At 49.6% G+C, this 69,449-nt stretch overlaps 1 protein-coding gene across 5 annotated transcripts; it reads right to left on the bottom strand.

The window, feature by feature from the left end:
- Positions 1 to 18,731: 18,731 nt before the first annotated feature.
- Positions 18,732 to 65,806, bottom strand: ANXA6 (annexin A6). Of its 5 annotated transcripts, XM_027545918.1 has the most exons (27): positions 65,654 to 65,756; positions 57,062 to 57,146; positions 55,767 to 55,810; positions 50,793 to 50,883; positions 49,695 to 49,789; positions 49,086 to 49,199; positions 48,025 to 48,115; positions 47,022 to 47,101; positions 45,897 to 45,953; positions 44,840 to 44,933; positions 44,321 to 44,416; positions 43,003 to 43,061; positions 41,928 to 42,050; positions 40,579 to 40,637; positions 39,189 to 39,267; positions 37,420 to 37,501; positions 36,738 to 36,832; positions 36,149 to 36,262; positions 34,612 to 34,702; positions 33,752 to 33,831; positions 32,909 to 32,962; positions 28,361 to 28,378; positions 27,385 to 27,478; positions 26,140 to 26,235; positions 23,423 to 23,481; positions 21,969 to 22,091; positions 18,732 to 19,154 (listed from the first exon to the last, which is right to left on the bottom strand). In XM_027545918.1, exons 3-27 carry the CDS (start codon positions 55,782 to 55,784, stop codon positions 19,095 to 19,097), a joined length of 2,022 nt encoding a protein of 673 aa, XP_027401719.1. In that variant the 5' UTR covers positions 55,785 to 55,810; positions 57,062 to 57,146; positions 65,654 to 65,756; the 3' UTR covers positions 18,732 to 19,094. The 5 variants fall into 5 exon arrangements, with proteins under 5 accessions (XP_027401719.1, XP_027401718.1, XP_027401720.1 ...); XM_027545917.1 differs by lacking the exon at positions 57,062 to 57,146 and having other exon boundaries at positions 65,654 to 65,806; XM_027545919.1 differs by lacking the exon at positions 57,062 to 57,146 and having other exon boundaries at positions 50,793 to 50,888; positions 55,772 to 55,810; positions 65,654 to 65,778.
- Between the last annotated feature and the right edge of the window lie 3,643 nt (positions 65,807 to 69,449).

Genomic DNA, 69,449 nt, shown 5'->3' with positions numbered 1-69,449 from the left:
GAAAACTCTGTAAATTAACTGTGACTGTACATGAACACACACACACACACACCCCTACCCAAGTACTCTCAGGCTTTGTGACATCCTGTGATGCTTTTAGTTACTTCAAAGGGGTTATCAAATTCTCAAAACAATATTAATTCTAGTTCATCTTAATTGTAAAAATAAATTGAAGACAGGGAGGGAGAGAGGGATGTGAACACCAAACAAAGCACCATTGAGTGAGACCAATTCGGAAGGGTACTGGGAGATTACGGTCTTGGGCTGATTCATACTGCAGCTCTCAGGCATCCCCTCGCCCATTAGGATCCCCCAGTCTAGTTTTTGTTCTGCTCTTGTCTGTAATTCCCAATTTGCCTTTTCCTAAAAGGCAACTTGGGTTGGGCAACCCAAGTCTTCTCATGAACACTGAAATTTACTTTAAAAAATGAAGAGTCTCCAATTATTTGCGTCTTGTTTCCAAACTACTTCAGCTGTTTTTCTAAATGTCTGACCTTAGAGAATTAGGTGAATTGTTTCATTCCACAAAGTGCAGGATGACTCCTAGAGGTGGGCTTGTTAGACAGTGCTCTAGAATGGCATAAAAAGGTCACACAGTCATCTTTTTGCCTGATTCCCTACTTTTGGATAATTTTTCTTAACATTTACAATGTGTGAGAAGAGTCATCTCTTCAAAGTGATGACTACATGCCGGGAGCCAGCATGGGAGTCCTCACCCCATGACAAGGCTTGTGGGAGAGATCTGGTGGGCACAGCAAGCCAGAACTCAAGGGGTGCCCCTCTGAGCCTGCCTGAGCGTCTACCCCAAAAACCTGAGCCTGTCTGTTTTACTGCTTCATGACTTCCACCAACTCCTCTGACAGTCATGAGGGGCTATCCCCAACCACTCTTATCTATAAGAAAGCAATTTAGAGCTCTAGTTTATAAGTCTCCAGGGTATAATAAGGTGTGTTCCAATTGTGATCCCCTCAGAAAGCCTTCTAACCAACCTAACAGGTTTCCGGACTCCTACAGCTATGGATGTGATTGTTTACGGCCTCCCAGCCATATGAGGCACAAGGAGACTTAGTTATTCTAACAATGCAGAGCCTCTCGGGGAGTTAGAAATTGTTAAAATAGAACTAATAGAAGAAATCTTTATCGAGTAAATGCCTGCTGCCAAGTTTCCATATTTCTCACCCACTGTGTTCCTGGGAGTGTATTGATTAATATAGTTGATATATAAGAAATATAAGTAGAAGCTCTAATGTTAATAATAACCTTAGACCCCTAAGCTAATAAATTCTTCCCTTAATTACCCCCACAGCACCCTTGCCCTATAGGAATGCAACTCTGTTTAGTGCTTTCGGGGAGTAGTACTAAACTCTAAGAAAAGTCACCTTTGGAGAAAATAAGTTTTTCTGGTTGACTAATTCTTATCAGAAGAAAAATGTTAGCAGGTCTCCTGACCAGAAGATGATGTAAATCACCCAAAGCCTTTGTATTTGCGATAATGATTAAGGTCTGCTGACCTTACATGACTTTGCATCCCCCATTATCTTCTATGTACAACTTGAGGTATAAAAGTCCCTGCTAAAAATAAAGCTACAGGCTTTGCTCACCGAAGCTTGGTCTCCCCATGTCGTTCTTTCTCTTTCCTTTTCCTTTTCAGGCTGATTTCCCTGGAGCGCAGAGGCCCTCTGTGTTCACTTTCCTGCCTGGGCTTCTAAGACCCACTCGAGAAGGTGCCTAAGGTGGGGCACCTTTCGCGATTCGAGAGGGTGCCTGCGGCCTACGTGAACAGAGCAAGTCCCGTGCTGGGGCTTTATTGGCTTTCTGCGTAAAGCAAGGAATATCAGCCTCTTTTCTCTCCTCTGTTTCCTTAACTGAGAAATTCTTTCCTTATCTCTTTCTCTATTTCTTTAAATCGCCAATGCCGTCCTCCTGAGGGAATCCCTGAATCCAACCGGGGCTGGACCCCGGTAACTACACTCACCCCTTTCGTCCTTTCCAGTCTGACTTTCAAACATTCCACCATGTTAAAGGCCATAGGAATATTGATCATAATCCCCTCTTTGGCAGATCAGTAAACTGAGTCTTCCATGTAATAAAAGCAGGGGTCCCACATCTTCAGAATCTAATGCCTAATGATCTGAAGTGGAGCTGATGTAATAATAATAGAAATAAATGTAACACTCTTGAATCATCCCAAAACCATGCCTTCTACCCCAGTCCATGGAAAAACTGTTTTCCACGAATCCCGTTCTTGGTGCCAAAGAGGTTGGGGACTGATGTAGTAAGGATTGACTTAAGGCCACACACATTGAGTGATATAACCAGGGTTGAAACCCAGGACCTTGGCTCCAAGTCATATATACTCTTTCCACTGCATTATGTGCCCTAATTTTTCTTACTTTCTTACAGAAACTCAACACTCATGATGATCACAGACTATGGACCTAACTAATGGGCTTGTAACCACTCAAACACTGATTTCCTGGGTGGCCTCTCTAAGCCTCTGTTCCTCTCTAAAAAGTGGAGATGTGATTACCTACCCCTTAGGTGATCATGATAAATGAGATCATATAAGTCAAGCCCAGAGCTTGGCACACAGTAGGCATTCAAGAAAAGATAGTGGTTTATAGATGTGAATCACATGCATTGAGTAGAACTTCAGTGTTAAACCCAGGAATGCAGCCTCCCTAGGTTCCATCCCACTATCCACAAACTCTATGGGAGCCTCAACTCTGAGGGCTCGGTGGGATGAGAGACAGGCCCCCTAGATTGGCACCCTCTGCTCCCTCCAGACCTGAAAGGAACTTGCCAAACTGGGAAGCTGAGTCTGACACTGAGAACCGAGTGACTCAGGCCACTGGGAACCTCTTGCTCTTCCAGAGTGAGGACAGGCACCTACGCAAAACCCCACCTGGGAGGAGAATCAAAAGACCTGTGTGTGGTTTCATTTTGTTTTGTTTCAAGGCATGCAGTGACCCAGTCTCCTTTCTACCACCAGCCCCTTTCTATCACCTCCACCAAGGCTGCTCCAAAGTCACACCTAAATCCACGTTTGAGAGAAATAAAATACATGCCCAAAACTATCAACCTGTGAGTGGTTAAGCTCTAAATCAAGTGCCTAAAGAGGAGTGAAGGCTGAGTACTAAAGACACGAGGAGGTTAACATCAATGAAATATTTGCTGAGTGCTAGGTCTGCACTTTCACATAATGTATCTCCCAACCAGACTCTGAGGTCAGAACCATTATAACCCCCACTTCACAGATGAAACCGGGGCTCTGAGGTGTTAGGTGGCTTCTACTGCCACAAGTCACTGGAACATGAAGATTCTGGCTCTTAAAGTCTTAACACTCTTGAGCATTAGGCTGTAGAGTCTTGCCAGCTTGCAGGGCACAGCACTCAACATGCCAGTCCTTAAAGGGTCCTGAGAAAGGGCCCTTTTCTATAGGGATGAAACCAGTGCCTGAGGGCCAGCATGGGCCAGGGACTTGTCAGAAGTCTTACAGCAAGTTTGGAATAGTACTTAAGTCTCCTGCTGCCAGAGCGATGCTATTTCCACACCTCAGTGATGGGAACAGAGCTGCTAAAGCAAGCAGCACCTGCCTCACTCCTGGAGGCTAATTAATGAGTCAGAGCCTTGGATAGGAGTGATGAGCAACCAATGAACTAAAAAAACATCAGTCCTGGGTCCGGGTACCTCTTTAGATCCAGTCCCACGTCTCCATAGCTTGGGGACAATCTCAGGAATGGAAAACCCTGTGATAGATTCTAGGTGCTTTTTGGTGTTGGGTGTGTGCGTATGAGAGGGAGATTTCAGTGATAAGTGAGAAATGCATGTCAAGCGCATGGTGTCAGCTGTAGTCATACGAGGTGATCATATTTGGGAGTAAAGACTAAATCAGTGAGCAGAATCTATGGCCCCTGCTTCCCACCCTCAGCCTGAAAAGGTGTTTTTAATTCTGTTTATTTCCCAAATAACCACATGAGAGGATGGATACGATGGTGCTAAGAAAGCCATAACTTTGCACATATACTCAGCACTTTAAGATGAGTTAAACCATTTCATAGTCACAGTTTGCTGCACTTTCAAGAGGCATGTCACGCAAGGGTGAGAAGGTGGGTGCTGGGGTTACACAGACCTGGCACTTCCACCTCGTGAGGACTCTCCCCCAGGGTCCTCATCAATAACAGGAAGGTTAGAACAGTGCACGGAGTAGAAAGACTGGAACACCACAGAGCGTGACATCAGAGAGAGGCGACAATGATAATCATGACCCAGTCCACAGGGCGGGCAGGGATCGTTCCTCTCCTTCCAGTGAGGACCTCAGAGCCCAGAGCTGTGGAGGAACTTGCCGTAGACCGCACAAAATTTCTCGGAAACAAGGCATTTCTCCAGACTGTTCCTCCAGTGTCTTTCCTATTTTTCTTTTTTGTTCCAACTGTTTCCACTGCATCCCTGGGCCTGCCTTTTACTCTGTGTTTTCTGGGCACTGCTGGAGGAGAAGCAAGGGCAAAGTGACACTGCGGGGAATTCCCAGCCGTGGCCTGTAGCAGATGTGGCCAAGCCAGGCCCCTCCCACAGTTCCTAGGAGCCCCAGGCCTCCCTTCCTCCAGGCTCTCTCGCTCTGGCCTCCCGTATCTGCAGCTCAGAATGTCAAGTGGATCTGGGTTTGGAGCCAATCTTGCCCCTTGTCAGTCTCCTGGAAGTTGGCAAAGGTCAGCCAGGCTCCTCCCAGCCCCTGAAGGAAGCAGACCCGAGGGAACCAGAGCATTTCCTAATCCTGGGAAGCCCTGACAGGGCCCTGAGAACAATCCTCCTTCAGCCTCACCCCAAGGCCTCTGCTATGCACCCTCTTCTGGGCCACTCCCACTTCTCCCTTCATTCTTCTCCAGCCCAGAAGCCACTGTGACAGTGACTTGGCCTCCACTCCTTGCCCCTCCTAGCCAGGGACTTCCCTGGGCTGGGCCTCTGACCGGCTCTGGAAAATCTGGACTGTTTGTGATCAAAGAGGAGGCTGCATCACCACTGTCTGCCAGCCGTCACCCACACCTACTGCCTTGGGGTCTCTCTGTTACGAGCTCAGCCATAGAAAGGGCCAGCTGGCCCCAGAGGAGAGCAGGTGGGGGAGCCCCCTGCAGGCCCTTTTGCCCCCTGTTAAGGAGGGCACCAGCCTTCCACCGTGTTCCCAAGGGAGGCAGGGCAGACTCCCACCAGACTCTCTTCCTGTCTAGCTTTAGATCACTGAAGTGCCTCACACACGCCCACATACCCTCAAAAACTCACCGACACACAATCATATAATGACCCAGACATTCAGAGACACATTCACACAAATACATAAACATGCTCACACGCACTGCCTCACACGGTCATCCACATAAGCATCTTGGGAGATCTGACACACGCTCCCGAACATAGACACACATTCTTACCCCTGCTCGTGCACACACACACACACACACACAGACACCTGCCTTCATACTTATGAACCTGCTCCCTTCTCTTGGGAAAAGGATAAGACAAAAGCAGATCTTTCTTTTCCTTCCCTTTGGAAAAACTGCTGGCGACTAGAGAGAAAATGACTGGCTGAGAAGGCAAGGAGAGGAAGGCAGGAAGAGGAAATAAGAAATGGAGGGAGAGAGGCAAGAAGAGAATGAGGGCAGGCCAGGAGGTAGAGGTGCAGAGCCCAGAGCCCGGGGTCAGGGCAGCCACAGACACTAGCTGGCAGAAAAACCGGGCGCCAGGTGGCTTGTGGCCCAGAGCCAGAGGGTCTGGTGGCCCCACAGCCTTGTGTGGTGAACCTTGGCCCGTCCTGGCTTACCACCCTGGGCAGGTCACTCACCTGGGGAAGGGCAGGAGAAGATGATGGGGTCTATGCAGCGGGGGCTGCCACCTGAGAAGGCGCCTCGGCTCACTGTGCTTCTGCAGGAAGGAGAGCTGGGCCGGGCTGACTTTTAGGCAGGAGGGGAATTCCCCGAGATGGAGGCGAAGGCAGCCCCACGAACTCAGCTGAGGCCCCATCCCGCCCCCTGGCAGAGCACAGGGCCCTCCTTTGTCAGTTCCCCACCTGTCACTTCCCAGACTGGCTGTCACTTGCTGTGAATTCCAGGGTGGGGAGGGGGCTCCGGGGGAGTGCCGGAAGCCTGATGATTCTGTGGCTGGGCCAGGAACAAGCATGGGGGCAGAGGCCACCGGGCTGGCCCACCCCGCCCCACCCCTGGGTTCTCCCAAGGATCTCAGTCTCTTCCTTTGCCTAAAATGGGGGATTCCAGTGCCCAGGGTCCTGAGGAAATCACCAGACACTCGACCCACATCCTCCTACCCACCCCCTAGCTCCCATCATCCCATCTGTTTCCACTCAGTTTCTGTGGCTTCTCCACAGGGAAGGGAAAAGCCCACTCCTTCCCTCTGGGCTGGATCTCACTGGGATGCTAAGTGGGGCCTTAGAGATCTACCCACTGATGAGCAGCCCAGCTCTGCACTCAGTCATGAGACTCACTTCCCCATCTTGAGCCTCAGTGATCCTCTGCTATAAAACAGGATAATGAGTTTTGCTTTGCCAGCCTCCTGCAATGGTAATTAAAATGAGAGTTTACAGACATTCTTTGTAAACTGTTGACTACTTTACAAACACCACCCTTATGACAGAAAGTGAAGAAGAACTAAAGAGTCTCTTGATGAAAGTGAAAGAGAAGAGTGAAAAAGTTGGCTTAAAACTCAACATGCAGAAAACTAAGATCATGGCATCCGGTCCCATCACTTCATGGCAAATAGATGGGGAAACAATGGAAACAGTGACAGAGTTTATTTTGGGGGGCTCCAAAATCCCTGCAGATGGTGACTGCAGCCATGAAATTAAAAGATGCTTGCTCCTTGGAAGAAAAGATATGACCGACCTAGATAGCATATTAAAAAGCAGAGACATTACTTTGCCAACAAAGGTCTGTCTAGTCAAAGCTCTGGTTTTTCCAGTAGTCATGTATGGATATGAGAGTTGAACTATAAAGAAAACTGAGCACTGAAGAATTGATGCTTTTGAACTGTGGTTTTGGAGAAGACTCTTGAGAGTCTCTTGGATTACAAGGAGATCCAACCAGTCAATCCTAAAGGAAATCAGTCCTGAATATTCATTGGAAGGACCGATGCTGAAGCTGAAACTCCAATACTTTGGCCACCTGATGCAAAGAACCGACTCATTGGAAAAGACCCTGATGCTGGGAAAGATTGAAGGCGGGAGGAGAAGGGGATGACAGAGGATGAGATGGCTGGATGGCATCACTGACTCTATGGACATGATTTTGAGTAAGTTCCAGGAGTTGGTGATGGACAGGGAAGCCTGGTGTGCTGAAGTCCATGGGGTCTCAAGGAACTGGACATGACTGAGTGACTGAACTGAACTGAACTTTACAAACAGAACGTCTCAGCTAATTATCTACTGAAAAGATGCCTGATTGGGGGTATATTTGGGGACTGTCTGGATGAACTGACTTTTCTCCAAGTTCTGGAGTTTCTTCATTCTTACACAATATTCTAGACCACTGAAGACATAGGAATGGACAAGTCAGACCCACTTCCTGCCCACTCAGAGCTCACAGACTCTGGGCTGGCTGCCCTGTCCAGTACAATTGCCATTAACCATGCATGGCTGTTTAAATATAAATTAGTTGAAATTAATAAAATTAATAATTCAGTTCCTGCAATGTAGCACCAGCCACACTGCAGGTGTTCAGCAGCCATATGTGGCCCCCACCTTAGACTGCACACGTATAGAACATTTCCATCATCCAGTACAAAGTTCTACTGGATAGCATTGCTCTAGGGGCTGTAGGCAAATTAATAGGTAATTACAGTCAAGTGTGGTAGAGATGTATGTTGACAGGAGAAATACAGGGAGCTATAGGAGCCTGGACAGTGGAGCATCTGGTCAGGATTTGGCATCTGGGAGGTCTTCTCAAAGGAAGGGACACCTTGGCTGAGACCTAGAAGTAGCCAAGCAAGAGTATAAGGAAGGGTATTCTCAGCAAAGAGAACAGAATATGCAAAGAGAAGAAAGAGAGTACCTTCAGGGAACTGAAAATTGTTCACTCTCCGTGGAGTGAACCATTGTTGAAACCATGGAGTCTGAAGCATGCAAGGGGTATGTCACAGAGGTGGGTCTGGAGAAACACACAGGGCTGGATATCAGGGGGCCATGTCAGCCCTGGGAAGGGCACTGGGAGATGGGGGACAGGGTGTGATGGAGTGGAGAGTCCACTGACTCTGATCCTCTACTGCTTCTGTGCCACTCAGATTGGGACTGCCCAGGGAATGCCAGAGAGAACTCCTGGCCCAACAGCCTCACTTTACAGACGTGGAAGTAAAGAACAGACAAGGGGAAGTGATTTTCCATGTGAGTAAATCAAGGGACTTCCTGACTCCTAGCCCAGGACTCTTTCCCATACCACACTCAGGCTCCCACTTGCACAGGCCACGTTTTAAATATTTCAATAGCCACAGGTGGCAAGCCGCTACACTGACGAACCTCACAGAAAGTTCTACAGAATGAATGACACCAGTCCCTGAGCTAGGCTAGGCGCAAAAGATAATACGCTTCTTTGAACATGAACTCTTTTCTCTTTGGGGAATAAAAATACACATTCTCACGCCCTTGCTGTCAGATGCTCCATCTTTTCCCTCTGATACCAGATGGCAAGGCCTCCCTTACGTCCCCAACAGCTCAGGAACAAGCATTTGGGATGATGGCAGGACTCAGCATCAGGGAGAGAGATCTCCCTCGTGGCCCCCTTTATGAAGCCTGCTAGCGGCCCCGCATAAACCCCCTGAGTCAGCCAGAGCCTTCTGGGAACTTAGAGAATGTCCCTTCATCAAGGAAACGGAGTTTCAGATTCCTCATCAGGAGATTGTGTAATCCGCCCTGATTCCTAGATTCTGATACTTCCCCGCTACATGGGATGTCCTCTCCGAGGCCACAAAAATCATAGATCCTCTATGAATTCGCCCACCCAGGACTGGTTGGAGGGAACTTAAAGAGCTAACAAGGCTCAAGGACCTAGACCCACCTGAGCTGGAATCTCCAATTTGAACACTTGGTTTTCACACCCTGTGGGAAGATTAGCTCTTGGCTTTCCCTGCCGAAATGCTGAAAGCAATCAGCTCCTCTCACCTTCTCTTCCCCATCTTCCTTCTTCCAGCTGTAGATATCCTGAAATTGCCTTCTCTGTTTGGGTTAAGGGATAGACATTAAGGAAGAAGAGGCCCTGGGACTGGGCATCAGAAGACTTGAGTTTGAGTCGTGGCTCTGCTATGTGGCTTTGGGCAAATTCCATCACCTCTCTGGTCCTCAGCTTCCCCTTTCATAACAGGAAGGAATCAGATAGATGATCACTAAGGGATCTTCCATTCTGATACTGTAAAGAAAGCTAAAAGTTCAGAGGAAGAAGAAATCAGAGCAGGCCAAGATAGTCAGGAAATAATAACACTAATTGCTAATACTTCAGATTAATGTGTACAGGCATGGTACTGCTGCTGCTGCTAAATCGGTTCAGTCGTGTCCAACTCTGTGTGACCCCATAGACAGCAGCCCACCAGGCTCCCCCGCCCCTGGGATTCTCCAGGCAAGAGCACTGGAGTGGGTTGCCATTTCCTTCTCCAATGCATGAAAGTGAAAAGTGAAAGTGAAGTCGCTCAGTTGTGTCCGACTCCTAGCGACCCCATGGACTGCAGCCCACCAGGCTCTCAGTCCATGGGATTTGCCAGGCAAGAGTACTGGAGTGGGTTGCCATTGCCTTCTCCGAGGCATGGTACTAAGTGTTCTTAAATGCATTCCTCATCAGAACCCTGTGAGATTGGTACTGCTGTTTTACAAATGAGGAAACCGAGGCTTACAGTGGTCTAAGCCAACAGCTACTACATGGCATAGCTGGAGTTCAAACTCAGGTAATGAACGTCTCCAGAGTTCACCTGAGGGAAATGAGACCTTTGCTGAACTTCAAAAGATGAGTGAAATGTGGGTATACAGGGGGAGGCTGTCACAGAATAGGACGAATGACTTTGCTACTTAATTATCCCATGCCTCCCTCCTTAACTTCCTCTCCCACCCTGACGTCTCTGGTCTTGTTGCTAATGTTGTGGGAATAGCACTGAGTCAGCCTCATACTTGTCAATCAGTATTTATTTAGAGAATGAATGGATTTGACTCTGTGGGTTTCCTGAATCACCAATTCTGTTGAAAGTTACCCCAATGCCATTGGAACCTAGCCCAGGACTTGGGGCAGATTTCTGGATCCCGCCACGAACCTAAGATATCAGCCTCTCTGGGGGCTAGGGCCCTAGAGATGGCACTTTAAATAAGCTTTCAGGGGTGATCTTGGAACTTAGTGGAGTTTGAGAAGCCCAAGTTCCCTAAACTGGATCTTCCAACTCTGAAATGAGAATTGCCTGCTCAAATACAGGCAGCCAAGGAGAACTCACTGTCACAAACTAGTGGGAGGTACTGAGTGTGGGAGCACTTCTCTGGGTCACCCAGATGTCAAATCCATGACTTCTGCAAAAATACTTTGAGTCCAGGGGTGCTCGGCATGGGCCTAGTATGCCAGGGGCGCTAGGCACCCACTAGGTACTGAGCCCATTGCTGCTGCTGACTCGCTGTGTGACTGCAGCAGACATTTCCTCTCTCTGTCTCTCACCTTCCTCATCTGGGAAAAGGAATCAATTCTCTTTGTCCACCTGTAACCCTGGGAAGAGCTGTGTGTATAGAAGGGGTGTCCATTAGGAGGATTTCATAAAGAATATCATAGGTCAGGGGTTCGTCAACTTGAGTGTCCGTCAGAATTATTTGGCCCATTTGGTCTTGGATGGGGGCTTCAGATCAGTGACTCTCAATCCAGGCAGTACATCAGAATCACCTTAGGAGCTTTGTGGAATACAGATGTCCAGGCCCCACTCTACAGTAATAATAGAATCTCAGGGGGCAGGGTATGGCCTGGGATTGGTATTTTAATAGCTCCCCAGGTTAATCAAAGTCACAAGCTTGCCCACTGCTTTCAAGGGTCTTTTTTTTTTTTTTTTTTAATATTCATTTATTTGGCTGTGGCTGTGTTTTTTTAAACATTCATTTATTTGGCTGCACCAGGTCTTAGCTGCAGCAGGCAGGATCTTCCATCTTTGTTGCAGCATGTGAGATCTAGTTCCCTTCACCAGGGATCAAACCCAGGCCCCCTGCATTGGGAGCATGGAGTCTTAGCCACAGGACCCCCAGGGAAGTCCCTCAAAGTTCTTTTCTAATGGTTGGTTCTGATGCAGGTGGTCGCAGGACCTCACTATTCCCCTTTCATGTATCAGGGAAGGTGTCTTTTCAGTGCCAGGGGGAGAGACCACAAGGAGGACGGATCTGGAAGCTCTATTCCACTTTTGTGGGTCTCAGGACATCATACATGGTGAATGTGAAAGGAAACATTAAAACTCAAGCCAAGTCGGGGGAAGGAGGTGCATAGAATTCTGTAAATGTCTGAAAAATGGAATGTAGGGGTGTGTTTTGCAAAATTGTGTTTCCCAAGGAAACAGATACAGGGCAGAGTGTTGCAAGATTCAAGTCAAAGGAGGAAGATCCAAGGACAAATGTTGCAAGACTGTGCTGCTAAAGGAAGTGGCTTCTTAGCCTATCAGCTCTGGAACGAAGCTTTGAGATTATTCAGACCAACCCCCTGGCCGGAGAGAAGGAGAAACTAAGCCCCAGATAGGGGAAGGCTTATGCCCAAAGTCACGTTAGCATTACAGTCCAGGTTTCCAGAATACCTCCTGCCTTTTGCCTTTTCCTGTATCCCTTGTAACTTGTTTTCATTCCAGATACCCAGCCCACCCTCTGCCCTCACACCCTCTTGGACACCACCCAGAATGAAAGGATGGGACTAAATCTGTGAGCCTGGATCTACAGCAGCCAGATAGAAGGGACCAAAGCCATCAGGAGGCTGGGGAGAGCCAGAGAGGAAGGAGCGGGGTCTGATGATGTGGCCTGACCTCAGAAAGGAAGCCTGGTCACCAGGGGAATTTCCCCGGTGTGAGGTCTCATGTCTATGCAAATATTGCACTCCCATTAACGTGGACCCCAGGATGGGAGAAGGCCAGGGCAAGAGAAGGGACCCTGGGAGAGGCAGGGAATTGGGAAGGCAGGTAATAGGCCCTGACCGTCCTGGGTACCTAAGCATTGTGCTAGGATCTGCGTGTGCTTAATCTCATTTAGTTCCTGAAACATCCTCCTGAGGTCAGGAACCTGAGACCCAGCAGGGGAAGTCACAAGCGCACTTTCCAACCCCAGGAGGAGAGCAGGCTTCAGGCAGAGGGCACGATCATGGTGGATCTGGTACTGCAGCTGTTGACAAGGGTGACAGTAATGGGGCCCCAGGCCGGGAAGTCTGGCAAAGTTTCATTTTAGGTTTCCATCTCACTCACCTGGGGAGTTTTATCCTGGGAACAGCGAAAGGCATCAGGGCAAATCCCAGTGCTCAGGTTTTCCCAGGCCCAAGAGAAGGAGGTTGGGGAAGGGGGCGAGGGGCAGGTGGTCCTGTTAACCCTTTCACCACCAGCTTCTTCTAGAGCAGGCTAAGAAAAGTGAAGAACAGGGTGAAGACTTTTAAAGGAAACTCTCTCTTCCTTCTGCAGCTTTATATTTCACTCATCTTGAGCCTCACTTCCTCTGGGAAACCTTCCCTGGGGATTCTCCTTCATTGCAAGGCTGATCCCCTTCCTCCAGGGAGCTCATCTTGCCTCCCCAGAGCTCAAGGCAGGGTGCGGTTAGGCCCAAAGTCTGTCCCCCAGACAGCCTGGCTGTTTCTCCTCCTATGGAGGAGTCTGTCCCCCAGACAGCCTGGCTGTTTCTCCTCCTATGGAGGAACAGAACAAAGAACATACACAGGAACAAGCAGGTCACAGGTTCCTAGAGTTGTGTGCTTTACACACAGGCTGGGTGCCAAGAAAAGTGTGAACTCATCTGTGCCCTAGCGAGTGTGTGTGAAAAGCAAGTGTGCCCACGTGCGTGAGGCCCTTCCCGTGTGGCCACCAGTGCATCTATGGGCAGCCATGTCTGTCTTTCTGTTTGTGATCCTCTGTGTATTTGAGACCTAATCATTTTTCTCTCTGTGGTCAAGAATATGCATTTCTGAGTCTGGGTATACAGAGTGTGCACATCATGCGGCTATGCGTGGCTATGGTTTGGAACTGTGGGGGTGGTGGTGGTTAGTAGTACTTATGAGCTTTGAGTAGATGCCAGATGTAAGGGCAAGTGGAAGTGGAGATGGCTGGCCCAGCACAGGCTTGAGATTTCTGTGTCAGCCCCCACCCTCCTTGCTCTCCTGTCAAGGCCCTCCCCTCCCTGCCCATGGCTGTCTCTAGGTCAAGGTCCATGGCATCTCAGTGGAGTAGCCCTTCAGGGGTTCTGGTTATAGCTGGCAGCGTTGAGGGCAGGTGATAGCCGGAGGAAGGAGTGGGACTATCCCACAGATGGAAGGAAGGGCCCGTTGCCAAATGGCTCTGGTCGAGGGCCTCTTCGGGCCTCACCTAGCTGAGAAGAGGGTGAAGGGATGGCTACACCAGGGTCCTTGGCTTCTTCTTGCCTTTAAAACACTTCCTGCTGCCTCTGGCTCCCAGGTGATGATGCCTGGCTTCACCTTGGCCTCCCTTTCTTGCTCCCCATAGCAGTTAGGGCAGTTTCCTTGGTTTCTTGCTCCCCCTGCATCCTTCTTTTCTCCATCTCTGCTTCCCCAACCCTGACTCGCATCCTCGTCCCTCCACATCTGGGGAATTGCAAGCCTGTCCAGTGGTCTCCCAGCTGCCGGGCTGGTCTCCTCCACGCTGATCCCCAGAAACAGTTTTCTAAGGATGTCTCTGATCTTACTACTCCCATCCCCAGCACCTTCAAGGGCTGACCAGGGCCCAGAGGGTACAGGCCAGACTCCAACCTGGAATCTCCATGACCCTCTTGAATGGTGTCCTCGTGCTGGGCGTGGGGCCAGGGCCCTTAGGAGCACACCCCACTGCCTCCACTTCCCACCTCTGTATCTTACCTCAAAGGACTCTCTCCTTCCTTCAATATCTTTTCTACCCATCTCTCCCGACCCCACCCCACCCCCTGCCCCCCTAACTCCCAGCCATGCTACTTGGCTTTCGGGATGTTAGTTCCCCCGACCAGCAAGCAAAGCTGCACCCCTTGCAGTGAAAGCTCAGCATCTGAATCACTGAACTGCCAGGGAATTCCCTCTCTATCCATCTTTTGAGGTGCTTCTCACATATCCACTTTCCAGGGAGTCTTTTTCTGGCCTGTCAGTGGTTCATCTGTGGCCTCTTGGTATCCCTTGCTACTGTGTGCCTGGTTGAATTCTTCATATAACATTTCCCACTTAGCTTTCTCTGAGAGTAAGGAGCACAGTTGCAGGGACTCAGTGAATCATCAGAGGCTCTTGAAAGAGACTCCTTCTCTGTCTTTCTCTGCTCTGAAATGGAATCCAGCCTATTGATTAATAACAAAGAGCTGATATTTATTGAGTCCTTGCTGTGTCCCAGATAGTGTGCTCAGACATGCATTGCCTTATTTCATCTTCACAACAACCCTGTGAGATAGAAATCTTGGTCGTTCCCATTTTACAGATGAGGATGTCAAGGCATAGAGAGGCCAAGTGACCTATCTACTTCCCAGTGGTTGGATGGCATTCGAATCCAGGCCGAACTGCCTGCCTCCATCCATAGACCTGACTACTGAGTGGTGGACTCAGCAGAACCAGCATTTCCCACTCGTCTAAGTGCTGCTGTGAAGTGGGGGAAGTCTGACCTGGGAAACCTGAGGTCTGAAGGGTGTGGAGAGGCCCGTTGGAGTGGTGATTTACCGCTCTGGGTTCTGAACTGTGGGCCAGTCAACTCAACACTTCCCCATCTTGTTCTCAGCTCTGCTGTCAGCAGGAAGGGGAGTGTGTCAGCAGAGAGAAGAGCCGGAATCAGGACAACTGTGCACTGGTCACAGGGGTCACCCCAGGGCCGCAGTCCAGCTCTGGGGCCTCCATTTCCCAACTTGGGAAACAGGAGGGTTGGTTCGGATGACCTCGCAGACCATTTCCAGTTCAGTCCATCCATGATGCGTTGCCTGTCTTCAGATAATTTGCATCAGCACTTGGACTCCCGGTTAGTAGCATAGTTAGCCGTCTCCTTTGCCTAACAGCAGAAGACGACTGAGAGGGGGCTTCTCCAGTGGGATCACTCTGGTGGTGACTTGGCTCTCAGCAAAGCCGGCCACAGCAAATATCGGGGTCTTGTAAATAGCCCGCACTTCCCACGGAGCTCTTCAACAGCAGGAAATAGGACAGTGGCAATCCCCAAGTCGTCACTCTCGGCTCAGGTCGAAAGGGCAATCTCCTGCCAACCAGCCACTTCCTTCACACACTTCCTCGTGGCCGTAAAGACCCGAGCGCACCCCAGACCAGAACTGCTGGGAAGTGTTTCTCTTGAGGGAAAAGGCAGGGGTCAGGCCTGGAGGGGACCATTTGGGAGCTGGAGGGAGGCTGACTTTGGGCTGAAGCCCTCTAGGGAAGACTGAAGGAAGTGGAAGGACCTGCGGGGGTGTTGATAAGTGCTGGACTGGGGTCAGGATGTGCAGTTCCGGTTGTCTGCCACTGAAAGGCTCTGTGACCAAGGGCCTGTGAAGTGTCAGCTGTCTGTCTGGCTGAGAGGGAGGTGAGAATTTCTGAGGGCCCCTCCCACACTTAGGATGTCACGACCATCCTCTCGTGCTCCCACTTTGAGACAGCAGCGGTCTGGGTTCCGCTTTCTCTTTCCTTTCGTTTTTAATTTAGACCCCACCGCTTCTCTCTGTTGAACTTTGGCCACAGAAACAAGCTCCAGTGTCGTGTGATACTGTGTTTTGGAGAGAGGTGGGTGGGAGGGACACTGGAACAGAATCTCTTAAGGATGAGGACCACAAAGGTCTAACTTTATATCTTTAGTATCTTGCAAGTGGCATGGCACATAGGAGGCATTCGTAAGCACAAGCTGCATGAGTGGATGGTTGGAGGAATGAGGTGTCTTGGATTCAGAACAGCGGTGACTCCTTCCTTCGTCACAGATCCGAGGAAAAAGCATGGTTTCTTCTGCAGGCACCCGGGACTTAGTGGGACTATTTTAATAGCCTTCCAACTGGTCTCTCTTCCTTCATAGCCTCTCCTTTTTAAAAAACAAAATTTTTTTTTGGCATGCTGTATGGCATGTGGGATCTTAGTTTCCCGAGCAGGGATCGAACCCCTGCCCCCAACAGTGGAAGCACGGAGTAGTAACCACTGGACCACCAGAGAAGTCTCCCATAGGTTTTCCAAAGAACCGCCAAAGGCCAACCCTGGATTATGATATAATCCTGATTTACAATCTCCTCTAATTGGATGCCAATTCCCATTTCTAATCATGTCTGCTGCTGCTGCTAAGTCACTTCAGTTGTGTCCGACTCTGTGCGATCCCATAGACGGCAGCCCACCAGGCTCCCTCGTCCCTGGGATTCTCCAGGCAAGAACACTGGAGCGGGTTGCCATTTCCTTCTCCAATGTATGAAAGTGAAAAGTGCAAGTGAAGTGGCTTAGGCGTGTTCGACTCTGGGCGACCCCATGGACTGCAGCCTTCCCGGCTCCTCCATCCATGGGATTTTCCAGGTAAGAGTACTGGAGTGGGGTGCCATTGCCTTCTCCCCTCAAAACACTGAGAGGGGACTTTACTGATGGTCCAGTGGCTAAGACTCTGAAATCCCAATGCAGGGGGCCTGGGTTCTATTCCTTGTCAGGGAACTAGCTTCCACAAGCTGTCAACTAAGACCCTTTGCAGCCAAATAAATAAAACAAAAACAGCTGAGGGTCTTCCTCCTGCTGCCAACCAATCTCAGAAGGCAACATCCCTTAACTGAGAAAACTGCCTGTCGAGGGTTTGGAGTGGTTAGTACACAGGTAGGACTTCCTGGTTTCTAGGAATTCTAGAAATTCCTGGTTTCTCTGCTTCTGTGTTCCTCTGGGCCTATGAGGCCTTCCGACATCTATTCCCTCAGACTCCATCACTCTTTCCCTTCCGCCCCCAACCTATTCGTCCCTCGGTGTGTATTTTTAGGACACTGTCGTATTTGTCTTGGGATGCCTCTGTGATCCACTGCTGACAAATTCTTGAAAGCAAAGCTCAAGGAAACATCTTGGGAGCCACCTCTCAGCTCTGACAGTGGCGCCTGGCTAAGGGTGGGTGGTCCCAGCCCCTTACTCTGGTCCAGGCAGCCCTGAACTTCCATAAACTATCTCATTTACTCCACAAAGGCTGTGCCGGAGGTAGGACTGGGCCCTGTCTTAGAGATGAGGAAACAGGCTCAGAGAGATAACACGCTCAGTCAGTGGCAAAGGTCTGACTCCACAGCTCTGAATCGCCGTGTTAATTTATCTATGGTAACAATTAAGTTGGGCAAATACCCAAACAAGTCTCAGCTGACCCTCACAGGGTTGGGCTCACAGCCTGGTGGAGGGAAGGAAGTGGGAAAGACACAAGGTAACTGCCTTTCAGACTCATTACATTCAGATGGAGAGAGGGCTCTTCAAAACTGTCAGGTCCAACCCCTCACTGCACACATGAAGAGACCCAGAGAGGGCAGCGGCTGGTCCAAGGTCACACACGACCAGACCTGGGCCTTCCCTGGTGGTCCAGGGGTTAAGTCTCTGAGCTTTTGCTGCTGGGGGTACAGGTTCAATCCCTGATCACTGAACTAACATTCCCCCATGCCACACAGTGCAGCTAGGAAAAAAAAAAAAAGACTAGACCAGCATGTTTCCCAACACCCCTCACCCCGTTCCCTGATCAGTGAATAAACATATACTGAACTGCAGGAGAGGGCAGGTCAGCTGGGACAGGGAGCAGAGCCCTCCAGCCCCTAGGCACCCACATGCCACGGTACTAGACAGTTTGAGATCTGAATCCCAGAGCAGAGCCAGAGCTGAGGTAAGGGAGATAGAGAAAGTGCAGCTGACCTGTTCATCACTGATCTTCACAAAGAGGAAGCTTTCCACAGGCCTCCCCAGATCACGATCACATCTGGTGCCCCCGAAGAGTTCAAAAGAGGAAGTCTGGGCTCAGAGGTTAACAGATGAAGATCTCACAGAGAAACATCCAGGCAGCAGAGGGGAGAGAAGGGACCTGAAACCTAGAGCCAGCTGGGCCAGCCTTCCCAGTCTGGACCCAAGCTCTGACCCTCATTTGGGGTGGGAAGACAGAAGCCACTCCTGGGTAGCTTAACACCTTGGCTCTAATGGCGACAACTCAGGCTGCAGGTTCTACATCAAAATCACAGACCCCCCTTGGAAATGCGATTATGCGCCTGTATGTGTCTGTTTATTTAAAGAGAGAAATGGAAAGGGAACGATTTGGAGGCACATCCTAGAATGTCAATGTTAGAAGAATAAGCCAAGATCTTTTTGTCGAACCCATATTTTGTGGATAAGAAAATAGAGACTCGGGGAGGGAAAGAGACTGGTGTAAGGTCACAAAGCAGGTGTGTGGCAGGTGCAAACTTGCACGCAGGTCTCCGGGCTCCTGGCTCAGTGCTCTAGCACCACAATCGGGATGAGGTGGCAGTGAAACAGTGGGAGGACTGCCAGCTGGCTCAGCACATTTCCTCCTCTCTCCCGCCCCCCAGAACTGGCACCTGCCACCACACCCCACCATAAAAGCACACACACATCACTCACTTCACAGACAGAGGCTCAGTATGTTTTTGGCTTCAATAAAGCCCAGACCAGGGCAGGGGCTGTGACAAGAGATGGAAGCTGGGAAGGCGTGAGGAGGAGGAGGATGGGGAGTGGAGGTGGACGGGATCAATGGCTCCGGTTCTTCGGCCGCTCAGACGTGAGCAGGGGTGACCGTGCCGGGCCCTCAGTGGCTCATGGGAGTGGGAGTTTCCCCTAAACCCCAGCTGAAGACAAGCGCCCACCCTGACCCCTCCCCCCACCCTGTCCCTTCTTTAGTCTCTGAAGCTGGAGCATCAGGCTGGGTCGTGGCAGGTGGTGCCGCTGACCATCTCTCAGCAGAGGTGCCCGTGAGCACCAGTGGCCTCAGTCCTCGCCTCCACAGATGGCCAGCAAGGCCTTCAGGAAGTGCCCGGAGGTGTCACCCTGGCAAGGTCAGAGGGAGAGCAGAGTGAGTGGAACAATACTGATGATCTCAAGGCCCCCTCCTCCCAGCTGCTCTCAGCCTGGATATCAAAGGCCCCCATGTCCCTTCTGTGGCTCCCTGTTATCCTCAGATGTCCAAGCTCTCAGCTTGGCCTCAAGGCCTTGTGTGGTCTGACCCTCATGAAGCTCTGTGGCTTCACCTCCCTCCTTTCCTTCTGGAAGCATCTTGAGCATCTTACTACCTAAACGCCTACCATTCCCCCATCCAGCATGCCCTCTGCACTGCCCCCAAATCCTGTCTACCATCAGGTGCCCCCTCTGCTGTGATCACAGCCCTCTATTCTGGCCTCTTCCCTTGTACTCTGCTAATACTTTTCCCCTAAGATCATTAATACATGTGTTATGGGATTCCTTATTTGAACAAACATTATTGAGCACTTGCTGGGTACCAGCCCTTGCAGAAATTTATGTGAACATCATTAGGTTTATGTTGTATGTCTGGCATGTTAGGGAAATGGAAGTGGAGGTAGCCTTATTTAGGCTTCAGAAGCAGGCCTCTGACCGACTCTGACCTTGCCTAGACTACGTGCCTGCCTGCAAGCACACCAGCAGCACTTTGGGTAAGAAAGCGGGTAGGTCTTGCACGTTCTTGAGCCCCTAATATCAAAGAAGTCTTATGATCCACAAGATGAAACAAAAAGCACTGTAAAAGTTATAGGAAAACCAGAGCTGCATGTTTGTGTACAAACTGATGATGATACCAGTCTGTAGCCTGAGATTATAATCGGGAGCACCCAGAGCTCACCTGTGGGGTGGATGCATCACCAGAGACCTTTTTCCCATTGAGACGCCAGATAGCTTTTACTTGGAACTTCCAAGTAAAAGCGCTATTCAAGTCTGAATGTGGGTTTCGGCTCAGTTTGGTGATGTATATGCTATTACCTTTCTCTATTGTTTCTATTTCTTTTCTTTTAACGACTGTACATGAAATTAAGTCAAATAATCCTCTTTTAAATATTAAAATTGTTTAATGTGTGTGTAATGAGTGGTCTCTTTTGTTAATGAATCCTTCAAACCTAAAATGAAAGTAAAACTTTCAGCCAAACAGGCCATTATGGAAAAAGTATGGAGATTCCTCAAAAAATAAAAAATAGAACCACCATATGTTTCAGCGATTTCACTCCTGGGTATTTATCCAAAGAAAACAAACATTACTTAGAAAAGATATATGCACCCCTATGTTCATAGCAGAATAATTTACAACAGCTAAGATGTGGAAGCAGCCCAAGTGCCCATCAACTGATAAGCAGATGAAGAAGATGTGGCATATACATGCAATGGAATATTACTCAGCCATAAAAATGAAATCTTGCCATTTGTAAGAACATAGGTGGCCCTAGAGATTATTGTGCTAAGTGAAATAAATCAGAAAAATACTGTATAGTTTCATTTATACTCAGAATCTAACAAAATAAATGAACAAATGTAACAAAAAAGAAAGAGCTATAGATACAGAGAGCAAATACCAATTCCCAGAGGAAAGGGGATTGAGGGAGGAAAGAAAAAGGTGAGGGAGACTGGAGGTACAAACTTCTAGTTGCCAAATAAAATAAGTCATGGGTATGAAATGTACACTGTGGTCATTGACTGTAATACAGTCAATAACTAATACTTTTGTATGGTGACACATCGTAAGTAGACTTACTGTGGTGATCATTTTGAAATGTATAGAAAAGAAAAATCACTACATTGTATAATAGGAAATAACCCAGGGTTATAGATCAATTATAACTCAAAAACAAATAAATTCATAGAAACAGTTTAGATTTGTGGGTGGTGGGAGGAGGAACTGGATGATGTAGTCAAGAAGTACAAACTTCCAGTTATAAGTACTAGGGATGCAACATACAACGTGAAACATATAATTAACACTGCTGTAATATATAATCTATATAAATTATATAATAATATACAAAAGTTGAGAGTAAATGCTAAAAGTTCTCATTACACACACAAAACATTTTTCTACTTCTTTAATTTTGTTTCTATATAACATGATGGATGTTCACTAAAGTCATTGTGATAAGCATTTCATGATTTTTATAAGTCAACCATTATGTTGTACCCTTAAACTTATATGGTGTTATATGTCAATTATATCTCAATAAAACTGGAAGAAAAAATAATAAAGATGTTCTACCAATTCACATCTCCACCAAGTCTGTATGAGACTGCCTGTGAGCCTCCCCATGGTTTTGTCAACCAAGTCCAGCATCAAGCTTTAAGATCTTGGTCAATTTCAACGTCAAAGAAATGGGCTTCATAAATGAAAAAAGCAGACATATTATACCTGATTCCATTTACATGAGATAATCAGAAAAGGCAAATTTTTAGAGACAGAAAGTCACTTGAAAGTTGTCTAGAGCCGGCAGTGGAGACAGGTACAAGGGACGGCAGTGGGTTGGTGGAAACACTGAGCTGTGGAGAAGACTGTGCAATTTGTTCCATTTACTACAAATTACTGACTTATGCCCTTAAAACAGGTGAATTTTGTGATCTGTAAATTATGATTCAATAAAATTGCTTTTAAAAAGCAAGAAAAGGGGCTCGTTTTATTTGGAAATCCTAAATTATAAGCCTGCGATCCATCTGGAATTTATTTTGGTATGAACAGCAAGTAAGGCAGATCTCCTCTCATTTAGCAACGTCTTAGTTGTTCTAAGAGGTGACACCCTGGGAATAAAAAGAACTTCTATGTTGGAGCATCTGACACTGCCCCCTACCCCCTGACCTCTCATCCTGCTTGCCCCTCACCTCAATGGCTTGGTGGAGAGACTTGTCATATTTCTCGATGAACTCCCGCCGGATGTTGAGCAGGTCGATCTCACTTCGTGAGACCATGATCCTGGTGAGGGTCTTCTCATCCGTGCCGGCACCCTGGTGGAGTCAGGTGACAGGGAGACACAGGGCAGGAGGAGGAAGAGGCTAGGTCAGGTAGGAGCTCGTGGGTGTCCATCTCTGCTCTGCTCCCTTTCCCCTGCAACCTGGGGTGGGACATCCTGCCTCTGTCTTCCATAAACATTTCTGACTCCAACTCCCCTGTGCCTAGGACTGGGCAGACAGAGGCAACAATTGCCTATATGAGCTGAATAGCATGCTCCCTGAATTCATGTCCATCTGGAGCTTTACAAGGTGACCTACTTTGGAAATAGGGTCTTTGCACATGAAATTAGTAGAGGACATACTGCATTGGGGTGAGCCCGAGATCCAGTGACTGGTGTCCTTACATGAAGGACACGTGGACATACACGCAGATAAAGGCAGAGACTGGAGGGACTCAGCCACAAGCCAGGAAACACGAGGGTTCCAGACAACCACTGGAAGCTGGGGGAGAGGCATGGGAGAGCTTCTCCCTTAGGGCCTCCAGGAGGAACCCATCCTGCCAACACCTTCATTTTGGGCTCCTGGCCTCCAGAATCATGAAAGAATACACTGTTGTCACTCAATTTGTGACAGCAGCCCTGGGAAATTAATACAGGATCCAAGGAGCAGACACAGAACACGGAATATATGGGCAGCCAAGGCCCACCTCTGCCCCCCAGGAAGCTCAGAACACCAGCTGAGGAGTCAGGGCTGCACATGGCCAGGGCTCAAGAGATGGTTGTCATGTTTGGGGACAGCAGGCTAAGAGGGGTCTCAGGCGCACTCCCACTAAACAGAATGTCCAGGCTCTGTCAGCAGCTGGGGCTCCACTGTTGGGTTGGGAGGCTGGCCTGAGTGGCCTGGGTTTTCAGGAAGCCAGAGCTAGTCCCAGAGTTGAGCGCTCGCTTCCTTTTGTGATCATTTGTCACAGAAGACATTGTTTCACTTGCTAGAATGGGAGTGCCAAGGGGGCAGAGACTGTCCTTTTCAAGTTCCCAGAATAAGCTTGTCAACCTTGGCAGCTGGGACCAGACCATTCTCTGCTGTGGGGGCTGTGTGAGCACTGGAGGATGTTCAGCAGCATTCCTGCTCTCTACCCACCAGATGCAAAAAGCAACACTCCCCAAGTTGTGACAGCCAAATGCATCAAACATTGTCCAATGTTCCCCAGGGGGCAACGTAACCCCTGGTTGAGAACTACTATCCTAGAACCAGACCTGGGACAAAGGCTGAGAAACATCAACCAGGTGGAAGCAACCCAATTCCTGACCCGGCGGGTGGTGCCCACCTGTGCACCAAAGTGGAAGTGCTCAAAGGGAAAGGAACACACAAGTAAGTTTTCTTACCTTCATGGATTTGTAAAGTTTGTCAGCAAAGAAGAGAGGCTTGTTCTTGACACTTTGAACTGGTAGGAAGAGGAAAGAGATGCAGGGTACTTGGTCAAAGGAGGTGTGGCCAAACCATGGGCTGCTGATGCTGCTACTGAAGTAGCATAGCCTATCCCAGCAACCTGTGCCCAAGGTCGTGGCCACACCAGGCTCACCCCCAGGCCTGACACCTTCACTCCCCCTTCCTGACACCTCCTCCTCTGTCTCATCCATGGACCTGGCTCTCACTCAGTTGCATCTCGTTTCCTGCTGAGGTGCTTGTAGCTAATCAAGGCTAGCAGAGGACTCAAAGGGAAGAAACCACTTGTGAAGCCACGGTACAGGGCCTCAGACTTCTAAGTGCAACAGAATCAAAGAACTTGAGGAAAACTCAGGTTTTAGGCTCCGCCCTAGAGACTCAGATTCAAGAAATATTTCAAGTAGAGGTTCTCAAAGTTTAGTTCCTGGAAGTTGTCTGCATCATCTGGAACCTGGTAGAAATGTGCATTCTCGTGTCCCACCCCTGGGATGTGCTGAATCTGTACCTTGGAAGGTGGGTGACCAGCTCAGCCCACTTTGCCTGGGGCGTTCCTGGTTTTAGCACAAACCTGGCTGGTTGCCCACCTCACTGTGGCACAGCCTAATGTTTGAGAACTCCTGATTGAGAGAAACACCACACCAAAGAGAGACTGTCAGTGTAATTCAGGGCACTGCCAATCCCTGGGGCTGGGTGTTGCCCCAGAGTCTGCACATGTTTACATCAACCTACCTAGCGCCACCCCAAATACTGCTTGCCTGATGTAACAACCTCCCACCCTCCAAGGCTGGGGAGGGTGGGTAGGTCTCTAGCCCTCAGCAGCTGCTGGATTCCAAGGCCCCAGAGCTCATAGGGATCAGAAGGGGTGTCTCAGGTAGCTTAAGGAGGAGGATTCAGATGCCAGAGCCAAAACACTAGAATGACTCTAGATGTAAAAGTATCTCTATGAGGAGGGCAGGGGCCGAGAGGCTGGAGCGTGCATCCCAAGGGCACACTCATGCAGGAGACAGGCATATACCCTCCCCTGCAGCAGGTTCAGGACCCTCTGGGAAAGACTACATTATATACTGACCTTCCTGGGTCCTTATGTAGTTCCCTACCACCTCCTAAACAAAACCCAAGCTCCTCGACCTGAAAATCAAAGCTCCTGTCTCCCTTTGCTCTCTCATCGCTTCTGTTTCCCCAAGGTAAGGAGAAGTTTCCTGTCTGTCCTCCACTACTTTACCTCCCCAAATCTACATCCCCAGTCCTGTCACCTCCTCCAAGGAGACTGCCCTGACTGCAAGTGTGGGGCTCAGTCAGTGTGGCTAAGGAGGAGACTGGGCAGAAACTTCCATCCTCTATAACCAGCCCAGAAAGCCTTCCCCGGAACCTGAAGCCCGCCCAGCTGCCTCAGAGGACCCCGGGGCCTGCCATGGGATGGAGTGAAGTGGAGCGGAACATCTATGCACACACTTGCACATACACGTGTTCTAGGTGGGAGAAGGGGAAAGCGGGAGCAACAAGAGCAGAGCAAGGTCGAGACGTGTCTCCAAAGATCAGTTACTCTGCGATTAATACGAGTCTGGGCTTTGGGCTCAGACGGCCTCTGGTTCCCGCCCTGCTTCCACTACTGCTATGTAACCTTGCTGAACCCCAGCATCCCACTTTGTAAAATAGGCAGATAAAAGCACTTTGTGAGCATTCAAACAAAGCTGTGTGCAACTAACTTCACACAGGGCCTGACAGTAAATAACAATAGAAGCTAATATTTATCCAGTGCCTTTTATGTGCCAGGAGGCTGTTTTTTAAGTGTTGTATAATTAACTCCTTTAAATCTGGTACTATCATCACACGCACTTTACAGAGGAGGACAACTGAGGCACAGGGTTCTCATGACCTGTGAAAGGATATAACTGCACAGCTAATAAGCGGCACAGATGGGACTTAACCTGGATTTACTATGCTATTCTGTCTCCTAAGCGTTGCTCCCAGCTGGTAAAGATCCACTATAAATCAAATAATAACATCACGACAATAACACCTCTGCTTCCCATGTTCTAAAATAACTTTTCCTCGCATTTGAAGTCCCTAAAATCAACAGGCATCCTGTAATTGATGGCAATTATGTGAAAACGTTCCACTGATACCTCAAGGTAGGATTAAAAAAAAAAGTGCATCAATACAATGCATTGTATTGTAGTCATAAAATAAGATACTGCTAATCACTAACGCTAATAAAAACAAACCTGACCTTCGCTTGTATCTACTCAGTCATTTGTATACATGGAGAATTGAGATCCAAAAGGGGAGAGATTTTTCAAAGGCAAGAGCTAATATTATGCAGTAAGAGAGTAACCAAAGAGACCAGGTGCTGGGAGGAGGAAAAGGTGTGCGCGCGTATACACACCCTAGACCTGCAGGACACTGCACCCTACCCAGCCCAGCCGTCACCCTCCCAGCCATGTCCCCAGAGAGAGCTCTTTCCTTACACTACCCTGTCGCCTAGAACGAGTCCTCATGTTACCCCGCCAGTCACACGCTGACAGACCCCAAGAAGTGGCAGTGCTTATTTCCCAGAACTAGTAGTTTAAGAAGTTACAAAGGCCACACTCATCCAGGGACTCTGGACATGCTTCCTGTCCCTCCCCAGCCCTTGCCCTTGGTCCCCGCCAGTTACCAATGGCCACAAACACGTCTCGGACATCCCCAGACATCTCCTTCTTGATGGTGTGCTCCACGTCATAGTTGGTCATCTTGACGAACTCCTGGAAGACTGGCCCCCAGAGAAGTCCCCGAGGTGGGAGGTGAGCTCTGATGCAGGGTTTGGGGGGACATCATCCTTTCCCCCACCACCCAGCAGCAGCAGGCGTGGCTGCAGCCCAGACCTAAATCTACCGGGCAGGGCTGTTGTGGAAAGGACATTCTGATCTCAAGGCTGCCTTGAGCTCTGAGCCAAGCCTGTATCAAGTCAGACACTGCCCCAGAGCTTCAGGCAAGTGTCAGGAACTCAGGCTGGGGTAGTAGAAGGAGGATGCATGCTATTCACAGCTGTCCCCAAGCTCACCGAAGGACCTTGGGTGAACCCCTCTCCCTTTCTGGGCCCCCCTTTCCTCCCGAGTCAAGTTGGGATAGAGATTAATGCAAGTAATCACAATGATAACACTAAGAAGTTATCAGGTACCAAGCGCTTTTGTGCATTAATAATTATCTTTTGCATCCTCACAACAGTCATGTGAGGTAGAATTAAAATCCCGTATTTATAGGTAAGGGAACAAAGGCACAGATATTCAGTAACTTGCCCGGGGTCACATGACTGATAAGTGGGAGATTCGAATCAAGCCAGTCCAGCTCCCAAGTCCATTCTTTTAGTCACTGTGCTAAAGCCCCTTAAGTATTTTACTGCAAAGTACCAGGCACGTGCATGTAAAATCGTCACTGTCTCAGTAGTCAGGGCCCCTCACAATCGCCTAATGTGAGGGTCGCCGCATACAGCGGCGCATGTGGCAGCCTGTGTGTGTCTCTAAGACATGCACGTGGTCTCTGTGTCATCACCACCCTTCACTGCCTTGCTCCTGGCAGATGTCACCAAAGAACCGTGACACAGAACCTTCAAATCCTTCTCAACACAGCATTCTAGGCAGCCACTACCAACCCCATAGAGTTGGCCTTGGAAGCTAAAGCCACCTGCCATCCTTTATCCCAGGCATCACACGTGTTTCCCTAAGGAGGTGAGGCAAGTTGGCCCAAGGCTCAATGATGCTGTTAGCAGCACAGCCAGGACCAGACCCTGGGGTTCCTGAGTCCCCGTCAGCCAACAAACTCCCTTGCTGGGGTAAGGGGCAGGTGGGTGGGCAGCTGGCTCCTCTTGCCAAGGGTTGGGGATCTTCCCACTGCCTTGGGAGGGGAGGGAGTTGGGTCTCACCTCTCCGGAGGTGCGGATAGCTCCGCGTGCAGAGGATCATCATGAATCGTGTCTCCAGGGAAGACTTGTCTCCGCTGGTTGTGTCTGCTATTTCCTGCAGAGCCCAGGTTGGGGCAGGAATGGGGAGGGGAGACACAAGAAAGCCTGGTTGTTTTTCACTTTCCTGTCTGCCTGGGTCGAGGATGGTGAGAAGCTGGGCTAACCCAGCCACCCAAGGAGGCCCTTCCTCGGTCTCCACATCCCCTGTCCGGCTCCCAGGGACCATGCGGACTCACCCAGAGGAGCTGAGCACAGAGCACTCCCACCTTAGCCTTGGGGACACAGGACTGGGCCCGGGGAAAGGGCAAGCGGGGACTGGGCATGGAGACTCAGATTCTTCTTCCATCTTTAAACCCCTCTGAAAGCCTCTCTGGGGAAGTGTCTGTGCATGTGTGCAAGGAAAAATGGTCTAGCCAGTGTTTCCCCAAGTGTGGTAAACAGGCAAACATGTTTACACACCACATATTTATTTCCACGGTGATCTTTGGGTCAGTTCTATTTACATCGATATGAAATTTCCTTTAAAGCAACTCAATTTGGGACTTCCCTGGTGGTTCAGCAATCAAGACTCTGTGCTCCCACTGCAAGGGGCAAAGATTTGATCCCTGGCCAGGGAACTAGGATCCCACAGGCCACATGGTGCATCCAGAAAGTAAAAAATAAAACTCATTTGGGGTTAACATGAGAGTCCATTTAAAGCACTATTCACAGTTGGTGGTATATAGCACCATTCTGGCAAGTGGTTGAGTGGTGAAGTTTGGGAAACACTTGCCCAGCCCATTTTTCATGCAGTGGGGGTTTTTGGAGGTCCTGAAGGGGAGAGAGAGAACCTGGGGGACAGGCCCCCAAATCGTGCCTGACTCTGCCCACTCAGCCCCACCCAGAGGCACAGCCAGACTCAGACCACTAAAATCCACGTGAAGAACAGGGCACTCACCAAGATCTCAGCAGCCACCTGAGAGCAGGGAGGAGAGAGAAGGGAGAGAGGGGAAGGCGAGAGTCAGAGGAGGCTCAGAGAGGGGGCCCTGGGGTGCAGGTGAGGTAGCCTGGATTGGCAATGGGGAGCAGGGAGGGGCTGGGGGGACACCTTCCCCTGATCTTTGAGTTGGACTCAAAACGAGGACAGGTCTGAGAATTAATGATGGATGTGCTTACTGGAGGGATAACCAGAGGGTACAGGACAGGACCCCCTGCCCCTCACACCTACCACCGAGAAGTTCAGTGTGAGAAGTGCCCTGTTCCCTTCACCCTTTACCACGTTGGGGTTGAAGGGTCCTCCAGAGACCTGTCACCACCCTCTCGTGTTACAGACAGGACACAGGAAAGCTGAGGCCTGGGGTGTGGGGACATGTAGCCAATCGGGTGGGAAAATGCCAGCTGCCCCAGTCATCTCACAAGGGTGAACTTCCATCATTGCATCATGCTGAGCACAAAGTTCTGAGGTTAGGACACTATTTTGTTAGGCAAATGGCTGTGACTTGCAGGGCCTGAGAACGAAATACAGTCAGTCCTGCGCACCCCCCGGATGGAGTTTTGTTTTATCTGTTTACCCAAAACCCTGCTGACTGATTTATTCTGTTGGGCAGACTGAAATCATCCTCTTTGTAAACTTCTCAATAGCCTTACTCTTTAGAAACCATTTTTGTTGCATAAATTTGTAATGTCTATCAAAATTCAAAATGCGCATGCCTTTGATCAAGCAACTATGTTGCTAGGAATTTCTCTTGCAAATAAACTAGCCAACTATATCTTTGGAGATATACTACAAGGGTGCTCACTGGTAATAGAGAAAAACTGGAAACCATTATCAGATTGCTTGTTAATTGAGCTATGGTTCATCTAGCAATGGAAATCCACTCAGCTAGTAAAAAGAATGGGACTGGTCTACAGGACTGCTAAGGAGAGAGCTTCCATTTAAATTAAGCAAGAAAGTACATTATGTTGCATATAAGTGTTTCTTTTACCTTGATAAGAAAAGATAAAGTGTGCCCACTCTTACATATTTACTGGGAAGTTGTGCTAGAGGGATAGTCAAGATACTATTGACAGTGATTACCTTTAAAGAGAAGGACTGGGGGAAGAACTTTGGCATTGTATTTTTCCTGAAATTTTATGTTTATATTTTCTCAACATGCAAATACATTATTTTAATTTTTTAGAAAAAAGTTAAATAGGAGCTGTCAGAGCCACTAGGATTATGGGATATTTCTGGGTTTTCTGTTGTGGTTTTGTTTGCTTTTTAAATGTATCTGGCTGCACCGTATCTTAGTTGCAGCATGTGGGATCTAGCTCCTTGACCAGGATGGAGCCCTGGCTCCCTGCATCGGGAGCATGGAGTCTTAGCCACTGGACCACCAGGGAAGTCCCTGCTTCCAGTTTTTATTTACACTTTCCCATATTAAAAACAACCTCGTTGGGACTTCCCTGACAGTCCAGTGGTTAGGACCCCTCGCTTCTACTGGAAGGAGCATGGGTCTGATCCCTAGTTGGGGAACTAGATCCTCCATGTGGAGCAGTACAGCAAAAATAAATAAATAAATAAAAGCTCTTAAAGAAAAAGATCTATTAAAAAAACAAACAAACCTGGTTGAACCTTGAAGACATTATGCTAAGTGAAATTAGTTAGAAAAGGACAAATACTATATGATTTCAAATATGTGAGGTACCTAGAGTAGTCAATTTCATGGAGATAAAAAGAACTAGAGCCTGTGGGGGCGGGGGGAAGAGAGGTTACTGTTTAATGAGTACAGACTTTTAGTTTTGTAGGATGAAGAGGTCAGTGGATGGATGGTAGAGATGGCTGCATAACAGCGTGAATGCACTTAGTGAGGAACCACACTTTGAAAAGGTTAAGATGGTAAATTGTAAGATGTGTTAAATGTATTTTACCACAGTTTTTTCAAACGTTATGCTAAAAAGTCTAGGATTGCTATTTTAAAAAGAGGGAGATGTTTAAAAAAATTAAACAAAAAGGAACCTAAAGTACCAAAGATTCTTCACTTTAGATCAGAGAACTCCCAGATGTATTTGTTTTTTCAAAGCATGTTTAAAATCATAATATTTGTAATATGAGAAACACAGTGAGCTACTATAATAATTTTCCAGATAGTCAACACAAGAGCTTTTCCTTATTAGCTTGGCTACTTCATGCCAAAATTAATCTGGGCGATTCCTCCAAAAGGTAGACAGAGAGTTATCACATGACCCAGCAATGCTACTCCTATATAACCAAGGGAAACGAAAATATTCATGCACATAAAAACTTGTACATACATGTTTATAGTAATATTCATAATTGTGAAAAGTAGAAACAACCCAAATATCTATTAGCTAATGGAGGTAAAAAAAAAAAAAAAATATATATATATATATCCATGAAATGAAATATTATTTGGCAATGGAAAGGAATGAAGTATTGATATATGATATGATATGGATGAAAATATATAAAAATATTATAATAAAGTAAAAGAAGCTAGCCACAAAAGCCACATATTGTAGGATTCCACTTATATGAAATGTCCAGAGTAGGCAAATCTATATAAACAGACAGTAGATTAGTGGTTGCACAGGGCTGGGGGTTGGGAGGAAATGAAAAGGAACGCAATTTGTACAGGGTTTCTTTTTAGGGTGATGAAATGTTCTAAAATTACCACAGTGATGACTGCACAAGTCTGTGAAGATACAACCACTTAACTGTGTACTTTAAATGGGTCAGTAGTATGGTATGCAAATTATATTTCAATAAAGCTGTTGTATGAAAAAATAATCCAGAGATTGAATTATCTAAAAATGGCCACAACTCTTTATTTCACTCTGGGGCTATAATAATGAGATCATTTACATGATTTATTGCTCACATGGGAACACTAAGAGTAAAGAGGAAGCTATCTGCAATACTGTGGGGCAACAGGTAAACACCGGACATATGTCACCTGATCATAACAGAGCCAGACTCCCAGAGCTTAGGGTGCGCTCAGTGTCCTGAGCGAGAGCATGGGAAGGAAGAGGTATAAAACCATCAAGCGTTAATGTCATTATTTTTCTGGGGAACCTTGGCTCTGCATATCAAATGCCTTCAATTTTTGTATACATTTCCCTCTAGTATTCCCAACTCACCTCTAGAAATCTATTCTAAGGAAAAAAAAATAATAAAGATGATGAGAGTTGGTTACTAGGGAATGGGCTGGTTAAATAGTTCGGCAGATTCTTAGATGGAATAGTATTTAGCCATTAAATGATGCTGTTGATTTTTTTAAAAATGATATATGGGATTGCCCTGACAGTCCAGTGGCTAAGATTCTGAACTTCTACTGCACAGGGCACAGGTCTGATCCCTGGTTGAGGAACTAAGGTCCCACATGCTGTGTGGTGCAGCCAAAAAATAAAATTAAAAAAAAAGTAACCATATTCACAAAATATTCATTTTTAACTGTTATAAACCAGGAATCTATTTCTATAAATACATAAAGACAACTAGAATGATAAACCCCATTAACAATAGTTTTTACTAGTAGCAGGTTATATGGGGTTTTGTTTTTGGTATTTTCTAAAGTTTCTACAAAAGAATACGTATTGCTTGAGAAACCAGTGTTCCTAGCTGTCAGACACTGAGTCCACACCAAGATCAGGGTCCGGCATCTGTGAATCTGGAGAAGCAGCTGAGCTGGACAGGGCCTGGCTCAGGCTCCCTCAGTTGACTCCACCCAGGTTCTCTCTCCCTGCTTTTCTCCGGAAAAGGGGCTGCCAGCAAGGCCCACTATCGCCCCCTGCTGGCAGCAACTAGAAGCACAGCTTCCCAGGGCGACCCAAACACCGAACGGAATTCCCTGGAGGATGAATTTTGGGATAGAGGATGGATTTGGGGTGAGTTTTAAGGAGGATGGGCTTCCTCGGTGGCTCAGGTGGTAAAGAATTTGCTTGCAATGCAGAAGACCTGGGTTGACCTCGATGAACTCCCTTTCGAGGGCTCCCAGGACATTCCCTTCGACCTGGATCCCATTTCAAAAATAATGACCTGAGACCTTTAGCACTCAAGCCCCCTTCCCAGTAAGCTCCAAGACCTGCTCAATCAGTGGCCCAATTCCACCTGGGCCACTGATTTGCTGTGTGAGTTTCAGGTGTCATTCACCCTCTCTGGGCCTCCATCTTCCAGTTATATTATGAGGAGTCTGACTCTGAGACACTCCTTAAGTCCCTTCCAGATCTGAGGATCTAGGGCTCGAGTCCTATTCTTCACACAGGAAACATCAGTAGAATTAGCACCACCCTCCCAAGTATCTTTCTGAAAGTTTTGGAAACTGTCACAGTCTCACTTCTAAGAGTGGACAGTTGCAAGGGGCCAAAAGTCTCAGTGTCAACCGGTCACACCAGCCCTGCCCTGCCAGGCACCCTCCTCACTCCCAGACAGCCAGGGCTGGCATGGACAAAAGCCAGCTGGAGTCACTGGGCAGGGGGAAGGGGGTGGTGGGATGGGGTGTCTCACCTGGGCATCTTCCCGGGCCCGTTCCCGATCTTCTCCTCCCTCTTCACGGTTCCCCTGCAGCAGGACCAGAGAGAAAGGTCAGCCTCCAAACATCCGCTGTCTCCATCCCTCAGCAGCCAGAGGGCAGTACTCAGCCACTCACCTCTCTGAACGCTCTCCCGCATCTGTAACATGGGGACAGCGATCCTGCCTCCCCAGGGTGGCAGTCTTGAACATGAACATGATCACTGGGAAGGCACTTAGACCAAGGCCTGACTCGCACATGGTGAGCTTGCCATAACTGTGCCTCAGGGTGTGGTACCCGGGTTGCGAGAATTCAAGAGATGATAACAGCTGTTCCTCCACCCCCCCCCCCCCCGTATTTACTTTAATTTTTATTGGAGCATAGTTGCTTAGTTTCTACTGTACAGCAAAGTGAATCAGCTCTACCTATACATGTATCCCTTCTTTTTTGGATTTCCTTCCCATTTAAGTCACCACAGAACACCAAGTAGAGTTCCCTGAGCTATACGGTAGGTCCTTGGCAACAGAAGCTCTTGGATGATGACACAGGGAAAGGTCACCCACAATGGCTCTGTCCTGTCAGCTGGGGGCCCAACAAGCCAGGCTAAGAGCAATCAGGGAGGGCTCCCTGGAGAAGGGGGCACTAAGTCAGCTTTGAAAAGTGAACAATGGAGAAGGCGTTGCCCAAGTAGCAACTGCCTCAGTGGTAAGAATCTTAGGAGGCAGCAGGGGAAGACACCCTCTTTTCATCAGGAGTGAACCCCCTGCCTCTCGTAGCAACCCTTTCCCCACCTAGGGCCCCAGAGGGCCAAGCAGGCCTGGAGCCGTAAATTCACCCACCGTGGCCAGAGAGATGAGGATCCTCTTGAAGTGGCCAGACGTGTCTGAGCTCAGAGCATCCTCCAGGGACTTGTGATAGTCTGAGACAGGAAAAGGAGGTGTGAGTGGCTGCTGGCCAAGAGTGGGGGAGGGGTCCAGGAAGCACAGATTTAAGCCAGAGCAGTGCTGGCAGGGTGGTGGGGATGAAGGAGTTTGTCATTGGCTCCTGGGGGCCACCAGCCACCCTGCTGTTGATTTGCCATGGGTCCATCACCTCATTCTGCCCGTCCCTGCTGAGCGCTCAGTGCATCTCCCCTCTCCCAGACAACAGCCTCCCTGTCTTCACTCTCTCCTGCATGGCAGTGGCTGAACCCAAAAGCACAGCTCTGATCACGTCACTGCCCTGCTCAAAGACTCTACCATTTTAAAGCTGCTTAGAAGACAAAAACCTTAAACATTTTTGACTGATACTCAAGGTTCTTCAGACTAATACGGAAGCACTTATTGAAAAGTTATGAAGAATTGCAAGATGGTGATAGTTAAGCATGCAAACAGACACAGGGCCTTCTGAACATGGGGCCCTGTGTGAGTGCACAGGCCACACACCCATGAAGCCGCTCTCCCCTCTCCAGGGGCCTGGGTGCTCTCTCTCCCACTCCCAGTCAAAACCCTCCTCTACCTCCAGGCCTTTGTCCTGCTGGGACTCTCTCCGGGTTACCTTCCCCAGACACAGGGCTGGGCGCACCCAGGGGGCTTATCACAGCCTTGTGGCCTGAGGTGGGCAGGCGGGGCAGGGCTACAGGGTGAGGTCAGGAGCCGGGGGGCCTGGTTCTTCCCCAAGGCCTCCCTACAGCACCGGGCCACAGGTCTCCTGCACTCACCCTCCTTGTAGGCCTTATTGATGGCCTGGATTTCGGCGTTGGTCCGAGTGGCCAGGATCTCGATGAGAGCCTTTTCATCTGTGCCAGCTCCCTAGAGGGTCAAGGCAAAGAGGATCTGAAGCACAGCCCTGACGCCTGTGGAGAGGCCCAAGGGGCCCAGGTCAAGGAGACTCCTGTTCCAGGACACTGCAGGTCAACACCCAGACCAAGCCTCCCTCATGTCCTCTTTACTCCCTGACCAGCCCTTGGCACAATCAAAGGACTCCACCAGCTTGTAAAGATTTCCAGAACCTCCCATGAGAATTGCTTTGGACCAAAAAATTTTAAAAGCAAAGAATATAGCGTATACGGGTGTGTGTGTAAAAACGCTTATATGCGCATATCTCAATATAAATATTTATATATAAATACATAAAAAGGACAGAGGACACGCACCACAGTGTAACAGTGACCGTGGTCTCTGCGTGGGTGAGGGAATCACAGATGATTTCAACATTCTTTTTTGCTCTGCTATATTTTCTCAAGGTTTCACGGTAAACACATATTTGTCAGAAGGAAAAAAGATGTTCTGTGCTTTAAGGAACTGGATGGGATGGGCGACACATGAGGATGGGTGACAGCTGAGGCAGCTGGGGAGCCCATTATGCTAAGGTCCTCACTTCGGGGGAGAGGAGGAAGCAGGTAAGACAGGCTGACTGACCGATGAGTTCAAGTGTCTGCTAAACACTGATTATGTGCCAGTCACTGTGTCAGCTGCTGGGGCAATTCTATAAAAATAAGACAAGTCTCTGTCTTGGGAGGTTACTGCCCAGGGGTCAAGCGTCCCTGAGTCCTCTGACCTGAAGGGTATCTTCATCGGTCTATTAAAAGTTGGTGTGGGGACTTCCCTGGCTGTTGAATTAAGACTCCACACTTCCAAGACAAAGGGCGTGGGTTCGATCCCTGGTTGGGAAACTAAGATCCTACGTGCTCATGCGGTGTGGCCAAAAAGTTAAGAAATAATGAAAATAAAAGCTGATGTGTGCTGAGGACAGCCTGATCCTCGGAGTGTCCTAAGATCCACAGTGCAGCCCAATCCTTCTCATTTTGTGTTTTAAGTCATCCACTTTTCTGTCCAGCAATTTTCAAGACAATAATCTTAATTGGCTTTGCCCAGGGAAAGTCTGCTCTTCTCTTTATCTTCAAGGAGCCTGAAACTCTAGTGGACTGATTCACGCGGTTGTCATATCAGGCTCTGGAGACAGACAGACTCGATCTGAATTCCAGCTCTGCTACTTTGTAGTGCTTTGACTCTGTGACCAAGTAACTTACGCTCTGAGCCTTAGCGTCCTCATCCATAAAATGGGCACAAAAGCAAAGCCTTACCTTGTGGGGTGACAAGATAAGGAACTACTGGCCAAGACTCTGAACCCAGGACAGGTGTGGGAGGGGCTCCACCAAGGAGTTACACCCGCCCCACCTGGGCTCAGGAGGAGTGCCTGTGTCCCCTCAGCACCCACATAGACTGGACCCCATCCCTTTGGTGCCCACACTTTACCTCCATGGCTTTCTTCAACTGCTTGGCATCATAATGGGCCGGTGGCATCATGAGCCCCAGAATGAGCCTTGCCAGGTCTCCGGAGAGCTCAGACTTCAGGTCAGCCATCAAGTCCTGCAGAGGGCAGAGCCAAGGTCATGTCAACATCAGCATTGGCCCACACGTGACTTGGGACAGGTAGGAGACACGGAAGGAGGAGGCGGGCTCCACGAGATTTAGGAATAGTGGGCATCTGTGTCTGCTTTGGCTGATGTTGGGTTCAAAACCACCACCACCACCACCACCACCACAAAGAGGGTGGAGAAGACACCACGCAAGCGGGGGACCTGCCACTCTCCCTGGAGGCAGGAGACAGGGAAGCAAAGGGGGTGGTACCATTTCCATCCTGGGAGAAACTAGTCAGCCAAAGCCAGATGCCACTAACACAGCTCACATCCCTGATCGCAGCCCTAAGGGGAGCCAGTCACAAGCACACTGCTGATCACAGGGAACGCGGGGTGCAGCGGGAAGGAGAGGCGTGTGTCCACGCCAGGCTCCGTCAGAGGAGGAGCGTGGACGCAGGGCCCAGGGTCTAGGCTGAGGCCCTTACCCGGCCAAAGTGAGACTTGAAGGTCTGGCGGATCTGCTGCCGCTGGGCGTTGCTGCGGTGGGCGATGATGTCGATGATGGTGTCCTCGTCAGTTCCTAAGACCCCAAAGCCACAGATCAGAGCAAGGCCGTGGTCCCCACCTCCCCCAGCGATGGGCCTCAGCATCTTTGCTGGGGGAGAGGCCAGGCTCGCCAGCTTTATGCCCCTGCAGGAGTCTTGCTTCTGGCCCAATCACTAACTTCCCCTGGATTCCTTCTGCACTTTTCTGCTGGGTCACTAATCAAGATAAAAGAGAGCCCTGGGTTGAGGGTCAGGGCCTCTGAGTTCTAGTCCTGGGATACTGAGACCCCTAGATGGGTTATGGGACTTGCTCAAAGTCACATGGTGAGTTAGCAATAAAGCCAGAGCAAAAACCCCACCTCATCACCTAGCACTTCTATACCAGGGACCTGGGAGCACTTTGGTCTCTGGGAAGGTTCCTGAGAAAGCCCCTCACTACCCTCCTCTCTATACTTAAGGGAGCTGGAGGTTCCAGGGGGCTGGAGACTCAAGGTAAATAAAGTCCTCATCACCCTGCAGACTCCAGTCTGAAGCCTCAGCTCTTGCCCCTGCCGATCCCATTGCAGACCCACTACCTTCCAATGCCCCAGAGGCTACCCGACCCCTTTCAGGTGCCCCTTACCAAGCCCCTTCATGGCTTTCCGCAAGGCTTTGGCGTCTGCATCAGGGTTGAAGTCACCAGCTGGGCGCACGGTTCCTTTCAGCTACAAGAGGCACAAAGTGAGTCAGCAGGTGTCTGGAGGCCCCCCAGGGGCCAGGCCAGGAGAGGAGCATGCGAGGGAGGGGAGGCTTTCCCCAAGAGCCCCAAACCAAGCAGCTTGGGGGAAAAGGCGGGGGTGAAGGCACAGCAGACAGACTCCTGCCCTAGAGCTGAGACAGGGAGGAGGAGAGAGACAGACCCAGGCCTGGGAGCCGGGCAAGTGCTGTCAAGGGCAGAGGGGCCAGGCTCCTGCCCCAAGAGCCAGCTCTGGCTCCGCCCCACTGGAAACCAGGCTCTCACAACCCAGCCCTGCTCCCAGGGTCCTCTCATTTCATAGAGCAACGCTCTCCCTGAAAAGGTAACTGAAATGTTCTGAAATACTGGAACAGAGCGCCCAGATTTCAGTCACCCCCAAATGATTTTCCCAATGTTTTCTGTATCTGTGCATGCCCTATGCTATTTCTTAATATTTTAACTTAATTCAGCTACTTTTCTGTTTTACTTAAATGCATTCATTTTAAAGTGCACTGAATACTCCTAAAGGGCAAGGGTTTTGGTCCGTTTCGTTCTTTGATATAACGCAAGTACCTGACACAGGGGTAAGCACTCAAAAAATATCTGCTCAGTGAGTTAATGAATGAAAACAATTTTATATCACTATTATGAATAGAAAGTTGGTGTCATGTGTCATAATCAGATAATCCACAAAAATAAATGCCATAAAAATAAAAATATATGCTTTCAAATATCACCAAATTTAACAAGATACCATGGCTCGCCAAGAGCTCTGAACTTGAAGCTAGCTCTCTCAGCTCATCATGAAAAGGGAACATTAGCGACTGTGGCACCAAACTGAGAATTCCTCCTTGACATTAACAATAATTGATTACTGATTTAAATATTGGTTAAACCAAAGTGGAGTAGCTTTCACACTGCATGAGGGTCAGTGTTATTTAATGCCATGCAGGTCTCTCCCCAACAAAAAAACACAATTCATCTCTCACATGACTTAAGATCATCTTCAATGACAGCTCTTGCCTCACAACTTGGGAAACACTGTCCTAGAGCATCCGTGCACAGGAGCCCTCGGAGGGCACCCGCACCGCCATGTCCAACAGCCTCTTTTTGGAGATAGAGACAGAGAGAGGCGGGGGCCTGCCAAAGGTAGCTAGCAAGTGAGCAATGGAGTCCAAGGTTCCAAATATTTTTGTAGGGGCCAAGTGCTACCTCGGGGCTGGTTTGCCCTGAGGACTTCTGTGAAACTTTTTATTTTTGCCCTGTGTAGACCCTGGGTCTGAGGATGCTCAGGACAACCAAGAATCCTCTAGTACACCCCGGGATGCCCATCTGTTCTCAGCTTCCATGCCTCCAAAACCCAACTATTGGACCCAGGATGGGACAGGCCCCTCCAAAGAACCAACCAAGTCTCCATCAGCAAGATCTGTACGTAGTTAGTGGGCCAGAAGGCTCCCCAGCGTGTTAGAGGTGAATGCAGGAGTCAGATGCCAACACCAGAGTGCCCGCCCACCAATCCATCACTGCAGAAAACAGGAAGCTTCAAGACGTGAGACTCAGTGTCTCTGGTTGGCCACCAGGGGGCAGCTGGGTGCCAACCAGAGCAGCAGGAAGGTGCGAGCAGAAGAGTGGAAGCTGTGGTCAAGAGGTCAAGCAGGAGGTGGGGAGGGTCTGACCTCTACTCGGGCCACTGCACTAAGTTCCCACATCTGATAGGCCACCTGCGCTGCCTCCGGGAAGAACTGGCCAGCAGCACTGGAATGGAGGGTGTTAGGGAGAGGACAGGAGGGAAGGTCATCGTGGGCACACTTCACACATACAACACACACACACACACACACACTTCAAGTAAACCCATCTGGCTTTACCCTCTCTCCAGCCTGGGCCTCACCCACTCACCACAGCCCTCCCTTCACCTCTGAGAACCTTCTACCCTGTTTCGACTCCTGACGGTGCTAGCTCTGACCAGCAGCCTTCCTGGCCCCCACTCCCAGGCAGAAGATTTCTCGAATCCCTCATCCTCCCCTTTCCCATATAAGTCTCCCCTCTCAAACATGTCCATGACCAGCTTTGAGCCATGTCATCTCTACCTCTCCTTCTGCCAAGCACCTTGGTTTACCAGCTGCCAGGTAAATATCTGCTGAACTGAACCAGCTCCTAAGGCACCTACCAAAGGTAAACAGAAGGCTCTCGTATTCCCTGTTTAACTGGATCCTTAGAAGTTCCGGATAAGGGAAATCAGAGTACCTGTAGATCCCTTCCCAGCAACCCAAATCTGTTCAAGTTATGCTCCAATTTAATCCTCATCCAGTGGCTGGTTCTCTGCTCTCCTTAGGGGAGATTCATGTGCCAGGAAGAAGTCCCAGGCCCTGCCCACCTCTCAGCCTCGTATCTTCCCAGCGCGATACAAAAGTGTGACCTCAGCTACATAAATGAGCCAGGTGGCACCTTCTCATCTCCAGGCTCTCTCTCCACCCCTAACACTCTCCCTCCAGGCCCTGTCTTCACCCCATCACCTTTCTCCTTGGATCTCAGCCTCATTATCTCCAGGAGCCTCCCTACCCCCAACCGGGAGAGTGCACATAGACACGTACACTTCCCCACCATGGACACACACCCAGGTCTGTGTGCTTTTCTAGGCCAGAGGCTTCATCAGCGCTTCCCCTCAAGGCCTGCACGTGGAGAGTGCTTAATGCATAGATGCTGAATAAACGAGCAGCCAGGGCAGGCATCTGTACTTTTTCCATTTAACATATGATGAACCAGAGAAGCACCTGAGAAGTTAGTAGCAGGGCCTAGACCCTCATATTGTGATTGCTGATGCACATCCCTAGACTGCTTTCCAAGTTCACACGAGCAGACATCTCCATGTATGGGAGACCACACTCATTTGCGTGTACATGGACGCTCAGACTTTCACCTGTGCAGTGTTCTGACCTTCAAGGAATTCCCAAGTCCATCTAATCCATCCATCTATCCATCCATCCATTATGAAGAGGCCAAGAGAATCCTGACCAGCCACACCCGAGGTCACACCCTCCAGCCTGGGGCCAGGAGGCCACTTACTCATCATCTCCCCCACACAGCTTCAGCAGAGTCTTCTTGTATTCGCCAGAGGTATCGTTCTGGGGAGAAAGACAGAGGGAAAGGTCACCTCTCACCCAGCCCTGGGATCCTCTCAGACAAGAAGGGGAGGTCCTGCATAGCCCCAAACAGGGACAGGCTGACCATGTATTTACAGCAGCCCTCACTCTCAGCCTGTCTGGAGGTGACTGAGACCAAATAGCGGTGTGATGGTAAGCACTTACCAACTGGCTCTTTGGGAAAAAGAGAAAAAGTCCTGATTTGTAGTGTTTGCTAATTTCCTCTAATGGACAATTCCAAGCTACCAGTATGACTTCGCTACACGTGGAATTAAGAAAAGATGCTTTTGGGACTTCATTGGTAGTCCAGTGGCTAAGACTCTGCACTTCCAATGCAGGGGGCCTGGGTTCTGTCCCTGGTCAGGGAACTAGATCCTACACGCCTCAACTAAAGATCCCACACACCACAGCAAAGACCTGGAGTGCTGCAGCCAGACCTGGTGCAGCCAAATAAATACATGTTTTTAAAAATTAGAAAAAGAAGAAGAGATGCTTCCCAAGCCAGTGTGAGCTGGCCCCAGCACACCCCTGCCACCAGATAACCCTAGCCCAGCCCTCCTATGTTAAATAGTCCATAAAATGGACTGAGCAAAAACACTGGGAAATGCCAAAACCAAACAAATGTATGTTTGATAGACACGGCATATTCTACATCCCTCCTGGGGCCTCATAGTGAACAAACTACAGTGAAGGCTGTGAGAAGTTCTTGGTAAAGAAGCAGACTTATTTTGCTTATTCTAGCTTTTCCCAGACGTTTCCCATGAGCTATTTTTGCACACAATGCCTATATAATTCTTTAGAAACACACTTTAGGGAGCACAGCTTGAATTCCGAAAGCTTTATCCCACTCACCCAGAACAAGGAGAAACCATCCAGCTTTACATCTGTCTCTGGAGCGAGTCTCATGGGCTGGCCAGCCCAGAGCCATCACCTGGCCCAGGGCCTGGGAGTCCCCAGTGAAGCCTCCTCTGGCCTCCCGCCTCACGCTGCCTCTAGGAGGCTGGCCTCTCACCGCCCTAGTGAGGAGCCTTCATCCCAGATTCAGCCTTGCCCCCATCACGACCCAGTCCTGCCTTCCTCTGAAGAGGTGCCTCGTGTCTTAGAAGCACCTTGCCTGTCAGGTGACACTTGCTTCTCCGTAGTCGCCTTCAACTCCCTGAAGTGGCACAGGCAGGGCTCCTGCAATTCCCACCAGACTCCAGCTTTCTAGGATGACACCTTTTCTCCTGGGAGAGCACCCCAGCCCTCTCTGGAGCTCCATGAGCACCTCACCTTGATCATACTGTACAGGGACTTCTCGTACTTGGTCCGGAATATCTCCCGGATGTCGAGCATGTCCAGCTCACTGCGGGAGACCATGATGCGGATCAGGGTGTTGTCCCGAGTCCCCAGGCCCTGCAAGACGAGTGGGTTTGGGGGGTGGAGAATTGAGAGGAGGCTAGACTGCTAAGAGTCCCCTGCTCAACTGAAAATACATTTGTAATAAAACGTTAAAATTAAGAAGGAAAGAAGCCAGACATTGTCATTCCCTCTGAAGCTCCCTGATGTCCCTCCTGCTTTTGGCGTCTTCTTCCCGCACCTCGTGTCATTTCCATCTTTGACTTCCTCATAACTCTAAGCAAGGTATGGTTTAGATTTGCACATTTTGGAGCTCTGTAAATACACCACTACGCATTATTTGTCCATCTACTCCTGACAGGCATTGGGCTGTTTCTAGTTTTTTCATGACATGGACCATACTGCTACGAATGTTTTTATGAACACATCATAAAAATGCTGGTCTCTGGACCCAGCTGGGTCCAGTCTGGCGTTAGAAGACAAAGAATGGGCCACTTGCAGGGACTTTGGGCCTGTGGCCTCTGACAACAAATGACTGTGTTCATTCACCCTGGTGCACTATGAAGACATCACCACCTTCTGTGTTGTGTGTGTAAAGTCCTGGGAAAATCTGTTCTCAGTACTCGCCAGGAGCAGAATCCCCGAGTCCCTGGGATGAACATCACAAGTCTTGGCAGGCAATGCCAAAATGTCTTTCACTTCCTATGTACATTATATATAAACATTCTAGTTAATTAGCGTTTAGAAATAAAGCATGGGCTTCCAACCCAGTTGGCTGGCTGGACTGGGGGCATGATGCACCCCCTGAACAATCATGAGAATAGGGTAGGTATCTGGGTGGGAAGGTGTATGACCTGGGACCAAGTGCCATCACTTGGTTTTATGGCCAATGCCTTGAATGCTCTCTTTGGCCAATGGACTCCCAAGGATTTGCCAGAGTCCTGACAATCTTTTGGGGGTGCAAAGAGCCCCTCTCCCCAACCTCGGGCGCATCAACCCCACCACGCACCTTCATGGCCTTGAATAGCCTCTCAGCAAAATACTCTGCGGTGCTCCGGATACACTTCACTGAGAAGAGGAAGGAAGAGGTAGTTATTTTGGCTGCCTTGGAAGGGTGATGGGGCGGTCTGACCCCTTCTTTATTTCCATTCCTTGGGAGCCACCAAGTTCAAATCTGAGAAGAATCCTGCTTCCTGATCGTCTGAAATCCCTGAGGACCCCAGGCCCACCACTTTTATCCCAGGGGACAGAGAAATCACAACATGGGCCTGCTGTAATGTCGGGAGTGCAAAGACCCCCTTCACCTTTCTGGTCCTTTGGTGTTTGAAGGAACTGGGCTGGGTGGGGAGGACCTGAGGTGGGGCTAGGCAAGGTGGTTCTTTAGAGTCTGCTATGATAGAACATTACTGGCCCAGCCTCTGGATCTTGCTGCCGAGCGGGGCCACAACCTGATTACCTGAGATAGGGCTGGTGGGGGACAGCTCTGGGCAAGAGGATGAGTGCTGGGCCTTAGCTCGTTCCCAAGAAACACACTCATGCAACCTACCCCAGGCTCAGACACAGTGACTCTTGGAACGTCTGGCTGGCAAACTGACATTCTGGTTTTCTCCTTCCCACCTCCGTACCATAGAGCTCTCCTTTCCATTCTTAGCCCCGTGTTCCTGGCCCAGAGTCTCAGAATGCCCTGGGAATGCGGTGTCAGGATGTGCCCACAGCCTCTGGGTCAGGCGGTTACTCCCCACCCCCATTTACCAGATGAGGAAACTGAGGCCCACTGAGCATAAGTGACTTTCTCCAAGTCAACAGCAGACTGAGAAGAAGCCTGAGTTTTGAATCTTGACTCCACCATTGACTAGTCAGCTCCTGGCTTCCCCCACAGTGGGCCCAGAGTACCCCAATTCATTACAAAACCACCCCTTGGCAAGAGATACAGCCTCTGTGAGCTGCGGTTTTCTCATCCGTGAAATGGAGACGATGACAGTGTCCACTCCTGGGTCATTTGTAAAGAGTAAACACTCAGTGGAGCACCAGGCCCACAAGCAGATGCTCCGCAAAACCCGCTTTCCTGATCATGACTGCCTGACCCCTGACCCCATGTGCTTTTCGGCCCCATCACAAACATGGGAGGAGGGAGTGGGAGGCAGCAGTGTCCAAGGCTTGACCCACAGCCCCCAGGCCTCGGCCACACGGCCCTAGCTAGACCTTTAGAATTTACCACCTGTCTGGTTTTCTCCTTCCCATCTCCATACCGTACAATCCCCATGTCCCCATTCAGGCCAGAGTCCCTGAATCCCTCAAAGGCCCTAGAAATGAAACCTCGGACATACCCACAGCCAGCATCAGCTTCTCAAAGTCCCCGGACAGCTCCCCTCGGATGCTGGCTTCAATCGGCTTCCCCGTGGTCTTCAGATACTCATCAAATACTGAGTCAGACAGAGAGACAGGGTGTCAAAGCCACGCTCATAACATTGGAAGCATCAGGGACTTCGGGAGGGGAGACGCAGTGGCCAGGACCACAGCGCCACCGTGAAGGCAGGGCTGGCACTTAGGGAGGTGGCGGGAAGGTCGTGCATGTCACCAGCCACCACGCAGCCTCACTGTGTCTGCTGTGAGGGACTGTGTACACGTCCTGCTCCAACATGAAGACAGGGACTGTACTGAGGCGGAGGGGCTGAACACCCTGTTAAGACCTCTCATAAGGGACCACAGAAGCCACGTGTTAAAATCAGGACTAGTGTTTGGGTTGTGGGTGAAGCACTATCATGCTCCTTAGCAGAAAAGGAAATGAGAAAGGAAAGCTTGGCACAACCCCCAGGGGACAGCTGCAGGTCTTCTCTGGAGCTCACCCAACCGGAGATGCTGCTTGCTGCGATTTCCCAAAATGTAAATGAACTGGGCTTCATCTGTTCCCCATTTCAGTTCCCCTGCCTCATACAGGTCCTGGAGGGGAAGAAGTGGGACTTAATTAAGAGAAGAAACCTCAGGAAACAACTTACCAGCCAAGCCACTCAGAACCACTGCCAGACCCTTGAACATGCTAGTAAATGCATACACCTCTTAGCCTCTTTCCTTTCTTTCTGGGGAAACTCCTATTCAACCTTCAGGGCCCAGATTAAACATCCCATTTGTTTTCAAAGCACTTCCTGATGTCCCCAGGCGGAGTTCTCTTTCCCTCACTCCCTTTTCTAGACTTTTGTGTCTTTATAGCTTTGATTCACTGTATATTATAATACATAATATTTATATGCCTGGCTTCCCACTACAGCATCGATTCCTCAAGAATAGGAATTATGTTCTACATTCTCTGTATCTACCTACAGTATTACTGGCATATAGTGGGAGCTCAAAACACCTAGAATATATGGTGTATCCACAGAAAATGTGACTGTGTGATTGACGTATATCTGATCCCCAGTACTGTTTGACTTTGCTCACTTGTGATTCCCCAATGCTTGGCATTCAGAATGATTGGCATATAGTAAGTGTTCAATAAATATTAATTAACTGAATGAAAAATGAACAAATAATGAAAGCTCCAACAAGGGAAAAAAGTTTAAATCAGTAGTATTTACTACAAAAGAAACAACTATATACCTTGCTCCTATATCATGACTGTATAATATAGTCACTAAGTTAATACTTGCTAAATGGTTGAATTAAGGAAAGATTCAGATCAGAAAAAAAAAAAAAAAAATAATGAAAGCTCCAAAATACATCTCACCAGCTTTACATATGCTATGTACCTTTGAAAGGTAACTTCAACCCTTCCTTCAGTGAAGTGCTGTATAATGATGGCTGTAAGTCAGTTATTTCTGGTATCTGGTGCAAATTACTTTGCCTCCACCCCTCCCCCTTCTCGGGCTGCCTGGCTGTGCCCAGCAATCTCCACTGGTGCTTATTTACCTGAACGTCCTGCTGCACCAAGTCCTCGCTCACTACGTCATCCTCCTCCCTGGTACCCTGGGAAGAAAAACAAGGGACACTGGTTCAAATACCAGAGCAGGGAGAAAGCCTGGATGCCAATGGTGGAGACAGGGAGGACTAGGAAAACCGTGGTGGCCCGGGGTGTCCAGGGGAAGAGACTGACAGCTGCCTCCAGAACAAGACCGCAGCACCTGGGAATTCCCTGGTGGCTCGGTGGTTAGGACTCTGCATTCTCACTGCCTCAGGCCAGGGCTCAGTCCTTGGTTGGGGAACAAAATTCCTACAAGCTGCAGGGTGCAGCACACACACAGAGGACCACAGCAACTATTTTGCAGGGAATCACAGGGCCCCTGCCACTGGATTCTCCCCTCATCGTTTGGAGTATGGACCAAACAGGGCAGTCCTGAGAAGAAGCAGGCCTGCTGTTCCCAGCACTTTTCGATTATTCAAAAGAATCCAGAGATATGATTTTGGAGCAAAATCTCTCTAATTTTAGAAGTTAGCAACTAACTCAAAGTGTAAAAAAAAACACACACGAAGGAAAATGAACAAAGGAAAAAGCAGAGCTTGAGCAGGTAGAATTCAGCTGTGACACCACTGTGCAGCCTCTTCATGTTCTTTTTTATGTTGTTATGACATCCTTGGTTGGGAGGGAGCAGCAGGGCTGTTCTGTGGGGCATGCCACTCAGGGGGCTCAGAGAGGCCACGTCCCTGCTGGCGCCCCTGCTGGGAAAGCCATGGCAAGAGAGGCTGGGGCATAGAGGAGGGGATACTTGTGGAGAGAAAAAGCAGGACAGAGAAGCACAAGAGCGACAGGGTGTGTGAAAAGAAATGCAGGTCACCTGCCTGTGCAAACCACGGGGGACAGAACAGACCCTGGACGCTCAGCTTCTACACTCAGGCAAGCCAAAGAGACCATCTCAAGTTTGAGGATAAGATGGGGAGAGGGGGAGAGGTGGCCAGAAAACACGAGGAGGATTTTACACCTGAGGAGCCACCAAGGAGCCTCTCACGAGCCACACTGTCTAGGGGAACAGGGACAAGGCGTTCCGAGCCCTCTGCACCCTGGGGGAGAGCTCGGGGAGGGCCCCAAGGTAGACCAACCTGCAGCAGGACCACGAGCATCTTCCGGAAGTGGCCAGAGGTGTCCCCAGTGATGTCAGCCTCCAGGTCTCGCTCGTAGGCTGCCAGGAAGGAACACAAGCTCTGGTCCCACCCCCAGGACATCCCAGGGAACCAGGATAGAGGTCCCCGCTGCCCCTACAATACTCAGATATTTGTTACAAATCCCCAAATCCAGTCTCCACGCTGGCCGTGCAAGACCCAGGTTGTATTTTCTCAATTCTTTGTGCTGACTCATGACATGGTGAGATGGAATCTGCGCACATCTCTCCATCCTCACCTGTGGTGTCCTACTCCAGACACCACTGTCGCTCACCTGCACAGCGGCTACAGCCTTCTGACTGTTCTTTCTGCTTCTCCGATCCAGAGCAACACGAGAGACTGTCTTAGAGCCCACACTCATCACAGGCTCCTCTGCTTCCCACTAGGTTTGGAATAAACATTGTCTCTTTGCCTTGGCCTGCACAGCCCTGTGTGATCCTGTCCCGCCCTCTGCTGTTCTAGCTTTGCACTGGACACCAGGCTTATTCAGCTTGGGGACCTTTGGACTTGTCCTTCCCGCTCCTGCCAGGGTCTTCTCCCCACTCTGTGTACAAATGGCTCCTGCTCGTCTCCTCCCAAGACAGGCTTCCCCAGCCACCTATCTGAAGCATGTCCTCTCCAGTTGGATGCTTGTTTTCTGTTTGTGTCCTTCTGAACTCTTTACCACATGTCATCATCCCATTTGTTTATCTGTTTATTATCTATATCCCTCATTATCTCATTAATACTTAAGCTCTCAGGCGTAAACAGTATGGATGCCCACAACCATATGCTGAGAACCCAGCAGAAAGTAGGTACTTACTAAATGAATAGATGGATGGACAGACAGATCAGAGGGAAGGAGGAAAAAAGGTGGACGGGTAGAGTCTTAGGGTACCTGCTCTTGTGAGCACCTTCATTACACATCTGAAAAACCTTGAACGGCCCCTCTTGCCCATCTCACCATCTTTGTATGCTGCCACCAGCTGGTGGATCTGCTCGTTGGTCCGAGAAGCCAAGATCTCAATGAGGCACTTCTCATCGGTCCCAATGCCCTGGGAGAAAAGAAGGGGCGTGTGAGTCACGGGTTGAAAAGCGAGGCCACCAGCCCCGAGTTGGGAACCTGGGGTGGTCAGAGCTGGGAAACTCCCAGCACTCAGGGTGTTCCTAACACAGGTCTTAGGCATTGATTCAGAGCTGCAGCCCTGAGAATCTAAAGACGGGGATTCTAGTGCCGCCTCTGCCTGCAACTTGCTTTGTGATGGCTCATTAAAAAAACTTCATCTTCCTGGGCCTTACTTTTCTCATCTTTAAAATGGAAATGATACCAGTTGCTCTGCTGAACTCACAGAAAGAATGAGAATGTGATACTCTTTTACACTGTTAAGTTTACTAGCTTATGAAAACAAGTTCATATAGCTCATCTGAGACAAAGATCATAGCACTTTATAAAGTGCCGAGTTACACTCAAAGGCCTTTGAGCTCTCCCTGCTTTGTAGGGAGAAACCCTCCACCTCCACTAGACTGGGCTGCCCTTCATATCCTGAACACATTTCCACAACCACTTACTCTCCAGCCTAGAATGACCTGCCCCTTCTGGTCAACCAAACCTTCTCCAGGCTTCAGGCCCAACTCGATCCCCTCATCTTCTATGATGCCCTCTCCAGCCACCCCAAGCCCAGGGCCTGTCCTCCTGATCTCCTTTACGATGCCCCCGGCCTTTGGGTGTTGGACACAATCTGTTTCCACATCCCCATGTCCTGCTTCCTCAGGACTGTAAACGACTGGGGTGGGGTGTGGGCCCAGGGCCCCCTTTCACAGGGTGGGCCTCACACCAACGCCTATGCCACCTCCATCCATCTGGAGGGACCATGGCACCCTCTGGGACAGGACTTGGGCTGCTGCCTCAAAGCAGGGCATATGTGTGGGGTGGGTGTAGGGCTCACTGAATTTCTGCTGTAGAAGCTACAATCTCCCATGAACCACACCCCCAACCCTCAAACATGCACAGACCCTGCTTCTTACCGAGATGGCATCTTTAATTTCTTTGGCATCAGCATAGGCAGGTGGCCTCATAAGACCCACAATCAGGCGTTCAAACTTCCCTGTCAACTCATACTTCAAGTCTGCAATGAGGTCCTGGTTGGGGGAGGGGTGGAAGGAGGAGGAAATGGAAGAAGATGGGGAAGCGCAGTTATAATAAGAATTACACTGAATGAGCACTTACTCTGTACAGGCACTGAGCGAAGTAATCCAACTTAATCATCACTCTGGGGGTACATACTCTCATTGGCCTTCAGAAATGGGCTTAGAGACATCAGGTAACCTGCCCAGTCCGCAGCACAGTGCCCCTCCCTGCCGCTACGTGCTCACTTGCTCACTCTCTCCCACTGTGAGCCCACAGGTTGACACCCTCAGGTCTTATTTATCTGGGTAGCCCTAACCCCTAGCATAGTGCCTAGCAGGCTCTCTAGATGCAATTACGGTTGGATGATCCCTGCCTGACTGAGAGAAGAAAAAAGGAGGGCAGAAGTGCTGGCACAGAAGCTGAGCAGGAGTAAAATACTCAGGAAAGGGCCTGGATGAATCAGAGCATGCCTCCTCCGCCCCCAACCCTCTGGTTGTCATGGTTACCTTGCCATAGAGGGACTTGTAGTTCTGGCAGATCTCCTGCCTCTGCCTGTTGCTCCGGGAAGTAATCAACTCCAGGATGGCCTCCTTGTCACTGCCTACAAGAGGGGAGGCACCCGTCACCCTACCCAACCTGCCTCCAGGAAGCCCAACAGGGGTGCTCCCTGCAGTCCTCGGCATCAGCCTTCTGCTCACGAGAGGCACTGGCATCAGACGGGGGCTCTGTGGGGACCTGACGAGCCCCCCTGAGAGAGATGCTAGCACATGTAGTATCTCAGTTCAGACGGCCCATGATCTAGCTCCTCGTCACACACACGAGGAAACTGGGGCCCAGAGAGGAGCATGGAGTCCCCTGCGGTCTCCCAGTGAGCTTGGCTTAGAAAAACCCAGGTGTCCTAACGTCCAGGATGGGTTCTTTCACTGACAGGAAAAATAAAAGAAAATAATAAGCTGCAAATTGAGGGTAGTGCTTACCCGCAAGACAAAAGGCAAAGTGATGTTATCAGGAGGGGGACCTACCATGATGTTGCAGCTACGTGAGCGAGCAAGTGCCAGTTCTCAAGCTGGGTGGCAGGTCTACTGGTAAAGCTTCTTCTACTCATGAGACTGTTTTATTAGCCTGGAGTGTGCATGTGTGCCAAGTCGCTTAAGTCATGTCTGACTCTGCGACCCTGTGGATCATAGCCCACCAGGTTCCTCTGTCCATGGGATTCCCCAGGCAAGAAGACTGGAGTGGGTTGTCATGTCCTTCTCCAGGGGATCTTCCTAGGCCAGGGATTGAACCTGCATCTCTTATATCTCCTGCATTGGCAGGCGGGTTCTTTACCACTAGCACCATTGGAAGAGTCCATTATAAAATTATAAAAAGAAGAGACAAGGGAATGTGCTGGCAGTCCACTGGTTAGGATTCTGCACTTCCACTGCAGGGGCCCAGGTTCAGTCACGGGTTGGGGAACTTAGATCCCGCATGCCAAGTATCATGGCCAAAAAAGAGAGACAAAAGAATGACTGAATAACCAAAAGGGGGGGACACCCCCAAGCCTAGGTGAATCCTGCTTCCTTTCCTGTGGGTCCCTTTCCCCACAGTGGCTGAGCACCCACCAAAGCCCTTCATGGCATTGTACAGAGTCTCGGCATCCTGGCTGGGGTTGAAGTCGGGGAAGTCACGAATGGAGCCCCGGTACTTGGCACCCTGTGGAGAGACGAGCAGAGGGTGAGCTGCTGACCTGGCCCTGAATGGGGCTCCCAGCCCTAACCCCAGCTTACCTCCCAACCCTGGCCATGGGATAAAAGTCCCTGCTGTTCCTAGAATGCTCAGATATTCGTTACAAATCCCCAAACTCAGTCTCCATAACAGCATGGCAAGAGCCTAGGTGTGTTTTCACAGTCTTTGGACTGAACAAAGACGATGCGACAGAATCTGCCACGTCTCTCCATCTTCACCTGCACTGCCTCGCCCCAGACCGCGACCGCTCACCTGGACAGTGGCTCAGCTCCCTGCCCCTAAAGTGGAGAGCCGGCTACAGAAAGCCGCAACCAGGGTAGGGAGGGCTCTCCCCGTACCTCCTGCCACGACCTGCCCCAAGGACAGTGCCTTTTCCCTGTGGCAGGAAGGCTCAGCCAAGCCCCCAGCTCTGCACCACTTTCCCAAAACCTGGGAGAGATAAGAGCCCAGACAGAGTGCAGGGGGTGGGAATGGTTTCTGCAAAACAAACAAGAGCCCCTCATGTGCTTATGTCTCTCTGCAGTGTAGAAAGCCCTTTCACCTTTATAAATTTGATTATTATAGCATTTTATAGAAGCACTTAAGATGCTCTCTGTCACAGAAACAAAGAAACCGAGCCCCACAAAGGGAAGCCACTTGCTGGGGTCACACAGAACCCACATCTCTGTCCAGTGACCCTTTGTTCTCCAGCTCCAGAAACCTTGCAGCTGCCAGCTTCCAGGGGGGAGAGGGGTGCCTTGGCCCAGAGTGGGAGGCCCAGAGTCACGCTCAGAATCTGCCCAGACGAGGTGCCGCTCTTCTAGGCCCAGTAAACTGAGCTGTGAGCTGGCATCTGAGGACAAGCTGGCTGGATTGTTGGGGCAAAGGTGGGGAGTGAATCTTAGATGTTAAACCTGAATGCACAAAGGGCTGTTCACAGAGAAGTCAGATGTGGGTCAGACACACAGCCCTGAGAACCATGGGGCCCGGAGAGCAACCAAGAGCTGAGAGAATGGAGGATGCCAGAGCCTGGGGCACTAGGCACACCGCCTGGTGACTGGGCACTTAGCCTGTGCCAGGCGCTACACGAAGGGTTAAAGATTATGGGAGAAAGAAGACCCAAGCCTGACTTTCATGAGCTTCCAACCCAAGGGAGGAGAGAGACTAGCCTACAAATTAGCATAGAGCTAGTAATAAATACTCCACTAGAGGGGCAAAGGAATGCCGGGAAACAGTGGAGGGAGATTCAAGCTGGACGAGGGGATCGGAATGGGTGGGGTGGCTCACATAATCCTGTTTGAAACAATAAGAAGCGCATGGGAGCCCGTGAGCCTCTGGACCATCTCCTGGGTCTCCCAGCGCCCACACCGCAGGGCCTGGCCAGGCACTCAGGGGCCCTGTGGTTTATGTCTGCCATTGCTGGCTCCTTCAAGGCATGCATGCGTGGGCACAGAAGTGCTATTTAAAGTTCTGGCAGAACGGACGACCAGAAAGGGACACGGCTCCCTTCCCGCCACCCGTGAATCCCCTGCAACCTAATCACACTGCTGGGCAGAGAAGGAAAGAGTAACACAGGCCAACTGCCTGGACCAGAAAAGAGACACTCCCTTTTGAAAGCTCCACGAGAGTCTGTCTTGCCCACTTATGTCACCCCAGCACCTAGCTCAGGGCTTGGCACAACTAGGCACTCTACTGGCTTCTTAGGTAGACAGGTGTGCGGGCGGATATGTGACTGTGAATACACCCAGAGCAGATCAAAGAAGACTTCCTGGAAGGGAAGTCTAAGTTGAGTAGAGCGCTAAAGGATGAGCAACAGCTGGCCCAGGGGGAGGGAAGGAAAGGCTTCACACAGAGAAGCAGTATGGCAGAGGCCCAGAGCCAAGAGCAAGCAAGAGCACTCAGGGAGGCGGGCCCAGATTCTTCAGTGCTTATGCGGATGTCCAAAGCTGCCAAGATGGTGGGATTGTAAGTGGCCAGGAAGGAAGAAGAAGAGGGCAAGATGGCAGCAGAGCCCCCTGGAGGAAGGGCAGAGGTCCTGGCAGCAAGTTGCCACCTTCCCTCCGGGCCCTGCCCCTCCTCACCCCAGGGCGGAGACAGAGGCTGCAGCTGAAAGATGAGGCTGTATGGAGCAGAGGAAGTCTAACTGCAGACACAGTTCAGTTCAGTTCAGTCGCTCAGTCGTGTCCGACTCTTTGCAACCCCATGAATCGCAGCACGCCAGGCTTCCCTGTCCATCACCAACTCCCGGAGTTCACTCAGACTCACGTCCATCAAGTCAGTGATGCCATCCAGCCATCTCATCCTCTGTTGTCCCCTTCTCCTCCTGCCCCCAATCCCTCCCAGCATCAGAGTCTTTTCCAATGAGTCAACTCTTCGCATGAGGTGGCCAAAGTACTGGAGTTTCAGCTTTAGCATCATTCCTTCCAAAGAAATCCCAGGGCTGATCTCCTTCAGAATGGACTGGTTGGATCTCCTTGCAGTCCAAGGGACTCTCAAGAGTCTTCTCCAACACCACAGTTCAAAAGCATCAATTCTTCAGCGCTCAGCCTTCTTCACAGTCCAACTCTCACATCCATACATGACCACAGGAAAAACCACAGCCTTGACTAGACGGACCTTTGTTGGCAAAGTAATGTCTCCGCTTTTGAATATGCTATCTAGGTTGGTCATAACTTTCCTTCCAAGGAGTAAGCATCTTTTAATTTCATGGCTGCAGTCACCATCTGCAGTGATTTTGGATCCCAAAAAAATAAAGTCTGACACTGTTTCCACTGTTTCCCCATCTATTTCCCATGAAGTGATGGGACTGGATGCCATGATCTTTGTTTTCTGAATGTTGAGCTTTAAGCCAACTTTTTCACTCTCCACTTTCACTTTCATCAAGAGGCTTTTGAGTTCCTCTTCACTTTCTGCCATAAGGGTGGTGTCATCTGCATATCTGAGGTTATTGATATTTCTCCTGGCAATCTTGATTCCAGCTTGTGTTTCTTCCAGTCCAGCGTTTATCATGATGTACTCTGCATATAAGTTAAATAAGCAGGGTGACAATATACAGCCTTGACGTACTTCTTTTCCTATTTGGAACCAGTCTGTTGTTCCATGTCCAGTTCTAACTGTTGCTTCCTGACCTGCATACAGATTAGAGATACCAAGGGAACATTTCATGCAAAGATGGGCTAGATAAAGGACAGAAATGGTATGGACCTAACAGAAGCAGAAGATATCAAGAAGAGGTGGCAAGAATATACAGAAGAACTGTACAAAATAGATCTTCACGACCCAGATAATCACAATGGTGTGATCACTCACCTAGAGCCAGACATCCTGGAATGTGAAGTCAAGTGGGCCTTAGGAAGCATCACTACGAACAAAGCTAGTGGAGGTGATGGAATTCCAGTTGAGCTATTTCAAATCCTGAAAGATGATGCTGTGAAAGTGCTGCACTCAATAAGCCAGCAAATTTGGAAAACTCAGCAGTGGCCACAGGACTGGAAAAGGTCAGTTTTCATTCCGATCCCAAAGAAAGGCAATGCCAAAGAATGCTCAAACTACCGTACAATTGCACTCATCTCACATGCTAGTAAAGTAATGCTCAAAATTCTCCAACCCAGGCTTCAGCAATATGTGAACTGTGAACTTCCTGATGTTAAAGCTGGTTGTAGAAAAGGCAGAGGAACCAGAGATCAAATTGCCAACATCTGCTGGATCATGGAAAAAGCAAGAGAGTTCCAGAAAAACATCTATTTCTGCTTTATTGACTATGCCAAAGCCTTTGACTGTGTGGATCACAATAAACTGTGGAAAATTCTTCAAGAGATGGGAATACCAGACCACCTGACCTGCCTCTTGAGAACTGCAGACACAAGTCCCAGTCAAAAGGCTCCCTTAGCGGTGGGCTTGGCCTGCAGCATGGCAGTCTTTCTCCCTCTGTGGTCTTTGCACAATGATAATAAATAGCCTGCCAGCAGGATCACAGCCACTGGGAGAGGGGGGCTCCAGAGACCCCAGCACTGGTCACATTTAGACACGCAGGAACAGTCCTTCAGATCGCCCAGGTTTCCAACCGTCAGTCATTCTCACACCAACCTGGTGAATTTGCCATTTCCAAGCGCCACCTGCGTGGCCAACACTACTCCTTCACCTCACCCTGACTGCCTGCCACTCCCCCAGCAGACAGTTTCCTGGCCCTGTACCCTGCAAAGGGAGGGGAGAGAGGAGGAGAAAGGACTTTCCACCCTGAAATATTCAGCAGGCCCTGAGGCCAGCTGATGAGCAGCTGGGACCCCGGACTGCATGCAGGCTGCTGCTCGGGCAGGCATCCTGAGGCCTCTCAGAAGCTGAAGCGATGTGACTCAGAGAGATGGCTGCATGGCGGGGACTCCGCCAGATCCAAGTTACCCAGGCCCAGCCAATGAAAACCAAACCCAGGACTTCCCCTGGAATCATGTGGTATAAATTATGTTGTTTCCTGCATGTTGCCCAGGAAGCAGAAGGGAAGCCTAGAGCTTCCGGTAGCTAGTATGAGAAATCAAGGAAGAATCTGTCCAAGAATGAAGCCACCCAGATGAGACGCAGTTCATGGAGGCAGAATCCTGACAATATCAGGTGGGCCCCTGGATCCAGCCAGACCTGAAGCCCTAGGCTTCTCAGTCATGTGAGCCAACACACACACTTTGTATTTAGGATGTTGTGTGTTCTCATTGGTCACTTGCATCTGAAAGAGCTGTGACTTGTAATAGGAGCAAGCAAACCCTGAGATCCTCTTCAGCTCCTTTCAAACTGATGGTAATGGGGATCTGTATCGAAGCAAGTGACTCCAGGAAAAGCCCAGGCCCACGGGAAGTACTACAGAAAGGGGAGAACCTCCTTACCTGTGCTGGTTTGGCCATGGTCTCAGGTTCTGCAGCAGAAAACACTGCGGAGGAAAAAGAAACACTGTGAGATGCCTCTGCACTCTGACTCCCTCTATTCTCTCCCCCAGATTTCCCCTCCTTTCCTTCCTCCCAAGGGAGAATGTGCTCCGCCTGCTCTTTCTCAATTGCTTCCAGCCCTTCAGGTTAAATCACAGCCAGAGATGTGGCTCAGGGACAGGCACATTTTTGGGAGGATAATAGATGGACTCTTCAGGGTCCAGGTGTGCACACCATGATGGGAAAGACTCCCAGAACTGGGAGAATTTGGAAGAGGAAGAGAGGACATGACCACTGACCAGAACGATTCCTCCAGGCCATGCAGGGCACTTTCCCACATGCTGTGTCACCTAACCCTTCCAGCCATCCTTTCTGGCACCAAAGTCCCTTTTCTCATAGAGGAGGAAACTGAGGATGGGGAGGTTAAACAATTTGTCCAAGATCATACAGGTTAAATAGACGGCAGCCCACCAGGCTCCCCCGTCCCTGGGATTCTCCAGGCAAGAACACTGGAGTGGGTTGCCATTTCCTTCTCCAATGCATGAAAATGAAAAGTGAAAGTGAAGTCGCTCAGTCATGTCCGACTCTTAGCGACCCCATGGACTGCAGCTCACCAGGCTCCTCCGTCCATGGGATTTTCCAGGCAAGGGTACTGGAGTGGGGTGCCATTGCCTTCTCCAAAACTGAATTACTACATACAAAATAGATAAAGAAGGACCTACTATATAGTTAATATCTTGTGATAACACATAATGGAAAAAAAATTTGAAAAAGAATATACAGATATGTTGGAGAAGGCAATGGCACCCCACTCCAGTACTCTTGCCTGGAAAATCCCATGGTTGGAGAAGCCTGGTAGGCTGCAGTCCATGGGGTCGCTAAGAGTCGGACACGACTGAGCGACTTCACTTTCACGAAAGTGGGTCACCTGCTGTCACCCCCCTTCAAGCGTTTGGAGGTATCATGAACCATGTTGCTCTCTGAGGGCAGTGAGGTCAAGGAGCTCAGTGTGGCTAGTATGGTGGCAGGGCGTGGGGTGGGGGCACTGGTAGGATGTGGCATCAAGGGACCAGTGCTTGAGGCCACTGTGAAGACTTCGGGTTTTTCTCTGATGGGACAGACCATGGGTGAGGGTGGAGAACGAACAAACAGGACACCCAATCTCATCGAAAGCGGTGTCAGGACACAGAATCTATAGGGGAGGAATAAGAAACAAACATATCTTACCCCAAAAGAAATGCAAAAGGGAATGTTACCTGCTTTGGAAAGGGGAAGAGAAGGGTGGAGGGGCTGGGCTACGAAGCCCTCTTGGCAGATGGGCAGAGATGGAAGAGATGCAACCTTGGGATTAGAGAAGAAAGAAGGACTAGGCTTTCCATTTAATTGGGATGGTACAATTTGATCTTTTTAAATCAGGTCTATGTATTACTTTTTAAAAGTAAAAGTAACAAACTCTTATCAGACTTAAATTCAGTAAGACCCCACAGGGAGCTGAACCAGAAGAGAGGGTATAAACGAAGGAGATGCTTAATCTGCCTGCTTCCCAGGTCTTCACATACCATCACCCCCAGCCTACACCCCCAGCCCCTGATCTCAGCGCATAATCCTGCTCTCACTCTGGGGCCACTGGAGACCTGCAAGAGAGTGGGAACACAGGTTTGGAGTCAGACAGACAGACCTGGACTCAAGTCCATTTTGTCACTATCTCACCATGTGACTTTGGGCACATTGCTCATCTCTGAATTCAAGGTTATCTTAAGTACAAAACTGGGGCTTTCCCCTTCCTGCCTTGGGGAGTTGGAGGATGAGACTCAACTTATGTCAAGGCCAGGCAGAGATGTGTTCTCAGGAAGTGGTGGCCTTCAGTGTGCTGGGTGATATGCTAAGGACAGGGCTCTGTCGTGTTTATCTATGTGTCCCTACTGCCTGAATTCAAGTCCCCCAAACCAGTTAGCAGACAGACTTGAGTGAAGAGCAGAGGGCAGCGATTTGCCTGTAACCGCAGAGAGCTCAGAGCGGAGCTTGAGGAAACCCTGCTGTTTCCATGACAACCAGGGGCCCTCTGGTACAAAATTGAGCTCGCCTCAGGAAATGGAAACTCTCCCAGCGGGTAGGGAGCCCACATCTACCCCGAGGTTCAACCAGGAGCCAGCTCTGGGTTTCCCTAGGCCAGGGGGACAGTGTGGGCAAATGTGAGGGAGCACCAAGGTCAGCAGAGGAAAGGGACCACAGGAGGGGCAGGAAGTCACCTGCATCTCCAGCTTCAAAGCATTTTCCTTTGGCCTTGTTGCTGGAAACTTTAGCAGCTGGCGGCAGCCCAGGCCCATCTGGATGGCTCAGAGGAGGGGCCTCCAAGTCTTGGGGAAAATGCTCTGGGTTTTGAGAGCAGTTTGTGTGTGCCTCTAGCGAGCGCATGTCTTGTGTATACATAGAAAGCAAACATCGTCCAGAACTGCATGTTCTGAGTGCAGTTCAAGGGAGCTGAGCTTCGACAGCCCCTCCTCTGAGGGCTGGGGGAAGCTCTGGAGCTAATCACAGAGGCGCCATGGAGGCTTTACAAGGGGCTCTGATCCCTTCCAGGGTGACCCAGACCACACTTCTCAAGTTGCCTGAATAAATGTTTTACATCCAGTGTTTCAGAATCCCAGATCTAACAACCCACTGCTTCAAGTCCCTCACTTTCTAGACAAAGATAAAGGCATGTCAGGCCCAGACAATGGCCCACCTCTCCGCCTCCCATATTCAGGTCATCACAAGCCTCCACATAGCAGTGAGCCCTCGCTGCAATAGGACGTGAGGAAGAGGCCAAAGGAAAAGACCCAGGTTCGGTTCCCAGCCTGCCCCTCTGTTCAGACAAGCTCAGACAAGCCAGGTTGCCTCTCTCAACCTCAGTTTCTTCATCAGCAAAATGTGGACAATGTTACTCCATCTTTGGGAAAACCGGAAGTGTGGGTGTGAGAGATTTTTGCAGATACCATCCAGGGATTCTCACAGCAGAATCTCAGAACATCAGTCCTAGGAGAGTTCTCCCCCAAGGCCACAGGACTCCTCTCTATCCCCATCCTACCCTCGATATGCAAGTTTCATCATCTTGGTTGAAATAGCTTATCAAGACTGGCAGGTATGGCCACTCTACACTGGTGCCTCTCTCCTCCCAGAAGCTCTGAATCTCTTCAAACATGGATTTCCATGAAGGTTCATCAGGACAGATCATTCCAGAAACCCATTCAAGGCAGAGTGGCCTCCTGGCTTTGTGCTTCTGTGACTACCTCCTGCCTTAGTCCTTCAGGCTGCCAGCAAACAGGACTGACTCCAGGAGGAACACTCCGGGGTACAAAATACCAGGGCTGGCTCGACCACCAATGCCCAACTATAGCATTGCGGAAACCGAGAACCAGACAGAAAGTCTCGTCCAAGTCCTGCAATAGGCATGGGCTTGGAGGTCAGACTCAGTCACAGCTTTACCCCCTAGCAATTTATAACTTTGTAAGTTACCTAAACATGAATCTCAATTTCCACATCTACAAAATAAAGTCCCAAACATTTACAAAGGACACAGCATGGCATTTTGTAATTAAGACTGCAGGCTTTGCAGTCACAGCCTACATTCAAATTCTAACTGCTCATGGCCATGGGTGAATTGCATCATTTCTCTCTTACTCAGTTTCTTCGTCTCTAAATGATAATCTCATAAGGTTTTTGTGAATATTCAATAAAGTAAGGCAGGTAAAATACTTAGCATGGTGACGTGCAGAGTAAATGTTGAATTAGTGGTGCTAGCTTCTGGTAAGCGGACTTCCCTGGTGGCTCAGACGGTAGAGCATCTGTCTACAATGCGGGAGACCCGGGTTCGGTCCCTGGGTCGGGAAGATCCGCTGGAGAAGGAAATGGCAATCCACTCCAGTACTATTGCCTGGAAAATGCCATGGACAGAGGAGCCTGGTAGGCTACAGCCCATGAGGTCGCAAAGAGTCGGACACGACTGAGCGACTTCACTTACTTACTTAGCTTCTGTTAAAATAATCATTAGAGCAGTGATTATTAGTGTCATTAGAGCAGTGGTCTCCAAAGTGGGGTACCAGACACAATGATCCATTGGGCTGCAGGATGAGAATACTACAACTTACAACTTTTTAAATTGATCTTGGGACTTCCCTGGTGGTCCGGTGGCTATGAATCTGAGTTCCCAATGCAGGGGGCACAGGTTTAATCCTTGGTCAGGGAACTAGATTCCACACGCTACAACAGAGTTCACAAGACGTAGCTAAAGATCCCGAGTGCCTCATCTAAGACCTGGCACAACCAAACAGACAGATAAAAATAACAAGTTGATCTTGTCCTTTCATGCTCCATTTTTATGTCTGCTATACATGGGCGGAGGAGCCTGGTGGGCTGCAGTCCATGGGGTCTCGAAGAGTCGGACACGACTGAGTGACTTCACTTTCCCTTTTCCTTTCATGCATTGGAGAAGGAAATGGCAACCCACTCCAGTGCTCTTGCCTGGAGAATCCCAGGGACGGGGGAGCCTGGTGGGCTGCCGTCTATGGGGTCGCACAGAGTCGGACACAACTGAAGTGACTTAGCAGCAGCCGCATGCACATATAAAGTTAAAGATGCGTATTAGGGATAGAGGCTGACAGAAGTACAAAGTCAAGAATATGGACTCAATGGAATGAAGCAGAGGAAGGAGAAGAAAGAGGGGAGAAGAAGCACCAGCACGAGAAAAAGCACTTCTGTCTTCAAAATGCAGCCTGCCGGCTTTGGAGGAATTGAGTGCACTTTGGGGAGGAGAGAGATGTTGAGTATGAGGTCAGGTGTGGAGGGTAAGGGCAAATTGAGGAAAATTTTATAAATAATCTGGAAAATCATGCAAAAAAATCACCCAAACCTCTGTGCCCCAGGAGTGCCCAAGGGACTGCCCACTCCTCTCCAAAGGCCTCCTTCAATGTAGGCCCTCTGAGCTCGGCATTCAAGGCCCTTGACATCCTTCCTGATTTGCTTGCCCTCCTCTTCCTCCTCACCCACCACCACACCCTCTTTCCCCCTAAACCAGCTTCCACTAGCACTTTCCACTTTCACTAGCACTTTCTAACTAGTCTTCTGGCGTCAAAATCTGTGCTTTTTCAATTCTGACTTCATTAATAACCTCCTGGGGAGTTTTTCAAACTTAGCAAAGCATAAGACCACCTCTGGAGACTCAACAGGCCACAGATGAGGCCTGGGCTTTTGAAATTTTTGAAAACTTTCCTAAGTGACTCTAACTCTTCTAGGAAGCCAAGAGGGACTTTTCCCACCTTTGAACCACAGCGTGACTCTGAAACCATCTACTCGTGAGAGGCTTGGGTCAACTGCTGTGGATTTATCATTCCTCAATTAGATGGAGGCTGTTTGTCTTCAAGGTATTACAAGGGGAAAAAAAAATCTATAAAAACACAATTCTTAGAGACATGCTCATTCTGTCCTCTCTGATAAAAAGCTGGGTGGATTTCCCTCCCTTTCCCCTCCCCCACCTCTGGTGGAAAAACCCGTTTACCTCCATTTGCACATTCCTTTTGATATAAAAGCAACTACTTATTCTCTTCTGAGCTGGTTCTAACATCTGCCTGGGCCAGTCATTGATTATTGAATAGAATAAAATCTTTTGCACATGATCATTTTTATATCTGTGTGAGTGATATAAAGGTTGAATCACTTTACCTTTTTACCTTTTCCTGAAAATCAATGTGTATGTTTCCTTAATGCATCCCCTACTACCAAGGGTGGTTTATAAGGATTGTTGAGTGAAAGATACTGAGTAATTTCCACGCTTTAGTGACTCCTTTGAAAAAAATCATAGAATAAAAAGAAATCATCTTGCCAATCAGTTTTCAAACTCATTATACAGCCAGGACAGGAAATTACTTGAGGGGTTAAGCAACTTTCCCCGCTCATACAAAACATTAGTGATTAAGCAGGGCCTCATTTTTCAAAACCTATATATTGAGTGCCTCCTGCATGCCCATTGGCAGGAGCTGGGGGGTAAAAAAGATGAAAGGACAGATGAATCTCCCACCTCGATGAAGCTGACAAATTTTTGTGCGGTGACCTGCATTTTTTTTTTTTTTTTTTGACCACATATACCACCAGTAACAGAAGAAAAAAAAACATCATTCTTTACGATAAACTGTTTGAGCATGAGATTAAAAACATATATAGTAAGAGGCCTAACAGTTTCCTCTGGCATCCCAGGAAATCATCTTTAGTGTTTCCCAGGGTCTGCACACCCCTCTTGGAGGCCCCTGGGCTACAAAACCTAGATCCTCCCCTTTCTCCTTTCCTGATGGCTCCTCCCCACCACAGTCTGCAGGAAGACACCAAGGGCCAGCCCCTCCCCCTGCCAGGACCTGCCTTAATGAAGCCAGAGTAAATGCCTTTCCTGGCCCTGTGCCCGGGCACACCCCCTAGCTCACAGCACTCGGATTTCTTAGAGAGCAGTGTCTTCCCCTCTTGTGACCCAGAACCATTGATCCTCAGGCAGGATAAGGGCCCAGGAGACAATCTGGGATGGCCTAGGTTTGGAGTTGGACTGGCCTGGGTTTGAATCCCAGTTCAGGCCACTTTCGTGAGCAACAACAAAGCACAGTGTCTCCCAGCACACAGGCAGGAGCCAGACTGCCCGAGACTGGAGCCCGATCTGCCGTTGAGGAGCTTGAGTGGCCTTGGGCATGTACTTAGCTTCAAATGTAAAATAGGGGATAAAATAGTGCCTACCTCAGAGGAGTTGTGGTGAGCGTGAAAAAAGTTAACACATATCTAGAGCTTAGAAGGGGGCTTCCCAGGCGGTTCAGAGGTAAAGAATCCACCTGCACTGCAGAAGACACGGGTTTGATCCCTGGATAGGGAAGTCCCCTGGAGAAGGGAATGGCTACCCACTGCAGTCTTCTTGCCTGGGAAACCCAAAGGACAGAGGAGCCTGGTGGGCTACAGTCCATAGGGTCACAAAAGAGTCGGACACAACTTAGTGACTAAAGAACAACAACAGTGCTTAGAAGACATCCTGGAACACAGGACACCCTATGTAAATGTTAGTGCTCTTTCTACCCCAAACATCTGATAACTGAGTTTACACATATGCAGAAAGGGCATGGTAACAGCATCCAATATATCAAGGGTTCAGCCAAGATCTGGTAAGTTAGAAGGTTCAATAAATAATAGAAGTTACTATTTTATTATTATTTACAAAAACACCCGTTTTGTAGATGAGGAACCCGAGGCTCAGGTCATCTGTTTCCTCAAGCACCACACCCTTCTGAGATTCTAGCAGTAGCACCTGATTCTCTGGGCAGGGCGCTCTCAGTTTACAAAACACTTTTTCACATCTGCCATTTTATAATTGGAGAAGGAAATGGCAACCCACTCCAGTGTTCTTGCCTGGCGAATCCCAGGGACGGGGGAGCCTGGTGGGCTGCCGTCTATGGGGTCGCACAGAGTCGGACACGACTGAAGCGACTTAGCAGCAGCAGCCATTTTATAATCTCGTGAGGGTGAATATCAACCTCACCCTCATTTTACAGATGCGGGATCTGAGGCTCAGAGAACCCAAGCTCAGGCATTCCTCCTTAGCCAGTCTCTGGGGAGAGCTTCTCAACCCCAAAAGGAAAGGGAGTGTGGCTGGATTCCAAACTAACATGTTTTAAAGGATGAATAAAGGCTCCCTGACCCAAGACTTCTTCTCCTCTTTTGAGATGGAGCTAGAGGAACAGGCAAGTTGAAAATCAGGGTCGAGACCACATCCTGTGCTTTGTCCTCACCCAGGAAGCATCTTGGAGGGGTTGGGTGGGGTGAGGTTGGGGACATGACTGGACCTCTGTGGAAAATTCTAGAATGGTGCATGAAGACCCAGCAGCTGCAAACCATTTGACCAGCCGGGTCCCCTGAGCACAGCTCTTATCCCTCTAAAGAGGAAGGGGACTAAGGCCCAGAGCGGTAGTAGTGTGCCTGGGGCCCCGCTGGCTAGTGCAAGGCAGAGGCTGGGGCTGGGTGTGGCTGGAGCGCCTCTGGGTGCTGCAGTGCAGATGTTCCAGACGCTGGCGGGCACCCAACACTGCAGAGCTCCCCGACCCCGTCTCAGGAATGAGCCCAACAGGCCAGGTCCCTGGCTTCCCAGGGGCAGCCCCCTCTTCTGCACACTCCAAGACAGAGTCTGCTTCAGTAACAGCTGCGGCCCTTACCCAGAAACCACAAATATTTTCTGTATCCCAGCAGCCTGGGCCTCAGGAACAAAGAGTGGAAGGCAAAGAAAGATGGATGAGTGACTGTCACAGCTGCCCAGGGGGATGGGTGCCTCTGCCCCACCCTATTCCCCACAATCCTAAGGCTCAGAACAGTTGAATCCTAGACCACCAGCGCAGCAAGAGGCAGTCAGTCAGTTCAGCAGACTTTCCTACAGAAGGGTAACTAACGCACAGAGCGGGAAGGGATTTGCCCAAGGACCCCGACCTGGAACTGTGACCCAACTTTTCACTGACCCCTAGGCCAGTGCCCTCTGCCTTGGTGCAGAGCTTGTCAGCCAGAAGGGCAGGGTCCATGACAACTGAAACTGGGAGGCCATTCACCTCCAAAGTGGAGGCTAAGCAGGTCATGATAACAGGCTGGGTCAGTGCGGCCGGCAATTTAAGGTGTGCTTTGGGTAGCGGAGGAAGAGGAAGTGAGAGGAAAGGGTGGACCAGGGAAACCAGAGCTCTTTTACAAACTCCGGGGCCTATGTCCAAATTTGGAATTGTCGGTGAAGACCCACCAAGGTTCAGAGGAAAGGAAGGGGAGGGAGGAAGCAAAGGACCACACCCCGCCCCTTCCCCTTGCTAGGCCGAGCTGGGTAGGCCAAGCTTCCCAAGCTTGTTATCAAGACTTCCCAAATCTGTCATCATTCTCTGCAGCCGACAAATCAATTTTCACAGCCATTGCTTCCTCTGAGAGGGGCTGGGTTTTTCAGTTCTGGACTTGGAGACAGAAACTGAGGCTCAGAAAGGGCATGCTAGGGCTTCAAGGTCACACTGCAAGCTGCTGGTGGAGCCAGGATTGGATTCAGGGAAAATCACACCCATGCTAGTATATGAGGTGTCATCTGAGGCCCCCAAGCTTTGGAAAGGCCAACCCTGGACTGAGGGGATCAGGAGGAAGGGTGGGGCCTCCACGCCATCACAAGGCCCCTGGAGCCCAGCTGGGAGTCTCCTCTAGAAGAGAGGAGTGGTCCCTAGAGGGCGGGCGGGTCCACGGGGCCCTGAATTGTGGACAGCCTGCCCCTCGTCGGTCAGCACACAAAGGGCCCTCCCTCGGGGACACACACAAGCCATTGCAGGTGGAGCCGCAGGGTCTGATTCTTTTTGCCCAGTCTTCGGCTCCAGCCACACCCTTCCCTGCGGGCCCTTAAACCCCCACCCAGGTGCCTCCAACCCCGGGCCTTCAAAGTCTCTCAAGCCCCGCACGGCAGGGGTCCCGGGGCCCCCCGCCCCTCCTCCACACCCTCTGCAGAGCAGCACCCCCTGTCCCCTCCCTCCTCCTCTCCTTTTCTCCTTTCCAAGCCGCAGCCCGCGCGCCCTCCGCCTCCGCTTCCCCGCCTGCGGCCGTGGATTTGCTCCACTGCGCTGCCCCAGACACGTGCTGCCCGCGACCCTTTCGGGTTACCGCGCCCTCGAGTTCCCGGTCCCCGCGCCCCTCCCCGGAGCCGGCGGCAGGCGTGGGTCAGCGATGACTGGGCGTTTACGGCTGTCCCTTCAGGTCCCTACAACCCCACCCCCTCCACCTCCCGCAATGAGTTGGGTGGGGGGGCTCCGCTGGAGCGATCCCGTTTCCAGCCTCAACCTACTCACCCCGCGGCGGAAGCCTCCCGTAGCGGACGGACAGAAGGGCAGACCGACACGCGGACGCGGAGCTCGCTGGGTCAGAGCCCGTTAGCAGAGCTGTAGCAGCTGCAGCGCAAGGGCGGGCCAGGACAGTCTTCGGCTCCCGGGCCGGACACGTGGCGCGCGGGGGCCAATCGGGCTCGCCTCGCCTCCCCCACCCCCACCCTTCCCCCATCCCCAAACTCAATCGCTCCTGGAATCTTAGAATGTCACCGGCCGGGAGGGGCCTCTCCAGGAGAACCTCCGTCCAAGCTCAGTCCCGGGACCCGCGCGACCTGGAGGGAAGGCGGACTTGGCCAAGGTCACTCGGCCATTTAGGACCAAAAGTCAGAGCTCCCGACTCCAGTTCTGTACGCTTTCCCCCAAATTCCTACTGCTCGCCCTAGCTTTGTTGAGAAACAGGACCTTGAAGCTTAACAAAGTTAAAGCCAAGCATTTAATCTGCCTGATCAAATTCTATTCCTCAACAGCCTCATCAGGTCTGTGACATGACTTAGCCACTTTCCAGAGGAGAGCCCAGAGAAGCCCAGTTTTTAAACGAAGGTCACACAGCTAGTAAGTTGTGGAGCGGGGATTCCAACCTGGGCCAGGTGATTCCGGAGGGTCGCTTGCTCCAGCTTTGCTCTGGGGAGCGCACAGTCCCCAGGAAAGGGAGACAGACTAGTAGTTATAATTCGGGGCTGTGGGGGGAACCATAGAATAATTAGAAAGGGATAAACTTTGGGAATCCAGAGGAACTGAGAATGACTGTCCCCCAGAGGATTTGTAATGACTTCCTGCAGGAGGTGATGCTGTAGTAAAATCAGAAGTACTTCCCACCCTCACCCACCCCTTAGAAATTCTGCGTTGATGGGAAGATGGCAATCCTGGGCTGCTGAGTCTTCATAGGCAAGACTCTTAGATGCTCTGATTTTCAATTTGCTCAACCAAAAGAGGGATCATCAAAGCTCCTTCCAAATGTTGTCTTCAATCTGTCATTAGTTTAGAGAACTCTAGCAAGGAGTATGTTCATCTATTGATTCCCCCAACATTTACTGAGCACCTGCTTCATGCTGGGCACTGAGTTGGGAGACCAGGAAACAAATAGTAAATGAAGCCCAGACCTGCCCTCAGGGAGCTTCTCTACTCTTATGGAAGACAGATGGTTAGGTCTTTGTTAATATAAAGATTATGTAGTTACAATCTGGCAGCAATAAAAGATGCTTTAATGGCAGATGGATCCTGCCTAACCTACATCTTTGTAGGGTTGTAGGGACCTGAAGGGACAGCCGTAATGAGAGTGGTGTTAAATTGTGACCAAAAGATGAATGGAATCTAGTAGGAGACTAAGAAGAAATTAAAGTAATTAATGGTTTAAATAAGTAATTACACGATTAACTTAAGATGACATCTGCTCTCAGCAGAAGTGTTACCGGACACGGGTTCCTGCAGAATAACTCAAAGGTATTGCTATGTATATTCATTCAGGAGGACCAGGACCCTGCCTCAAGACTGCACTATTTTCACTGCTCCTCCTTTGTTTCTACACCCCCTCCCTTCCCTGATTAGCAACTGTTTGAACTTACCCCCTTGGAACTCAGGGAAGGTCATGGAGGCTGATGAAAGCCTGTTTTTCTACAAACAAGAAATGGGGATGCAGAAAGGATTTATATGTGGGAGCCCCACAGGGTCCTGCTTGGCTTCAGAAGCAACACCTTCCGAGATGGAAGGAGGCTGGCTGGCCCAAGCAAGGATGGAGGTGAGGTCTCCTCAAGCATCATAACAGTATCTGCTATTTATTGAGAATTTTGTATGAGCCAGGCACCATTATAAATGCTTTACTTGCAATGCCACATTGAATCCTCACAATTCATTAGTAAATATTTATTCAGCACCTCCTCTGTAGCAGGCACTATTTTAAACTTTATCAGCAAACACAATGATCTCTGCCCTCATGGAATCTGCATTCCAGCAGAGGGGAGATAGATACACAGTAAGTAGTCATGACAGTATGTTAGAAGGTGATAAGTGCTTTGGACCAAAAGAAGAAAAAGCAGATGAAGTATCCCAGGCTGTGGGGGAAGTTGCAATGTTACATAGGGTTTCAGCAGAGGAAACAGCTGGAACAAATGCTCCAGGGCTGGAGCAAGCCTGGAATGTTGAAGGAGCAGCAAGGAGGCCAGTGGAGTGAAGTGGGCCAGAGGGAGGGAGGGGCGGGAAGGTAGGGACAGGGATGAGCAGGGAGACAAGAAGATATAGCTTCTGACGTCTATAAAGGCAGGAACAGGGAGATTTTCCAGCTCAAGAAGAGACAGTGAATTTGCCCTTCATTTGCCTTTTGTTCCATTAGGTCCCTCAATGGATTGGATGATTTCTACCCTATTGGTGAGGGCAAGCCTCTGCACTCAGTCTCCTGAATCAAACACTTATCTCTTAGCTTATCAAATATTAACCCCAAAATAATCTTTTACTTAGCTCTCTGGGCAGCCCCCTTGTGAAAGGAAAATCCAAATGGACTTAGTATTTGTTTGAGCTCTCTAAATATGGAGCCTGGATGCCATTGAGAAAGTGTGACTTATGCTTATCTTAGCCTAGATGGAATCTGATGGAATTTGTTCTTGTCCAGAACAACTATTTTCATCCAGAGGCTAATACTCAGGTACTCATCAAACCCTTACCCTAAAAGAACTTAAAACAGCCATCCCTTAAGGACAAATACTTACTTTCTTATGTTAGAGTCCAGCCTCATGGCTTTTTAGTACAAGTGCAGTTTTTTTTTTTTTTTTTTTTCTTTTTTTGCCACACTGCACAGCTTGGAGGATCATGGTTCCCTAACCAGGGGTTGATCTTGGCCGTGAAAACACACAGTCCCAACTATTGGACTACCAGGGAATTCCCAGCTTCATCGCTTTTGCCTGTAATTATAAGCCCTTGACTCTTTCTCTTCTTTGGAACACTATTTCAGTTTTACAGGAATCTGTGTCTCCCAGGGAGAAGGCAATGGCACCCCACTCCAGTACTCTCGCCTGGAAAATCCCATGGATGGAGGAGCCTGGTGGGCTACAGTCCATGGGGTCACTAAGAGTCGGACATAACTGAGCGACTTCACTTTCACTTTTCACTTTCATGCGTTGGAGAAGGAAATGGCAACCCACTCCAGTTTTCTTGCCTGGAGAATCCCAGGGACTCGGGAGCCTAGTGGGCTGCCGTCTATGGGGTCGCACAGAGTCAGACACGACTGAAGTGACTAGCAGCAGCAGCAGCAGTGTCTCCCAAATAGCAATTCGTAAGACCAAATAAACTCTTTTCTTATTTGCAGCCTTCTGCACTTCTTTCTTTGACCTGGTCAGACAAATGGGATAGAGTGACATGCCTCTGCCCTCACTCCAGCATCACCGTGGATTGGAATAAAGCACCTACCAGAGTTCACTGTGCTCTGCTGTTTTCTTAGGTGGTTCTGCCTTGTGGTGCTAAGTCCTGTACCTGAACCTCCCTCCTTAGAAGAAGTTCGATTCTATTTCAGTGTCCTCTGTGCCAGTTTTCAGGACTTTGTTTCCCCTTTTGGTGTGGTGAGTAATCACTCTTGGAAAAATGAAATTTTTCCTCTCTAAAGGTAAGGCTCCAGTATTCTTGCGTAGAGAATCCCATGGACAGAGGAGCCTGGTGGGCTACAGTCCATGGGGTCGCAAGAGTTGGACACGACTTAGCAACTAAACCACCACCACCAAAGGTGAGTCTGTAGAGCAGCCTCCCTGGAACTCCTGTGTAACAACTGTGTACTCCA

This window comes from Bos indicus x Bos taurus, chromosome 7 (assembly GCF_003369695.1).
Source record: "Bos indicus x Bos taurus breed Angus x Brahman F1 hybrid chromosome 7, Bos_hybrid_MaternalHap_v2.0, whole genome shotgun sequence".
Taxonomy (NCBI): Eukaryota; Metazoa; Chordata; class Mammalia; order Artiodactyla; family Bovidae; genus Bos; species Bos indicus x Bos taurus.
The sequence above is the reverse complement of the archived record's forward strand: the minus strand, read 5'-3'. Positions and strand labels throughout refer to the sequence as shown.

What these genes read in the sequence shown, in the direction of transcription:
- ANXA6 (XM_027545917.1), bottom strand. An exon ending in GGTGGCAGCATACAAAGATG is followed by an intron (nt 47,102 to 48,024) that starts GTGAGATGGGCA and finishes CCTTCCTGGCAG; the next exon opens with CCTACGAGCGAGACCTGGAG. An exon ending in AGTTGAAGAAAGCCATGGAG is followed by an intron (nt 34,703 to 36,148) that starts GTAAAGTGTGGG and finishes TTGACCCTCTAG; the next exon opens with GGAGCTGGCACAGATGAAAA.